This window comes from Nerophis ophidion, linkage group LG24 (genome assembly GCF_033978795.1).
Source record: "Nerophis ophidion isolate RoL-2023_Sa linkage group LG24, RoL_Noph_v1.0, whole genome shotgun sequence".
Classification (NCBI taxonomy): Eukaryota; Metazoa; Chordata; class Actinopteri; order Syngnathiformes; family Syngnathidae; genus Nerophis; species Nerophis ophidion.
In genome coordinates, this window is record NC_084634.1 from 40,950,217 (window position 1) to 41,022,305 (window position 72,089).

The 72,089-nt window shown below is 38.0% G+C and overlaps 1 protein-coding gene across 3 annotated transcripts; it reads left to right on the forward strand.

Annotated features, from left to right (window-relative positions):
- The first annotated feature begins 298 nt into the window (after positions 1-298).
- Positions 299-53,021, forward strand: LOC133542308 (E3 ubiquitin-protein ligase TRIM35-like). 3 transcript variants are annotated; one of them, XM_061886313.1, is made up of 7 exons: positions 299-927; positions 25,415-25,510; positions 29,047-29,277; positions 31,743-31,765; positions 34,627-34,745; positions 34,818-34,914; positions 51,614-51,753. In XM_061886313.1, the coding sequence occupies exons 1-6, from the start codon at positions 349-351 to the stop codon at positions 34,895-34,897; spliced, it is 1,128 nt and encodes a 375-aa protein (XP_061742297.1). In that variant the 5' UTR covers positions 299-348; the 3' UTR covers positions 34,898-34,914; positions 51,614-51,753. The 3 variants fall into 3 exon arrangements, with proteins under 3 accessions (XP_061742297.1, XP_061742296.1, XP_061742295.1); XM_061886311.1 differs by lacking the exon at positions 34,818-34,914 and having other exon boundaries at positions 303-927; positions 51,614-53,021; XM_061886312.1 differs by lacking the exons at positions 25,415-25,510; positions 34,818-34,914 and having other exon boundaries at positions 302-927; positions 51,614-53,021.
- The last annotated feature ends 19,068 nt before the right edge of the window (positions 53,022-72,089 follow it).

Sequence of the window (72,089 nt, forward strand, 5' to 3'; positions counted from 1 at the left end):
TCTGTCAAGGATCGTGTGGTGACGGTCCTCCCCTACCAGGACTGTCATACTCGCTTCCAGTGACCGTCGATGATGATGATGAGAACTGTATTTGTATGTGTACTCTGACAAATATTTGCTATATCTCCAAAGTGGTCCAGTGGGGTTTGTTGTCAGGCCGTGAACTAGTAATCAAACTCTGCCATGTATTTTTGTCATGTCATTTCATGACCTTTAATGATATTAAGGGAGAAGGTAAGCAGCAGCTGAGTGGGAGGAGCCTGTGTTAATGAGGACACTGGACAGAACCACACAAACAAAAAGCCAGTCTCACTGTACTAAAATTAGACGGTCCTTAGAAGCGGAGTCATGGCTGAGAGAAGCAGTCAGGCTGATCAGGAAAACAAACTGCAACAGCAAGATCAACAGCTTAGTTATTCTGAAGACCGAGTTACAGTCGCAACGGAATCCACAGATCTGGATTTGTCTGAAAAAGAGAAGACCTCGCCCCAAAGTGAAGAAGAGACCGAGTGTCCAGGCTGCCAGTCCCTGGGTGTTGTGACTTTGACTTGCAGCCACAAGTTATGTCCAAGTTGTATTGACCTGAGCCAGAAGGAGATGGGTCGTGAAGGTTGCACTATCTGCTATGGATCCCAATTAATGGACTCTGTGCTCCAAGGTCTGCTGGGCGCCTTGTTCCACGGACAGCCCAGAAGAGACACCAGGACAGTACGGCCAGAAGAAGCCATTTCACGGGCCGCTGCCGAGGAGACGGTGAAGGCTGCTGAAGGTGGTAATCCGGAGAAGCAGCAGCAATGTCTGCTGCACGGAGAACCGCTCAGAGAGTTTTGTCTGGAGAAGGAAGAGCTGCTCTGCCACAAGTGCAGTGTGAGCGACCAGGGACCCCCCAGGTGCTGCTCCATTGAAGAGGCTCTTCTTCTTTGTAAGGTCAGACAAACCCAGAATGTGCTCACAATGGACAAATGTCATCATCTTTTGGCTGGAGAGGTCTTCGTGACTGTAAAACTTGTTGATGTTTTCAAATATGCAAGATTGAACAATTTTGATTGAAACTTTTATTAGTAGATTGCACAGTACAGTACATATTATTAGTAGATGTCACAGTACAGTACATATTATTAGTAGATTGCACAGTACAGTACATATTATTAGTAGATGTCACAGTACATATTATTAGTAGATGTCACAGTACAGTACATATTATTAGTAGATTGTACAGTACAGTACATATTATTAGTAGATGTCACAGTACAGTACATATTATTAGTAGATGTCACAGTACAGTACATATTATTAGTAGATGTCACAGTACAGTACATATTATTAGTAGATTGCACAGTACAGTACATATTATTAGTAGATGTCACAGTACAGTACATATTATTAGTAGATGTCACAGTACAGTACATATTATTAGTAGATTGCACAGTACAGTACATATTATTAGTAGATGTCACAGTACATATTATTAGTAGATGTCACAGTACAGTACATATTATTAGTAGATTGCACAGTACAGTACATATTATTAGTAGATGTCACAGTACAGTACATATTATTAGTAGATTGCACAGTACAGTACATATTATTAGTAGATGTCACAGTACAGTACATATTATTAGTAGATTGCACAGTACAGTACATATTATTAGTAGATGTCACAGTACAGTACATATTATTAGTAGATTGTACAGTACAGTACATATTATTAGTAGATTGTACAGTACAGTACATATTATTAGTAGATGTCACAGTACAGTACATATTATTAGTAGATGTCACAGTACAGTACATATTATTAGTAGATTGCACAGTACAGTACATATTATTAGTAGATTGCACAGTACAGTACATATTATTAGTAGATGTCACAGTACAGTACATATTATTAGTAGATGGCACAGTACAGTACATATTATTAGTAGATAGTACAGTACAGTACATATTATTAGTAGATTGCACAGTACAGTACATATTATTAGTAGATGTCACAGTACAGTACATATTATTAGTAGATTGCACAGTACAGTACATATTATTAGTAGATTGCACAGTACAGTACATATTATTAGTAGATGTCACAGTACAGTACATATTATTAGTAGATTGCACAGTACAGTACATATTATTAGTAGATGTCACAGTACAGTACATATTATTAGTAGATGTCACAGTACAGTACATATTATTAGTAGATTGCACAGTACAGTACATATTATTAGTAGATTGTACAGTACAGTACATATTATTAGTAGATGTCACAGTACAGTACATATTATTAGTAGATTGCACAGTACAGTACATATTATTAGTAGATGTCACAGTACAGTACATATTATTAGTAGATGTCACAGTACAGTACATATTATTAGTAGATTGCACAGTACAGTACATATTATTAGTAGATGTCACAGTACAGTACATATTATTAGTAGATTGTACAGTACAGTACATATTATTAGTAGATTGCACAGTACGGTACATATTATTAGTAGATTGTACAGTACAGTACATATTATTAGTAGATTGTACAGTACAGTACATATTATTAGTAGATTGCACAGTACAGTACATATTATTAGTAGATGTCACAGTACAGTACATATTATTAGTAGATTGCACAGTACAGTACATATTATTAGTAGATTGCACAGTACAGTACATATTATTAGTAGATGTCACAGTACAGTACATATTATTAGTAGATGGCACAGTACAGTACATATTATTAGTAGATTGCACAGTACAGTACATATTATTAGTAGATTGCACAGTACAGTACATATTATTAGTAGATGTCACAGTACAGTACATATTATTAGTAGATTGTACAGTACAGTACATATTATTAGTAGATGTCACAGTACAGTACATATTATTAGTAGATTGCACAGTACAGTACATATTATTAGTAGATGTCACAGTACAGTACATATTATTAGTAGATTGCACAGTACAGTACATATTATTAGTAGATGTCACAGTACAGTACATATTATTAGTAGATTGCACAGTACAGTACATATTATTAGTAGATGTCACAGTACAGTACATATTATTAGTAGATTGCACAGTACAGTACATATTATTAGTAGATGTCACAGTACAGTACATATTATTAGTAGATTGCACAGTACAGTACATATTATTAGTAGATGTCACAGTACAGTACATATTATTAGTAGATGTCACAGTACAGTACATATTATTAGTAGATGTCACAGTACAGTACATATTATTAGTAGATTGCACAGTACAGTACATATTATTAGTAGATTGCACAGTACAGTACATATTATTAGTAGATGTCACAGTACAGTACATATTATTAGTAGATTGCACAGTACAGTACATATTATTAGTAGATTGCACAGTACAGTACATATTATTAGTAGATTGCACAGTACAGTACATATTATTAGTAGATTGCACAGTACAGTACATATTATTAGTAGATTGTACAGTACAGTACATATTATTAGTAGATTGCACAGTACAGTACATATTATTAGTAGATTGTACAGTACAGTACATATTATTAGTAGATTGCACAGTACAGTACATATTATTAGTAGATGTCACAGTACAGTACATATTATTAGTAGATGTCACAGTACAGTACATATTATTAGTAGATGGCACAGTACAGTACATATTATTAGTAGATAGTACAGTACAGTACATATTATTAGTAGATTGCACAGTACAGTACATATTATTAGTAGATGTCACAGTACAGTACATATTATTAGTAGATGTCACAGTACAGTACATATTATTAGTAGATTGCACAGTACAGTACATATTATTAGTAGATTGCACAGTACAGTACATATTATTAGTAGATTGCACAGTACAGTACATATTATTAGTAGATGTCACAGTACAGTACATATTATTAGTAGATTGCACAGTACAGTACATATTATTAGTAGATGTCACAGTACAGTACATATTATTAGTAGATTGTACAGTACAGTACATATTATTAGTAGATTGCACAGTACAGTACATATTATTAGTAGATTGTACAGTACAGTACATATTATTAGTAGATTGTACAGTACAGTACATATTATTAGTAGATGTCACAGTACAGTACATATTATTAGTAGATTGCACAGTACAGTACATATTATTAGTAGATTGCACAGTACAGTACATATTATTAGTAGATGTCACAGTACAGTACATATTATTAGTAGATGGCACAGTACAGTACATATTATTAGTAGATAGTACAGTACAGTACATATTATTAGTAGATTGCACAGTACAGTACATATTATTAGTAGATGTCACAGTACAGTACATATTATTAGTAGATGTCACAGTACAGTACATATTATTAGTAGATTGCACAGTACAGTACATATTATTAGTAGATGTCACAGTACAGTACATATTATTAGTAGATGTCACAGTACAGTACATATTATTAGTAGATTGCACAGTACAGTACATATTATTAGTAGATGTCACAGTACAGTACATATTATTAGTAGATTGTACAGTACAGTACATATTATTAGTAGATTGCACAGTACGGTACATATTATTAGTAGATTGTACAGTACAGTACATATTATTAGTAGATTGTACAGTACAGTACATATTATTAGTAGATTGCACAGTACAGTACATATTATTAGTAGATGTCACAGTACAGTACATATTATTAGTAGATTGCACAGTACAGTACATATTATTAGTAGATTGCACAGTACAGTACATATTATTAGTAGATGTCACAGTACAGTACATATTATTAGTAGATGGCACAGTACAGTACATATTATTAGTAGATTGCACAGTACAGTACATATTATTAGTAGATGTCACAGTACAGTACATATTATTAGTAGATTGCACAGTACAGTACATATTATTAGTAGATTGCACAGTACAGTACATATTATTAGTAGATGTCACAGTACAGTACATATTATTAGTAGATGTCACAGTACAGTACATATTATTAGTAGATGTCACAGTACAGTACATATTATTAGTAGATTGCACAGTACAGTACATATTATTAGTAGATGTCACAGTACAGTACATATTATTAGTAGATTGCACAGTACAGTACATATTATTAGTAGATGTCACAGTACAGTACATATTATTAGTAGATTGCACAGTACAGTACATATTATTAGTAGATGTCACAGTACAGTACATATTATTAGTAGATTGCACAGTACAGTACATATTATTAGTAGATGTCACAGTACAGTACATATTATTAGTAGATGTCACAGTACAGTACATATTATTAGTAGATGTCACAGTACAGTACATATTATTAGTAGATTGCACAGTACAGTACATATTATTAGTAGATTGCACAGTACAGTACATATTATTAGTAGATGTCACAGTACAGTACATATTATTAGTAGATTGCACAGTACAGTACATATTATTAGTAGATTGCACAGTACAGTACATATTATTAGTAGATTGCACAGTACAGTACATATTATTAGTAGATTGCACAGTACAGTACATATTATTAGTAGATTGTACAGTACAGTACATATTATTAGTAGATTGCACAGTACAGTACATATTATTAGTAGATTGTACAGTACAGTACATATTATTAGTAGATTGCACAGTACAGTACATATTATTAGTAGATGTCACAGTACAGTACATATTATTAGTAGATAGTACAGTACAGTACATATTATTAGTAGATTGCACAGTACAGTACATATTATTAGTAGATGTCACAGTACAGTACATATTATTAGTAGATGTCACAGTACAGTACATATTATTAGTAGATAGTACAGTACAGTACATATTATTAGTAGATTGCACAGTACAGTACATATTATTAGTAGATGTCACAGTACAGTACATATTATTAGTAGATGTCACAGTACAGTACATATTATTAGTAGATTGCACAGTACAGTACATATTATTAGTAGATTGCACAGTACAGTACATATTATTAGTAGATTGCACAGTACAGTACATATTATTAGTAGATGTCACAGTACAGTACATATTATTAGTAGATGTCACAGTACAGTACATATTATTAGTAGATTGCACAGTACAGTACATATTATTAGTAGATGTCACAGTACAGTACATATTATTAGTAGATTGTACAGTACAGTACATATTATTAGTAGATTGCACAGTACAGTACATATTATTAGTAGATTGTACAGTACAGTACATATTATTAGTAGATTGTACAGTACAGTACATATTATTAGTAGATGTCACAGTACAGTACATATTATTAGTAGATTGCACAGTACAGTACATATTATTAGTAGATGTCACAGTACAGTACATATTATTAGTAGATTGCACAGTACAGTACATATTATTAGTAGATTGCACAGTACAGTACATATTATTAGTAGATGTCACAGTACAGTACATATTATTAGTAGATGTCACAGTACAGTACATATTATTAGTAGATGTCACAGTACAGTACATATTATTAGTAGATGTCACAGTACAGTACATATTATTAGTAGATTGCACAGTACAGTACATATTATTAGTAGATGGCACAGTACAGTACATATTATTAGTAGATAGTACAGTACAGTACATATTATTAGTAGATTGCACAGTACAGTACATATTATTAGTAGATGTCACAGTACAGTACATATTATTAGTAGATGTCACAGTACAGTACATATTATTAGTAGATTGTACAGTACAGTACATATTATTAGTAGATTGCACAGTACAGTACATATTATTAGTAGATTGCACAGTACAGTACATATTCTGCACAATTGACCACTAAATGGTAACACCCCAATAAGTTTTTCAACCATGAATTGATGAAGGTGGACCCCAACTTAAACAAGTTGAAAAACTTATTGGGGTGTTACCATTTAGTGGTCAATTGTGCAGAATATGTACTGTACTGTGCAATCTACTAATAATATGTACTCTACTGTACAATCTACTAATAATATGTACTGTACTGTGCAATCTACTAATAATATGTACTGTACTGTGACATCTCCTAATAATATGTACTGTACTGTGACATCTACTAATAATATGTACTGTACTGTGTAATCTACTAATAATATGTACTGTACTGTGACATCTACTAATAATATGTACTGTACTGTGACATCTCCTAATAATATGTACTGTACTGTGCAATCTACTAATAATATGTACTGTACTGTGCAATCTACTAATAATATGTACTGTACTGTGCAATCTACTAATAATATGTACTGTACTGTGCAATCTACTAATAATATGTACTGTACTGTGCAATCTACTAATAATATGTACTGTACTGTGCAATCTACTAATAATATGTACTGTACTGTGACATCTCCTAATAATATGTACTGTACTGTGCAATCTACTAATAATATGTACTGTACTGTGCAATCTACTAATAATATGTACTGTACTGTGACATCTACTAATAATATGTACTGTACTGTGCAATCTACTAATAATATGTACTGTACTGTGACATCTACTAATAATATGTACTGTACTGTGACATCTACTAATAATATGTACTGTACTGTGCAATCTACTAATAATATGTACTGTACTGTGCAATCTACTAATAATATGTACTGTACTGTGACATCTACTAATAATATGTACTGTACTGTGCAATCTACTAATAATATGTACTGTACTGTGCAATCTACTAATAATATGTACTGTACTGTGCAATCTACTAATACAAGTTTCAATCAATCAATCAATCAATCAATCAAAAGTGGTTTAAGTCGGGGTCCACGTTAATTAATTCATGGTAGAAATATATACTATCAGCATAATACAGTCATCACACAAGTTAATCATCAGAGTATATACATTGAATTTTTTACGTTATTTACAATCCGGGGGGTGTGATGTGGAGGGGGGGGAGTTAGGTTGGGTTGCTATCAGCATATTTCAGTCATCAACAATTATATCATCTGAGAAATGGACATTGTAACACTGAATGGGGAACGCTGTGGTTCAAATCCCACCTAGTACCAACTTCGTCACGTCCGTTGTGTCCTGAGCAAGACACTTCACCCTTGCTCCTGATGGGTGCTGGTTGGCGCCTTGCATGGCAGCTCCCTCCATCAGTGTGTGAACGTGTAAATGTGGAAGTAGTGTCAAAGTGTTTTGAGGACTTTGAAGTAAGAAAAGCGCTATACAAGTACAACCCATTTATCATTTAATGGACATTGTAACAGTGAAGTTGTCCAATCACTGCAAATACTGAAATCTAAGTAAGATGAAATATCTCAAATAAGGGTGACACTTGCTTATTTTCTGTCTGATAAGATCATTCTTCTCCCTTAGCAGATTTTATGTTGGTGTTTTACTTGTTTTAAGTGTTTTGCTCCTAAATGATCTCAGTAAGATATTACAGCTTGTTGCAGAGATTTGATGACGTAAATTGAGTAAAGCATGCTTGAAAGTAGAATATCAAATGTTTCAAAACTGTGTCATCAACACTCACAAGTATAAACACTACTTTTTTAAAGTAATAATTTCTTATTTAAAGAATGTAAAAAAAACATGACTTTGACACAATTGTGTATCATAATTAAAACAGATGACTGCCAAATAGACTTAGCTGTTTTATTTTCAATGAAACAATAGAAAATACATACTCATCAAGTAGTACAGTTGTCACAGTACAGTAAACTGACAGTTAATATTCAAACTTTTCACATGTGACATTTCAAACTATTTTAAACATGAATAGTTCCTGCACATTCAGGTAAATTCTTCAAAATGATAATTAAAATAAATATGGCCGGGCTGTAAAAATATATCTTTATGTATATATATATATATATATATATATATATATATATATATATATATATATATATATAAATACACATACATCTTCTTCCACTTATCCGAGGTCGGGTCGCGGTGGCAGCAGCCTAAGCAGGGAAGCCCAGACTTCCCTCTCCTCAGCAATTTCGTCCAGCTCCTCCCAGCGGATCCCGAGGCATTCCCAGGCCAACCGGGAGACAAAGTCTTCCCCCAACGTGTCCTGGGTCTTCCCCGTGACCCCCTACCGGTCGGACATGATGTGCATTTTTAGACAATATGATTTGACCGAGCGGCCAGTAGACCCCAAGAGTAACAAGCGGTTGCCTTATTGCCTTCCATTAAGAAAAGTAAACTAGTTTTTAGTATATAAATTTGCTGGGTTTCAAGAAATCTAATGCAGAGCGCATATTATTATTTCAAGATAATGACACTAGCGTTTACTTAATTTAAGAATATTTTTCAACATATTGAACAAAAATGTATTTTTTTTTTCTACCAAGAAAAGTGCACTTGTTATTAGTAAATAAATGATAAATGGGTTGTACTTGTATAGCGCTTTTCTACCTTCAAGGTACTCAAAGCGCTTTGACACTACTTCCACATTTATCCATTCACACACACATTCACACACTGATGGAGGGAGCTGCCATGCAAGGCGCCAACCAGCACCCATCAGGAGCAAGGTTGAAGAGTCTTGCTTAGGACACAACGGACATGACGAGGTTGGTTCTAGGTGGGATTTGAACCAGTGACCCTCAGGTTGCGCACGGCCACTCTTCCACTGCGCCACGCCGTCCCTAGTGAGAATATACTTATTTTAAAGTATTTTTGGGTTCATTCAATTTAGCCAATTTTACTTGTTCTGGAAAGTCTTGACAAGCCAAATGTTCTTGTTCTATTGGCAGATAATTTTCCTTAGTTCAAGTACAATACCCCTCATTTTTGTAAAAAAAAAAAAAAAAAAATCTTGTTTTTGAACACTGACTTTTTGCTAAGTGATTTACTTCAATTAAAATAGTTGTCTCCCATTAAAAACTCGATTGAAATAGAGTTTATAGACTCATGTTTGTGTGACGTCAAGGTTCCCTATGTTGTCCTACGCAGCATGTGATACTTAGTTCCACCAGCAGAGGGCTCCCTATGTTGTCATACGCAGCATGTGATACTTAGTTCCACCAGCAGAGGGCGTTTGGCGCCTTTGGCAAAAGAGGAGCCTGAACAAGAAGTCTGTGATGATGTGAGAAAAGCCGCGGTGTCAAGCTCCAGTTGTTAAGCTCTTTTAATTGTTTTGCAGGTAAGCTGGTTTACATATAACACTTACACGCAATAGTAGACTTTATTCTGTACCTTTTGAAGTAAGCAATGTCAAGCTAAAGTCTGTTTTGTTGAGTTTCTGAGTTGAAAACGAGTCCTATTAAGGGTTGTTTTCTAAAATGGCGGACGTCGGTCCAGCAACTTCAGTTTTAAGAGTAAATTCACAACATAAATCCTCAGAGATACTTGAAAATAGGGTGTTAAATTCCATTATAAATATAATTCACACATTATTAAACAGTGATTAAAAACGATTTAAAGGTAGATAAAAACAGTAAAAAGGTTTTTTGTACATGTATTTTTTTGGAATATTTGTAAAATTGTAGTTTCTTCTCTACCTTTTGGAGTAAGCAATGTTTAGCTAAAGTCTGTTTTGTTGAGTTTATGAGTTAAAAACGAGTCAAGTGTTGTTTTCTAAAATGGCGGACTTTGGTCCGACGGTAACCATGGTGACGAAGCAAAATACAGTAACTTGAGTTTTAAGAGTAAGTTCATGACATAAATCCTCAGAGATACTTGAAAATAGGGTGTTAAATGCCATTTATGTTACAAGGACATGCCAAACAAAGTTTTGAGTGTTGTATTGATCATAAGCACAGCAGATATAGACAGATAGTACTTAATTTATTCCTTCAGGAGAGTTCCTTCAGAAAACTAAAGGCCTCCTGAAATGAGATGTTCTTATTTAAACGGGTATAGCAGGTCCATTCTATGTGTCATACTTCATCATTTTGCGATATTGCCATATTTTTGCTGAAAGGATTTAGTAAAGAACATCGACGATAAAGTCAGCAAATTTTGGTCGCTAATAAAAAAGCCTGGCCTGTACCGGAAGTAGCAGACGATGTGCGCGTGACGTCACGAGTTGTGGAGCTCCTCACATCTGAACATTGTTTACAATCATGGCCACCAGCAGCGACCGAGAAAGCGACAATTTCCTCGTTAATTTGAGCGAGGATGAAAGATTCATGGACGAGGAAAGTGAGAGTGAAGCACTAGAAAAAAAAATAGAAGGCAGAGCAATTCAGATGTTATTAGACAAATTTACTAGCGTAACAGAGTGTCCTGGGTTGGCCTATAAAGTGTACTTCTATAATAAAATAATAAACGGGAGACATTAGAGCAGGTCCGGTAGCCACCGCTTCTTTAATGTGAACTCCTTTACATCTCTCTACACAACCACACACCCTACGTCACAGTCCCACGGCAACTCTGAAAGGACAAAACTCCTCCTCCTCACACTTTCTGTTAACTTGGGACACCCTGAACTGTTTGTTACACTAGGATAATTCGGGAAAATCTCTTATCTGCTTATTGTTATCAGTGTTTTAGTGAGATTATATGGTCACACCTGAAAGTCGGAGGGGTGTGGCCACGGGTATGGTGACCGCCAGTGTCTCCGTGCAGAGCCACGTTTCTCGACAAGGCAAGGCAGCCCGGCTGAGATTTTTTTTTTCCCCCCTCCACAATGTAAGCATACGACAGTCTGGGGCGGCCGTTGGGAGGAGGCAAGAGAGTCCTCAGCTGCAGGAAGAACGACACGAACTCTCCGCTCATGTCTACGGTAAGAGCCGACTTATTGCCACTATTTTCGCACCAAAACCTGCCGGTTGACATGTGGTAGGGAACAATGTTCGCTTGACTGCTCTGTTCCATAGTAAAGCTTCACCGTCAGCTTTCGGGAATGTAAACAAGGAAATACCGGCCTTGTTTGTGTTGCTAAAGGCAGCCGCAATACACCGCTTCCCACCTACATCTTTCTTCTTTGACGTCTCCATTATTAATTGAACAAATTGCAAAAGATTCAGCAACACAGGTCTCCAGAATACTGTGTAATTATGCGATTAAAGCAGACTACTTATAGCTGAGATCGGTACTTGATCAAAGTGTCTGCTACAATCTGTGACATCACGCGCATGTGTCATCATACGCGTCATCATACCGCAACATTTTCAGCAGGATAATTCGCGCAAAATTTAAAATTGCAATTTAGTGAACTAACCGGTTGTATTGGCATGTGTTGCAATGTTAATATTTCATCATTGATATATAAACTATCAGCCTGCGTGGTCGCTAGTAGTGGCCTTCAGTAGCCCTTTAAAATTCCAGCAACAGTGTACAGAAGTGAGATGGAATTTAAAAAAAAGTAAATAATGGGGGTATAGATGGAAACAAAATAGAAAAATATTACTATAAAAATAAAAAGCAACAATAGGAATAAAAATATAACAGTAAACTAAGAACATAACAATAGAAACTAGGCAGTAGTGACCATGTTATGAAAAAAGTATTGCAATCTTATTGTTTTGTGTCCCCTGTCGTCTTAGAACCCCTTTTAGAGGTGGGTAGTAACGCACTACATTTACTCCGTTACATTTACTTGAGTAACTTTTGAGATAAATTGTACTTCTACGAGTAGTTTTTAGTCAACATACTTTTACTTGAGTATACTTATAGAGAAGAAACGCTACTTTTACTCCGTTCCATTCATCTACATTCAGCTCGCTACTCGCTACTTTTTTTTTTATCGATCTATTAATGTTTGTTTTGGTTAATGACAGAGCTTCAAAGTAGGATCTACACATGCCTGCGTTTCACCAATCACATGCAGTCACTGGTGACGTTGGACCAATCAAACAGAGCCAGGCGGTCACATGACCCGACTTAAACAAGTTAAAAAACTTATTGGGGTGTTACCATTTAGTGGTCAATTGTACAGAATATGTACTGTACTGTGCAATCTACTAATACAAGTTTCAATCAATCAATCAATAGTGTAAAGGAAAAAAGACACTTTTTATTTCAAATGTACTTCCCGTCAAAAGCCTAAAGACTGATCGCACAGTTCCTTTCTTCACAATAAAAGTGCCGCTCCATCGCGCCTGCTCTAACAAAATAAGAGTCTCCGAAAGCCAGCGCAAACAAGCTAGCAAGCTGCGGAGTTTGCCGCCAATGTATTTCTTGTAAAGTGTATAAAAACGACTATGGAAGCTGGACAGATAAGATGCCAAAAACCAACAACTTTCATGTGGTATTAGACAGAAAAGAAGAACTTTTTTTCTCCTCCGTTTGAAAACATGGACGTCTGATTCCAATCAATGCAAGTCATCAGAATCAGGTAATACACCAACTTATATTCTTGTCTTCATGAAAGATAGGAATCTATATGTTAAACATGCATATATATTCATCAAAACACCTTCAACATGTGAACAAATACGGCAAAATAAATAAATATAAATTATATACTGCATGTATAAATGTATGTATATATATATATATATATATATATATATGTATATATTTATATATATATATATATACATATATATACATATATGTATGTGTATGTATGTATGTGTATATATGGTATATGTGTGTATATATATATATATATATATATATATATATATATATATATATATATATATATGTATGTGTATATATATATATGATATGTGTGTGTATGTATATATGAGGTAGATCACCTCGACTTGGTCATTTACTAAGTAATTGATAAACGTTTAAAAACTTATTGGGGTGTTACCATTTAGTGGTCAATTGTACGGAATATGTACTGTACTGTACAATCTACTAATACATGTTTTAATCAGTCAAATCAATGAATGCCTACTGAGGCTATGGTGCTGTTAATTTATTGTGGCTCAATGTGCCATTTTTTTTTATTTCATTATAATGTACCATTATTTAATATATATTATTGTTTTAGTTGCTTAAGAGATATTCCTGGCTCTGAATTTGCTCATTGCTATTTTTATATTTTTGTGCATTATTTGTTGCCGTTATCAGGTTACTCATCAGTTACTCAGTACTTGAGTAGTTTTTTCACAACATACTTTTTACTTTTACTCAAGTAAATATTTGGGTGACTACTCCTTACTTTTACTTGACTAATACATCTCTAAAGTAACTGTACTCTTACTTGAGTACAATTTCTGGCTACTCTACCCACCTCTGACCCCTTTTACCCCCCCAGATAGGAATTGTACAGTCTAATGGCGTGTGGGAGAAAGGAGTTTTTTAGTCTATTAGTAAAAAAGATAAATAAAAGATCAGTGTCAAAGCTGAACTACAGTTAGTGTGTGTAACAGTAAAATGACATAAGAGATACATTTCATTAATGGCATGTGGGAGAAAGGAGTTTTTTAGTCTATTAGTAAAAAAAATAGATAAAAGATTAATGTCAAAGCTGAACTACAGTTAGTGTGTGTAACAGTAAAATGACATAAGTGATACATTTCATCCATAGCTTATTAATCAGTAATTAAAAACATGATTTAAAAGTAGATAAAAACAGTAAAAAGGGTTTTGTGTGTATGTATGTGTGTGTATATATATATATTTATTTATTTATATATTTATATTTATGTATTTATTTTTTGAATATTTGTAAAATTGTTCAACTCCAGACATTGTTTTTTGGGAAGTCTGTCAGAACGTGATATGAGAAAAGCAGAGGTATCAAGCTCCGGTTGTAACACTGTTTTTATTGTTTTGCAGGTAAGCTGGTTCGCATATAACACATACACGCAGTAGTGGAGTTTCTTCTCTACCTTTAAGAGTAAGCAATGTCAAGCTAAGGTATGTTTTGCTGAGTTTATGAGTTAAAAAGAAGTCACTTTCATTCTTGTTTTCTAAAATGGCAGATGTCGGTCCAACGGTAAACGCGATGACGAAGCAAAATACAATAATTCTAATTTTAAGAGTAAGTTCACGACATAAATCCTCAGAGATACTTGAAAATAGGGTGTTAAATGCCATTTATGTTACAAGGACATGCCAAACAAAGTTTTGAGTGTTGTCAAAGCCAGTTACCTTGAACAACTAATCTGATTAATGACTACTGATTACTCCTTTAGAAAGTAACTTAGTTACTTTACTGATTAGTCCATTTTAAAAGTAACCAAGTTAGGTTACAAGTTACTTTATTAATTACGTTCAGCAATGCAGCTACCGACATTACCCCTGCCGCCTCAACATAAAAATGACAAGCAGTTTTGCCAATAATCACTTCATTTAACATCAACAACTGCACTTAACATTAATACTTGTTTTACATATTAAAAGAAATAATAATAATGACTGTCTTTCTTTACTGGACATAAATCCTTGTTTTATCTGTATATAAAAGAATTAGCAGTTTTTCTTTACAGCAGTTGACATAAATGTTTTTGTTTTTTTTATCAAATAAAATAAAATAAATACTGTCTTTTTTACCTGACTGTTAATACTGCAATGGAAAAACCTACAAATATAAAAGTAACTATTAAATTATGTTTCGCTTCTCTTATGAACACTGAACCTGTTGTTCACAACATCAGAGCAGCTAGGCGTGCATTTACAAAACAGCGTTTAACACCACATGTTAACTCTAATTGTTCTATTGTTATAATCAAGTTATGAGTCAAACAGTGGCGTGGGGCGAGTAAACCAGTGGTTATACCTCATTGACAAAAGCCTCTCAAACCTCTTGTCAGAAAGTCTATTCCTCTTTCAGTGCTGCTTTCAGGTTGCTCTCCATCTGTGCATACTCAATCTCCAGGTAAGACGAAAAGGATGTTCTGTGAGGCAAGTCTGCCTTGATCGTAGCGAGGATCTTGTTTATTTCTGCACGAAACGAGAGCGAGTCAACTTTGCTTAAGGACAGCATTTCCTCGACAACATACTGTCCATGTTAACTCCAAATAATGACTGTATTTCCAACTTGAAAAGGGGCTTCTTTCTCCGCCCTCCATTGTTGATTACCTCGGTGTCGCACACGTGTGTCATCCTCATGCTAAAACGTGACTTGTCGCTTACGTGACGTCATTTTCCAAGACGGCAAGAGGATATAAAACTTTGTACGAGGGGGAAAAAATAAAAATAACGCACAGTGACTTGGGTTGAATTAACTTCAATCTGACTACTGGTTTGAAAAAAGTAACGCATTAGATTTGTCGTTCATGAAAATAGACGTCATATTAGACTTGTAACGTGCTACCAGAATCATTGGTCAAAGCTGAACTACAGTTGGCGTGTGCTAAGGCAGTAAATGTACAGTCGCACATAGGACAGTAGGTTGAGTACAAGTAATGGTAAAATGACATAAGAGATAAATATAATCCCTATATTATTAAACAGTGATTAAAACATGATTTAAAGGTAGATAAAAACAGTAAACAAGTTTTTTTCTGTATATATATATATATATATATATATATATATATATACATACACACCGTATTTCCTTGAATAGCCGCCTGGGTGCTAATTATTTTAAAACTATTCTCACTCCTGCGCTTATTCAAAGCATGCGGTAAAAGTAAGCAGGCGCTAATAATTTTAAAACTTTTTCTCACCTCACCCCTGCGCTTACTAATGGCATGCAGTAAAAAATAGATTGTGAAAAAAAAAAGATAATAATACAAAATAATTCTGCGTCCGCGGCCCGATGGTTGGGGACCACTGCTCTACAACATGTCATCGCGCCCACTTTTACACCATGCTGTACACCATGCTGTCTGCGTGCCTGCCGGACGCATGCATTTCGTTGCTTCTCATACGAGATTGCAATGCATACTTGGTCAACAGCCATACCTTTTACACTGATGGTTGTGTTATAAACAACTTTAAAACTCTTACTAATATGCGCCACACTCTGTGAACCCACACCAAACACATTTCTGGAGAGCATTGGCTCTGTTGCACATTATAAATGCAGCATAGGGATTACCCATAATGCCGTACATCCGTGACTCTTGGATATATTATATACGCGCCCCCAACCCTGCCCACCTCATCCAACGCACGGAGGGGGGGGGGCGCGTGTATAATATATCCAAGAGTCACGGATGCACGGCATTATGGTAATCCCTATACTGCGTTTATAATGTGCCACAGAGCCAATACTCTCCAGAAATGTGTTTTGTTATTCTTATTTGGTTAGGGTTCACAGAGTGTGGCGCATATTAGTAACAGTGTTAAAATTGTTTTATATCACAACCGTTAGTGTGATCTGTATGGCTGTGGAACAAGACCCCTGGTTTACACACAGTGAAGGCAAAAAAAAAACTCCTCCGCCATTTTGAAAATAATGGTAGGGGAAGCGTCGCTTGTGACGTCACGAATTTGACCCGACGGTAAAAGTAAGCATGTGCTTATTAATTTGGTGAGCTAGTTTTACCCGGCAGTAATTCAAGGCAAGCGCATATTACATGCCCGGCGGCTATTCAAGGAAATACGGTATGTGTGTATGTATATAAATATATATATATATATATATATGTATGTATGTATGTGTGTGTGTGTGTGTGTGTGTGTGTGTGTGTGTGTGTATATATATATATATATATATATATAATGTTGGGTTTTTTTATATTTGTAAATTTGTCGAGTTTCTTCTGTACCTTTTAGAGTAAGCAATGTCAAGAAGGCGTCTGTTGTGTTGAGTTTATGAGATAAAAACGAGTCACATACTAACGGAAAAGTTAAAGTAGCAATGATTGTCAGGCACTAGGTGTGGCGAAATGACTCTCTACATATAACCTATCACCCTTGATCACCCCCTGGGAGGTAAGGGGAGCAGTGAGCAGCAGCGTTGGCCGCACTCGGAATAATTTTTGCTGATTTAATCCCTCATTTCAACCCTTGATGCTGAGTGCCAAGCAGGAAGGTAATGGGTCCCATTTTTATAGTCTTTGGTATAACTCGGCAGTGGGTTTGAACTCACAACCTACTCATCTCAGGGCGGACACTCTAACCACTGAGTAGGTAACCGTGGTGACGAAGCAAAATACAGGAACTTTATTTTAAGAGAAAGTTCACAACACAAATCCTCAGAGATACCTGAAAATAAGCTGTTAAATGCCATTTACCTGACTTACTGCTAAACTCCGGCAATATGAGAGCAGACAATGGTGACGGGAACAGCTGATGGAACACATATCTTCCTTCCTCATAAAAGAAGAAATGGATGGAAATGACCATACGGACACAGAGCCTTCACCAGCTCAACCTCCTTCAGTGAGCAACAGTTCTGCTGCAATTTGCATTTCACATACTGCCTCACCTGAACCAGTAACAAAGCAGCTGCACTTTGTAAAGCCTCCACTTGGGATGTATAACCGCAAGCACGCATTCAGTGTCAGGGAACAAAATTAACAAAGTGGACATCATTCCCGCAGCTTCACGTGAAAGAGCTGCTTCCCCACTAACATTAACACAAATATTCTCACCACAATGCCCAAGCTCTTCCTCCTCTGTTGCTTCATATAGAATGGTGTTGCCTGCTGTTCATCAGGAACAACTCCCTAGTCAGGACACATTACTACTACAACTCAAGGGCCTTCCTCAGCACTGTGGCAAGTCCGGAGAATGCATCCAACCAGCCCATCATCACCTCACTACAGCAACCTGTACACCTGCAGTTGCTTCTTACAACCCCCTGAATGTGCTCCCCAGACATCAAGCCGACTGATGCCCGCACCTTTCACAACTTTGCTTTGCATGTCCATCTCTTAGTAAGCATGCTGCTCTCCTTCGAGGGACCACAAGGCATGGAACTGAACTGCTGCTCACATGTTGATCGCCTACTTAGCAAGCTGCCAAAGTACCACAGAGATGGGTTTGTCGAGCATCTACAGTTACAAGGCAAATTAAATGGCTGAACCCCTACAACCTGCAGGACTTAAATGGATGACTTCAAGGTAAAGCACAACAGCAGCGCCTTTCCAGCAGATTGGTGCAACACTATCAACAGGAGAAGCCCTTGGGGAGCGCAACAGAAAAATGTCCCTTCAGGGTCAAAAGTCAAGCTACAGCTGTATATCTTGGAGCAGCGCCAACACGACAGGGTGTCTCCACTAAGCACGCTCTTGCTGAGACCAACAAAGCTAACAAAATGCATTGTCTCTTCTGCAATAACAAGGCACATTATATTACTCTGTGTCAACAGATCAGAAAACATTCTGCGGCGCACCTGGATAAATGGATAGTAGAAGGACAATGCTGGAGATGTGCATGTGCTCATGCACCTGACACATGGACTCTCAAGAGGCCCTGCAGAGACTGCAATGGTATCCACCTCCAAGTTCTCCACGATGTAGCTCATCGGTATACTGAAGACACCCAGATGACTCCCACAGAGAGTCGTGTCTATTTGACTCCCAGCATCACCTCAAGTAGAGTGCTCCTGAAAGTTGTTCCTGTACTGCTGCACCATAATTCAAAATCAATGGAGACATTTGCTGTTTTAGATGATGGGGCTCAACAAACTGTGATTTTACCTGACGCAGCACAACATCTAAACCTGCACGGCCAACATGAAATTCTTGCCCTGCGCACCGTGCGCACAGGCCTTACCCACCTCATGGGTTTAACAGTTGACTTTGAGTTTTTCCCAGGGAAACAGTGCCAAGTGCAAGGTGCGTTTACCGCACAAGGTCTGGATCTGATGGAGCAGACCTACCCAGTTCAGAGACTTCAGAGGAAGTACACACCTACCTGGGATTTCCTTGCAACCATTCTCCAATGTACGCCCCCTAGTGTTAATTGGATCAGACAATGTGCACCTGATCACTGCCACAAAGCCAGTCCGGAGGGGAAATAATGGAGGACCCATAGCCATCCACACAGCACTTGGATGGACTCTACAAGGGGCGGAGGAAAGAACACAAAGACAGAGCTCAAAACAATTATGTTTCTTTACCTCACTTGCCACTACCAATGACATTTTGTTTTGTAATGTGGAATAGTTGTGGCAACTTCATGTTTTGCCCTTCAGGAACGAAAAGATGGTTGTTCGCTCTCATGAAGATCCGGAAGCAATCACCCTATTGGAGACAAGAACTCAGCGAGTCGACCTAGAGGGTGTCTAGCGTTATGCAACACCCCTTCTAAGAAAGAAAGATATGACTAAACTCAACAGTTCCATATCCACCGTTATGGCTCACTTGAGAGGCACAGAGAAAAACTTAAGAAAAATCCAGAGAACGTCACTTCATTTTCTGCTGAGATCACTAAGCTTATTCAAGCAGGGTATGTCAAGAAGCTCTCGCATGAAGAGATGAAACAGTCCAATGAAGCAAGGTATTTACCCTATCATCTCGTGTTCCACAATGAGAAGGCAAGACTTGTCTTCAACTGCTCGTCTCGACATCGGGGAGTGTCTGTGAACAACCAATTCCTCCCTGGGCCTACCCTGGGACCATCCTTGCTAGGTGTTGTTCTTAGGTTCAGACAGCACTGGGTGGCTGTGAGTGGAGATATCTGAGCAATGTTTCATCAGAACCGTCTTCTCCCTGAAGATAGACCACTCCTTTGTTTTATCTGGAGAGATTTGCGCAGCAAAGACCCACCAGACGTTTATGAATGGCAAGTGCTTCCTTTCGGAACGACATGCAGCCCGTGCTGTGGAATATTTGCTGTGCAGTAACACGCTTGGAGGGACCAACACAGCCATCCAGGACTTCTAAAATCAGTGGAGCAAAGTTTCTTGTGGATAATTGCCAAAGGAGTTTCACCGACATATCTGAGGCTGCACAGTAGATGACTCAGTTGCGCAAACTGATAGCAAAAGACGGATTTGACCTCCGAAAATGGGCAAGTAACCAACCAGAGGTGTTAAGCCAAGTCCCTACTGATGGAAGATCGACAACCACGGAGCAGGTGCTAAGCCAGAACCAAGTTGAGCCACAAGAACCTGCTTTAGGCCTGAGATGGAACTGTGCTACTGACACCCTTGGCTATCAACGTAGAAACATTGAACATACCATATTGACCATGAGGACTGCATATCAGGTGCTAGCCAGTTAGTATGACCCCCTGGGCTTTATAGTAACGTATACGACTCGCACCAAGGTTCTCATCTAGCAGTTATGGTCCAAGCAGAGAAGCTGGGATGACTCCGACTTACCGCGAGCCCTGCAGGAGGAGGCCGGGAAGCGATGGGAGAGTGAGCTCCAACATTTAGATAAATTATCTATACCACGCTGCTACACACCAATCCCAACCACTGGTCTCGAGTATGATCTGCACATCTCTTGTGATGCCTCTGAACGAGCATGTAGAGCAGTTGCTTATGTCGGACTAAAGATGTCATTCTCACCTTGTTTGTTATGGCAAGATCAAAGGTAGCTTCGAAAAGGCATCAAGTCATGCCTCGCTTGGAACTCTGTGCAGCATTGGTTGGAGCTCATCTTGCCAAGGTTTTGAAGACAGAGATGACCCTCCCTCTTCAAAGGACGACCCTGTGTGTCGGATTCCACCACGGTTCTGGAGGGGGTCCAGTCGCCCTCCTATCACTTCAAGGTCTTTTTTTGGAATGCATGTCTCAGAGCTACAGTAGTTGACTGATAGACAATCCTGGCGGTATGTGGACACTCACAATAATTCTGCTGATGACATCACCAGGGGGAAACCACTTCTGGAATTTGCTCAGGCAAAGTGCAGAATACTGGCCAAAAAGACCGGAGAAAGATTCAATCTTGACTTAGTTCGAACTAAAGAGCATCACCTTCTGTGGTCTTGCAGTAGTGCAAAGCGACAATAATATTCCGGATGCTTCTCTATTCAATACCTGGAAAGAATTAGTGAAAGTCACTTAGCAGGCGGGACAGGAAGCACCAGGAGGGTCGACACAGAGTCAGATAATCAGCTTCAAGATATCAGGTTCAAACCTTTCCCGCAGACATCATGTCTCTCAAAACACAGAACGAACGCAGTGTCAGCTAAGAGCCGTATGGCGTGCCTCTAACCCTCAGTGGGACTCAACTGCAGGGTTAGATCGAGTTGAGGGTAGTCTGTGACAACTCCGGAACCCGTACCTAGAAGAGATCCATCCTATTGTGCTGGACCCAAGACACCAGATAACTAAACACTTCAAGGACATGGTTGATTTGCTTCTGCAACCAGGTACAGAGGGAGTGTATGCAAAACTTCAAAGACATTACTGGATTTTGCAAGGACGACAAGCAGTCAGGCACCATCAGCACAACTGCCCATCTTGTCGCTGGCGAGCTCAACCAACAGTCACAAAGATGGCAGATCTTCCACCATAACGCCTCACACTTCTCTGTCCACCATTCCATTTAACAGGTGTGGATTGTTTTGGACCTTATCTGGTCAAAGTGGGCAGAAGATCAGAAAAGCGGTGGGGTGTAATTTTTCAGTGTCCTACAACTCAAGCAGTTCACATCGAGTTCCTCAACTCCACGGAAGCCGATACATTCCTTCTCACTCTACGTCTGTTCATTGACAGGAGGGGAAGACCAACAGAGGTACTGTCAGATTGTGGGACCAACTTCTGAGGAGCCGAAAGAGAACTCGGGACAGTGTTTGCAGAGATGGAACCACAGCTAAGAGAGCAACTGACAGAATATCAGATTGACTTCAAATTTAACCCTCCAAATGCCTCTCATTTTGGTGGAGCATGGGAACGGGAAATTAGATCTATCAAGGCCAGTCTCCAAGTCGCACTCGGAGGACAGTCAGTCACAGATGTTTTGCACACAACTCTGGTAGAAGTGGAGGTGATTCTGAACTCAAAACCACTAGTATACGTATCATCTGATGTTTCTGATCTGGACCCAATCACCCCAAACATCCTTCTCATGGGGTGGCGAGATTCTGCACTGCTGCAAGTAGTTTACGTCCCAGCTGTCATCGGGCTGCGAAGATCGCCCCATAGTCAAACACTATTTCCGTTTTGGATCCACTTCATATGCAGCTATCTACCCACTTTGCAGACCAGGTCAAAATGGCAGAGGTCTTCCGAAAATGTAACCATCAACACTGTAGTTCTGATAGTGGACCCTTCACTTCCAAGAGCACAGTGGCCCATCGGCAGAGTGGTTAAGACCAGTCCGAGTCAACATGGACAGGTCAGGGCTGCTAAGGTAATGGTCAAGAGTAAAGTCTACACCAGACCGGTAGCTCGCTTGATCCCACTTCCAAGTTTGGAGGATGACAGTAAAAAGACTTGAAGAATTCCTGTAGTTACACATTTGTTGTACAAATGCGAGGGCGGCTGTTAAGAGTTCTCCATGTTTATCTACGTTTTCAGATACTTTATTTTGAAGCATTTCCACTTCCTTCCTGTAGGTGTCACTTCCGCTTCCCTTTTGACATGTGTGAATATGTGGTAATTCTAGTCTTTGAGGTGTGAGTATGTTGATGATTATATAAGATTCATTTAGTTTGTTAATAGACATCACTGTGTTTGGGTAACGTTTAGTGGTTTTTATTAATTTTATTGGTGCTGTGTTGTCAGAATGCTACAAGCTAACATCTCCCTGTTAAGGATGACATTGCTGCTGCTAATGTGACTAGCTCACATGCCCTTGTGAAAATGTAATATATTATGTCTCTAGTACTTAGAGCATGTCTATAGGCATAATATACATTTTGTTTATTTAAATGACATAAATATTAATGGGTGTTTGCTTGTGGTTTACAGATACTAACCGAACCTAACCAAAACCAATATGCACCATTAAAGTTGGAAGAGTCCAAATGATGACCGTGTGTTCTCTGACCGGAACCCCAACGTGGTCAGTATCTGAAAAAAACAGTCAAAAGAGTTTAATACTCAACACTGACTATACAGCATACCTTATTATAAGTCGCACCCACCCTGACTATAGAGCGTACCTTATTATAAGTCACACCCATCCTGACCATAGAGCGTACCTTATTATAAGTCACACCCACCCTGACTATAGAGCGTACCTTATTATAAGTCGCACCCACTCTTGAGTGTTGTCAGCAGGTGTTATGACATTCCAAAAGGTGAAAGCGAAAAGACAACAATAAATAAAGAAAAAACATAGGAATGTATGACCGGCACCATCTTGAATGACATCCCAAATCATTGCTAATTAGCACAAAACAAGGACCGGTTTTCAGATGGAATGGTGATAGTTGACTGGCAACATCTTCCTCCCGGTCAACTTCCTTTGTTTTCACTTAATAGAAGTGTGCATGCAAGTGACATTGAGGCCACATTGAAATGTGATTTATTCCAGCTGACTTTAAAATGTCATTTTTATCAGACTCCAGTGTAAATGTGCAAAGGCCCAAATGTGGCTGCAATCTGGCCACATTTTATTACGTGAAAGTAAATATAAAGTATGAATTTATGTATAGTGTCATATATTTGGAAGGGTTCTAATTTTTTAATGGCTATTAGAGGTGACACGTACATCAGCGTAGATCTACACAAGCTTTATTTTTCATCTCACATGCAAACAAATTCGCCACAGCGTCAGTTCCGGTCCTTCAATCCTCACAATTCCTTCTTAATCTACATACATATTCATAGATTACATAAAGTTTATTATCTGCGCAATATTTTCAAGTGATGCACCAAAAATTATTTCGTCTTAAATAGAATTTGCTCACCAAAATATCCACTTCTGGGTTGCACGTGGGTCGTTTAGAGTGAAGTCACATTTGAAAAGTTTGGATTCAGGGCGACCTCCTGATGTGGCCTGAATCTGATGCCAAAAAAAAATCAGATTTGAAGCACTTGGGAGCGTGTAGACTGGCAAAATAAATCAGATCTGCGTCAAACTTGATGGCAAAATAATCCGTTTGGTCGTAACAGAACATGTTTGTAGACATATTGGATTTTGTTCATATGCTACCTATGAGCGGCAGGTGTACACATTGAAACATGAACCATTTTACTCAGACTTTTGCTACGTTTATTCACAACTTGAACCAAACAGTCCTGAACCGGAGAGCTTCGTCCTCTTCCTCCTGCGAGCTCAGGTTGCTGACGTCGTCTTCTTCTGGTTCGTAGTTGCTTCATCTAGCGTTTTCTCAACCTGGTTTTCCGTGAAAGAGCAGCGTTACGTGCTTATTCGATGCTTTGGTGGATGCGGCTTTCCAGTCGAACGCCGTTGTGTGCAGCGTGCATTTCTTCTCCATGGTGAGGGTGAGTGCATTACACACTAAATGGCTGAACAATATTGTGAATGTGTTTGGTCCACCGTGACCCGTCCGGCAATTTCATCGCAGGGTTCAAAGTAATTGAATAAGTAGCGGCTTATTATCCGGAAATTAAAGTAGCTAAAACTAAATGTAGAAACATTCGTAATTAAAGTTGCAGTTTGTGTTATTGCCAGTCCAGACTCTCTGTAGACCAAGGGGGGGTCTTTTAGTTCTGCCGTGGTCACTGGTTTGGAACACAACCTAGCCTAAATGGGAAATGACTAAATTGTGGTGCTTGTTAGCTGTTTTGTCCAAGACAGGAAGGAAAGTAACAATCCTCTGCTTGTAGAGGCAGATGGGAGCGACCCTCAGAGGGGCCCGGGAGACACTGAAGAACCTAACCACGGAGAAAGGAAAGTTGGAGGACACGGCAACTCACATCATGGTACATCTTCAGCAATGACATGAACAATCAAGTTCAAGCAAAATGTGGGAAAATACAACTGGATCGGATTGTTGGGTGTTACTCTGCATTTTGGTGTCCATTTCATACCAAATTAATACAGATAGAATACTATTAGTAATGAACATTTTCAATATTATTGAATGATTTTGTTTTGATCATGATTATAATCCGACACAACAACAACATACACAAATGTGTGAAAATAAACATGAGAAAAAGAAACATTTTGGTCCAATATACTTAAAACAGCAAGTTGTGACCTGATATTAGCCACACACAGTATTCAAAAATATACTAAGGCTGTTAAAAACTTCATTTTAGTTAATCACATTTTAGAATTTGGATTACTAAGTATTAATCACAGGTGATCATTAGCTTACGTAATTCAACTTTGATTTAAGGGGAATTGCACATTTTTGGAGAATTGTTCGCAATCCTTACGAGAGCTAAGAACACACATTTTTTGTATTCTAAATTGTAATAATCAGCTTGTTATAGGTAGCCAGCAATGTATGATAGTTTAAAAAAACACGCTCGTTTGTTGCCGGAAGTAGGAAGTGCGCTACCATGGGCAATGAAATAAATGCGCCCAAAATACATTAAACATTGTACATATTACATTGTAAAATACATGTACATATTTTCCAGACTATGGAGCACACCGAGATATAAGTCATACCCACTTAATTTTAGAAGAAACATTTTTTTTCCCGTATATTAGCCACACAGGACTATAAGCCGGATGTAAATGTTTATTTAAATACCTTATTTGTTCAAGGTTCAAGTTTATTTGTCACATGCAGACTAAACCACAGTGAAATGCTTTTTTCCATGCTCTTCAGATATTGCGTACAGTGGGATCCAAACACTAGTTGCAGAATATAATACACTAAATACGCGAAAATACAAAAAATTGAATAGCTCTGATGTACATTAATTACAAGACAATTAAGTTGAACAATAAGTCACAGAAGTTATGGTAGAAGTATCAATACAAGTAGAAGTACAGTAGTCAAATACGGTAACAGTGCAATACTGTTCGTCTGTAACACAGCAGTAAAACGGCTGATCAAACAAAACAGAAGTCACGGTCATGAACCCACTAACTGCGCAGGCTAGCTCTCTAATCAGCTAAACAGACTCAATAACTCCACCGTGACGTTTTGGTGAACTTACTGAGGACTTTTGTGAAAGTGAAACAATACAAAAATAATGCTGTTGTAAGTTAATAATACTAACACAGACACTTGTAAATGTGTGAGCATATTAGCTTCTGCTAACGATGCTAGCTTCTTTACATTACGATAACACGTACAAAAATTAACAAAAACACTCCTACAGACATCACACATGAAACGCTTTAGTAAGAATATCTACTTTTAGTTATATTGTAAAACTTACGAACGTTGCTTGGAGCGATGAATGCAAACTCCATACGATTCATACAATAAAACACTTTCCAGGTGTATTTGCTTGTTTTTTTAAAACATTATTTTTAGTATGGCTGGTATTAAAAATGAATCCACAAATTAGTTGCACTGATTTATAAGCCGCAGGGTTCAAAATGTAAGAAAAAAGTACCTGCTTCTTATCCATAGGTTATGGCAAATATGACCACACATAGAATGTGCGTGTGTGTGTTTTTTAATATGTAAATATATATAAATATATACATATATATATATGTTAGTATATATGTATATATATGTGTATGTATATATATATGTGTGTGTATGTGTGTATATATGAAGGTGTATATACTGTGTGTATATATATGTACATATGTATGTATGTGTATATATATGTGTATGTATATATATATGTGTGTGTATGTGTGTATATATGAAGGTGTATATACTGTGTGTATATATATGTACATATGTATGTATGTGTATATATGTATGTGTATAAATGTGTATGTGTTTATGTATGTGTGTATATATATATGTATGTGTATATGTCTATATATATGTCTATATATTTATATATCTATACACATAGATAGATAGATAGATAGATAGATAGATAGATATAAATCAATCAAAGTTTACTCATACAGCCCTAAATCACGACTGTCTCAATGGGCTGCACAAGCCGCAACGCCACAAATATACATACAATTATATATGTATAATATAATGTATGTGTATGTATGCATGTGTTATATATATATATATATATATATATATATATATATATATATATATATATATATATATATATATATATATATATATATATATATATATATATATATATATATATATATATGTATGTATGTATGTGTGTATGTATATATAGATGTGTACATATGTGTGTGTGTGTATATATATATATATATACATAAATGTGTGTGTATGTATATACAGTAGATGTGTACATATGTATATATGTGTATGTTTATATATGTATGTATGTAATTATGTGAATGTATGTATATATATATATATATATATATATATATATATGTGTGTGTGTGTGTATATGTATATGTCACATGTGTATATATAGATCTGTATATGTTTATATATATATATACACGTATATATTACGTGTATGTACATATATAGATGTGTATATATATGTATATATATATATATATATATATATATATGTATAGATATAGATATGTGTATATATATATATGTATGTATGTATATTGCTGTGTATAATATGTAGATATTTACTTGCAGCTTGTATACAAAACATTGATTAGTGCAGTGGTTCTCAACCTTTTTTCAGTGATGTACCCCCTGTGAACATGTTTTTAATTCAAGTACCCCCTAATCAGAGCAAAGCATTTTTGGTTGAAAAAAAGAGATAATGAAGTAAAATACAGCACTATGTCAACAGTTTCTGATTTATTAAATTGTATAACAGTGCAAAATATTGCTCATTTGTAGTGTTATTTCTTGAACTATTTGGGAAAAAAATGATATAAAATAACTAAAAATTTGTTGAAAAATAAACAAGTGATTCAATTCTAAATAAAGATTTCTACACATAGAAGTAATCATCAACTTAAAGTGCCCTCTTTAGGGATTGTAATTGAGATCCATCTGGATTCATTAACTTCATTCTAAACATTTTTTCACAAAAAAAGAAAACTTTAACATCATTATTTATTGAACATGTCCACAAAAAAATTACCTGTCAACACTGAATGTTGCATTTCTTTTCACAGTTTTTAACTTACATTCATATATTGTTGAAGTATTATTCAAAAAATATATGAAGGATTTTTGAATTGTTGCTATTTTTAGAATATTTTTTAAAAATCTCACGTACCCCTTGGCATACCTTCAAGTACCCCCAGGGGTACGTGTACCCCCATTTGAGAACCACTGGATTAGTGTGTATATTAAGTGTTGATAAAGGGTTTTGAAGTCATTTTAAAACAGCCATAATGTACACATCCCATTCAGTTATGTAGAAACACATTACAGCCAACAATCAAACTGAAAGTATTTTTCATGTGTCTTCTGAGTTAATAACCATGTTGTTCTTGTTCACAGAGCCAATCAGTGACAATTACCCAAGTTTTGAGGGAGGAGTTTGAGAAGATGCAGCAGTTCCTACGTGATGAGGAGGCCACACTGACGTCAGAGTTGAAGCAGGAAGAGGAAGAGAAGATTCAGAGGGTCGAGCAAAAGATAAGCAAAATAGGCAATAACATACAAATCTTAAAGTCCAGTATCGGGGAACTGGAAGACGTTATGGAATCAGAGGACATCTTTTTTCTGAAGGTAGCACCAATAATAACACACATGGTGTGAATTACAACTAGTAATTATTATTGTGGTACGTGTGTGGATATGTTGTTATGCACCTATTTCCTATTACACCCTTTTACACATTTCTTAACCATTCTGCCATGGAAATATTTAGCTCCATCTTATGGATACATTCCAAAAATTACCACATTTTCTGTGACAAAATCTGGCAACAACATTCCTACCAACTATTTTTTCCATAGCCCCAATTTTCTCACATTTTCCCCAAATTCCCCAAAAACACTTCATTTGTCCGTGTGAACAGAGCAATCCAGACTTTTTCATACCTGACTGAGGCCTCTTTCATATGTGGAAGCAAGACAACTTGTAATAAACGACACACAAAAAAATTGTGTGTCGTTTATTCCATCGAAGACAAGACTAAAGACTCCTTACATCAAGCGACTCAAAATGGCGGTCACAACAATCCTCCACTCTTTTTGGTAAATCTCCCGACGGTCACTCAAAGGGTCCGCACCGAATGACTCACTCTTATCTACATATATGAATGCTGAAGAAGAACATTGTTACGATGACAGTGAATAATGAGGACAAAGTCAAGTGAAGAGGTGTGGTTAAAGATGCGCCACAATACGATGATATGCCTTCTCAATGGAAACACTCCCTCTTTCAGGTCTCCTTCATCTGAACAGAACGTCATCAATCAATTCAATTCAATTCCTTTTATTGTCATTGTCATAAATAACACTTAAGTCATACATGTCAAAGAGATTTCGTTTGAGCTTTGTCCAGCGGCATAGAAACTGCATTGATGTGCAGGTTGACCATAGTTAACAGTTAAGCTTAGCATTTCTTTATGAGAACACGTATAGAGGGACGTGGGCGCCATTGTTATTCGCCAACATTGACGGCTCTAGAATAAATAGTTGCCAACGGAGCAGAAAAAAGGTGTGAATAAAATGTTTTAGACTTTGACCCTATTTTTATTGTCATTCAAATTTGAACTTTACAGTACAGATAAGAACAACATTTTGTTGCATTAGCTCATGGTAGTGCAGGATAAAAGAGCAATTAGGTGCAGATATAAATAAATAGATTACTGTACAGATAAATATATTGCACTTTTGCATATGCATCCACGTTTATGAATGTATGTAATATTGTCTCTTTATTCTAGATTACTGTACAGATAAAATATATTGCACTTTTTCATATGTATCCACATTTATGAATGTATGTAATATTGTCTCTTTATTCTAGATTACTGTACAGATAAAATATATTGCACTTTTTCATATGTATCCACGTTTATGAATGTATGTAATATTGTCTCTTTATTCTAGATTACTGCACGGATAAAATATATTGCACTTTTGCATGTGTATCCACGTTTATGAATGTATGTAATATTGTCTCATTATTCCAGCCACTTAATCCATTTTTGGGGGGCGTTGAGGGGATTATTATGATGCGTTCAAGAGTCTTACGGCCTGAGGGAAGAAGCTGTTACAGAACCTGGAGGTTCTGCTGCGGAACCTCTTTCTAGAGTCCAGCAGTGAAAACAGTCCTTGGTGGGGATGGGAGGAGTCTCTGCAGATTTTTTGAGCCCTGGTCAGGCAGCGACTTTTTGCCATCTCCTGGATTGGAGGAAGAGGAGCCCTGATGATCTTTTCCGCCGTCCTCACCACTCTCTGCAGAGACTTCCAGTCAGAGGCACTGCAACCTCCAGTCCAGACAGAGATGCAGTTGCTCTCTACAGTGCCTCTGTAGAATGTGCTGAGAACAGGGGGAAGGAGCTGTGCTCTTTTCATCCCATGCAAAAAGTGCATGCGCTGCTGAGCTCTTTTTTACAAAAGCTCCGGTGTGTAGGGACCAGGTCATATTGTCAGTTATCTGCACCCCCAGGAACCTGGTGCTCCTTACAATCTCCACTGCTGTGCCGTTGAGGAACTCAAGTGAAAGTTTGACCACTTCTGTCTCTGACTGCTCACCCACAGACTTCAAGTAGACATCCTGGCAAATGATTCCATGAAACTGTCCTTTTCCTTTTGAATTTTCTATGTGCAAAAATTTGGTTAAAAAAATGTTGCCTTTGATAGCACAATATCCTTAAAATTGCTTCGAATGGAAGCTGGGTTTACTTCCTTAGACACTGCAGTGTGTGCGACGCCATGATGTCACGTCTGCATGCAGGTCACATTGTATTCACATTAGAAGTTGCTTTTTTCTTTGTAATGTGAAACGATCAGGTTTGACCAAAAAATTCTGAATAGGACATCTGACCCTGGAGTGTAAATGTATAAAGACAGAATTCAGTACGATGAAATGTTTCCATGTCAGACAATATTTCCAGTCCAATTAGAAAAAAAAAACATGTTAGCTGCATGACACTAAAACTAAGCCAGAAAACAATTTCTTTCCATTTTGCCTTTTGTTTTCTGCATCTGATTGATTCAACTTTGTCTTTTTTTCTTCAGAATTACAGAAGTGCCTCTAAAAGGTGAGCCTCGAGTGCATTTACACTCACAATCAGTGATACACCAGCCCATTAGAACCCAGACCCATTTGTGCTTCAAGGAAAATGATGGCATAACTTATAACACCACTCATTTATGTAAAATATATTGCATATTAACACTAATATTGGACTGTCATTGTACATTTAATACAGTTAATTGGCAATGTTTGACACTCTATTAAAGAGTTCAGCTAAACCAACTTTTCTTACATTTTGATGCCTGTTTTGGTTTATTTGTCGCAGTCTTTTGACCAAAAAAATGTCTTTTTGTTTTACTCACCTAAATTGATTTATTTTTAGTGTAGTTTGGGTCAACTAAATTCTTCAACATTTAGCCGACTAAAATTACAGTAAGTTTTGGCGACTAAAATGAAAAGTATAAGGGTATCTCCATATATGGTCATGTTTTTCCAGAAGAAGCAACTTGAAGACGGTCTTGTAAAACATGATTTATGCAACATTTTGAGCAAAGAACCACCTTTTAGAAGTGTTTTAAATGTAGAAACAATTATCATAATGTGTCCTGTTTAAAAATATATATTAATACAATAAGAATAAAATAATGAATTTGTAACACACTTTACATTTGTTAAAATCTCAGTGCTACAAAGTATATAATAAAAATAAAAAGGTAAAAATTTTAAATAGAAAGAATATATAGTAGAAAATTTGAATAGAAATGAAAAACATTAGATAAAACATAGAAACTTAGATAAAATAGAAATAAAAACATAAAAGCAATGGATAAAATAGCTAGGCATGCAGTGCATTTATACAAATTAAAATAGATATAAAAACATGAAAAACACTAGATAAAACATAGAAACTTAGATAAAATATAAATAAAAACATGAAAGCACTGGATGAAATAGCTAGGCAAGCAGTGCATTTATACAAAACAGTAAAATGAAAAAATATCTGCATCTTGTTTAGGAAAAAAAGTACAACTAACATGCTAAAAAGTTAGATGTACTGTAATGGTAATGATTTAGTTTATTTCCAACACTGAATGACATCACATGATTAGCACAAAGTAACAACTGTAGCAGTAAAAGAAAAGGATTTACAAATATAGTGAGGTTAGTTGCATTTATTAACAGCTTATTCGATGATAGGATAAATAATCATATTAAAGTCTTACTGAAATGAGATTTTCCTTTTTAAACGGGGATAGCAGGTCCATTCTATGTGTCTTACTTGATCATTTCGCCATATTGGCATATTTTTGCTGAACGGATTTAGTAGAAAACATCGACGATAAAGTTCGCAACTTTTGGTCGCTAATAAAAAAGCCTTGCCTGTACCGGAAGTAGCAGACGATGTGCGCGTGACGTCACGGGTTGTGGAGCTCCTCACATCTGAACATTGTTTATAATCATAGCCTCCAGCAGCGAGAGCTATTTGGACTGAGAAAGCGACAATTTCCCCATTAATTTGAGCGAGGATGAAAGATTCGTAGTTGAGGAAAGTTAGAGTGAAGCACAAAAACAATGTCCCCTACAACCTGAGACGTCACAAACACGCGTCATCATTCCGCGACGTTTTCAACAAGAAACTCCGCGGGAAATTTAAAATTGCAATTTAGTAAACTAAAAAGGCCGTATTGGCATGTGTTGCAATGTTAATATTTCATCATTGATATATAAACTATCAGACTGCGTGGTGGCTAGTAGTGGCTTTCAGTAGGACTTTAAATGCGATACACGATACAATATAATCCATCCATTTTTCTACCGCTTGTCCCTTTTGGGGTTCCTGGAACCTATCTCAGCTGCATTCGGGCGGAGGGCGGGGTACACCATGGACAAGTCAGCATCTCATCACATAGACAACTTTAACACACTAGGGACCATTTAGTGTTGCCAATCAACCTATCTCCAGGTGCATGTCTTTGGAGGTGGGAGGGGCCTATCCCCAGGTGCATGTCTTTGGAGGTGGGAGGGGCCTATCCCCAGGTGCATGTCTTTGGAGGTGGGAGGGGCCTATCCCCAGGTGCATGTCCTTGGAGGTGGGAGGAAGCCGGAGTACCCGGAGGGAACCCACGCAGTCACGGGGAGAACATGCAAACTCCACACAGGGATTGAACGCTGGACTACTCAGCACCTTCGTATTGTGAGGAAGATGCACTAACCCCTGTACCACCGTGCTGCCCCTTACAATACAGATGATGATACGATTTTCTTATACCTTTTTACTGGGTTTTTTCTTTCCTACATTGTTACGGTTTGCAAACTTTCAGATTTCAAAAAACATTTTTCCACGATTCTGCTTAACTTGTCAATCCTATTTGCACAACATACCTGAAAGTTCATTTTGGTGATGTACTGCCGGAAAGTATTCACAGCGCTTCACTTTTTCCCACCATTTATGTTACCTTCATTCCAAAACACGACAAATGAATGTGTGTCTTAAATTCTACACACAAACATCCCATAATGACAATGTTAAAATAAAAATAAATTTTTTTACAAATGTATTAAAGATTAAAAAATAAATCACATGTTTTTAAGTATTACTAGTACTAATTACTATTAATATTAATATCTTGTTGAAACACTTTTGGCAGAATTTAGTCCTTTTGAATACGATGCCATTAGCTTGGCACACCTATTTTTGGGCACTTTCTGTACATTGCTGCATTTTTGAAGTTTTAATAGATTAAAATATTAAATACAATGCACATCTTCTGGTGTATTGTGTGTAGAATGATGAGGACAAAAATGAATGTATTCCATTTTGGAATAAGGCTGGAACATAACAATTCCTGCACAAAGTATGAATGTCCTGCACTGTGTTATGATGTTTTATTACTGCAGTGTCTTATCTGACGTTGTTTGTCTCAGGACTCCCCACGGAGTTGACGAGTACAAAGAGGAATTTGGAACTCTGCTGGATGTCCCCAAGTACCAGAGCTGCATGCAGCATCATGTCTGGGAGAGGATGCTGAGAGTCATCCACTATTGTGAGTAACTCAAGAACAGGACCTAGTTTAGGCCAGGAATGGGACCTAACTCCAGTAGACTCCGCATGGAAGTGCTTAAAACTACTACATGGCTGCTGGGGAGAGTGCTCAGTCAGAGTGGAGGCACGTTGAAAAGACCGCCCACAACATAGCGCATCCTAAAGAGAAGGTGAGAAAGCGACTTGTAGATGACGTGTAAAACATTTTTAGCAAGGAAGCACCATGACATGTTATGTAGAGCAGTGGTCCCAACTACCGGTCCATGAAGCATTTGCTACCAGGCCTCAGAGAAACATTAAATCATTTATAAGGGACTGCATTTTCTCTGACGTAACTTTGGCCTGTCCCACTAGACCAGGGGTGTCCAACTTGTTTTCATTGAGGGCCACACCGCAGTCATGGCTGCCAATAGAGGGCCGCTTTTAACAGTTTATTTATCTCTTTATTTATTTTTTACAAAAAGAGTAAAAAAAAATCTGTGGATTTGACCACTGTTTTTTTTACAGAAAAAACGTGGCAGCTTAGTTGCCAGACTTTCACTGTAAATTATATTATTTTATTATTATTTTTTACAACATATTACTGTAACTACAAATACAGCACCGCTGTTTGTTTGTTTTGGCAACTCATCTGCCAGTTTTTTTACCCAAATATAATGTGGTGCCATAAAATCATAAATTGTGGATTTAAAATAAAAATCAATCAATCAATCAATGTTTACTTATATAGCCCTAAATCACTAGTGTCTCAAAGGGCTGCACAAACCACCACGACATCCTCGGTAGGCCCACATAAGGGCAGGGAAAACTCACACCCAGTGGGACATCGGTGACAATAATGATCCAGTGGGACGTCTGTGACAATAATGATTATGAGAACCTTAGAGAGGAGGAAAGCAATGGATGTCGAGCGGGTCTAACATGATACTGTGAAAGTTCAATCCACAATGGATCCAACACAGTCGCGAGAGTCCAGTCCAAAGCGGGTCCAACTCAGCAGCGAGAGTCCCGTTCACAGCGGAGCCAGCAGGAAACCATCCCAAGCGGAGGCGGATCAGCAGCGCAGAGATGTCGAGGCGGATCAGCAGCGCAGAGATGTCGAGGCGGATCAGCAGCGCAGAGATGTCGAGGCGGATCCGCAGCGCAGAGATGTCCCCAGCCGATACACAGGCAAGCAGTACATGGCCACCGGATCGGACCGGACCCCCTCCACAGGGGAGAGTGGGACATAGAAGAAAAAGAAAAGAAACAGCAGATCAACTGGTCTAAAAAGGGAGTCTATTTAAAGGCTACAGTATACAAATGAGTTTTAAGGTGAGACTTAAATGCTTCTACTGAGGTGGCATCTCGAACTGTTACCGGGAGGGCATTCCAGAGTACTGGAGCCCGAACGGAAAACGCTCTATAGCCCGCAGACTTTTTTTGGGCTTTGGGAATCACTAACAAGCCGGAGTCCTTTGAACGCAGATTTCTTGCCGGGACATATGGTACAATACAATCGGCAAAATAGGATGGAGCTAGACCGTGTAGTATTTTATACGTAAGTAGTAAAACCTTAAAGTCACATCTTAAGTGCACAGGAAGCCAGTGCAGGTGAGCCAGTATAGGCGTAATGTGATCAAACTTTCTTGTTCTTGTCAAAAGTCTAGCAGCCGCATTTTGTACCAACTGTAATCTTTTAATGCTAGACATGGGGAGACCCGAAAATAATACGTTACAGTAGTCGAGGCGAGACGTAACAAACGCATGGATAATGATCTCAGCGTCTTTAGTGGACAGAATGGAGCGAATTTTAGCGATATTACGGAGATGAAAGAAGGCCGTTTTAGTAACGCTTTTAATGTGTGCCTCAAAGGAGAGAGTTGGGTCGAAGATAATACCCAGATTCTTTACCGTGTCGCCTTGTTTAATTGTTTGGTTGTCAAATGTTAGAATTGTATTATTAAATAGAGTTCGGTGTCTAGCAGGACCGATAATCAGCATTTCCGTTTTTTTGGCGTTGAGTTGCAAAAAGTTAGCGGACATCCATTGTTTAATTTCATTAAGACACGCCTCCAGCTGACTACAATCCGGCGTGTTGGTCAGCTTTAGGGGCATGTAGAGTTGGGTGTCATCAGCATAACAGTGAAAGCTAACACCGTATTTGCGTATGATGTCACCTAGCGGCAGCATGTAGATGCTGAAGAGTGCAGGGCCAAGGACCGAACCCTGGGGAACTCCACACGTTACCTTAACGTAGTCCGAGGTCACATTGTTATGGGAGACACACTGCATCCTATCAGTAAGATAAGAGTTAAACCAAGACAGGGCTAAGTCTGACATACCAATTCGTGTTTTGATACGTTCTAATAAAATATTATGATCGACGGTATCGAAAGCAGCGCTAAGATCGAGGAGCAGCAACATAGATGACGCATCAGAATCCATCGTTAGCAATAGATCATTAGTCATTTTTGCGAGGGCTGTCTCCGTCGAGTGATTTGCCCTGAAACCGGATTGAAAGGTTTCACATAGATTGTTAGACGCTAAGTGTTCATTTAACTGCTCCGCAACAATTTTTTCGAGGATTTTTGAAATAAAGGGAAGGTGAGACACCGGTCGGTAGTTTACCATGAGGTCAGGATCGAGGTTAGGTCTTTTAAGAAGAGGATGAATAACCGCTTTTTTGAATGCTAGGGGAACAGTGCCCGAGGAAAGTGATAAGTTTATAATATTTAGCACTGATGGACCTAATAATACAAAGAGCTCCTTGATCAGTTTCCCAGGAAGAGGGTCAAGTAAACATGTTGTTTGTTTTATTCCATTTACACGTTGTAACAATTCCTCTAATGTTATTTCCTCAAAACGAGAGAAACTATTTTGGAGGGCAGTATCCGCCGTATATACAATCGTGTCAGTGTTAATAGAACCCCGTTGTAGCTGGGACGCATTGTCTTTAATCTCCTTTCTAATGACTTCAATTTTCTTACTAAAGAATTGCATAAAGTCATCAGCTGAGTGGGTTGAGCTACTGGAAGGAATCCCTTGTTGGGTTAGCGATGCTACCGTACTAAACAAAAATTTAGGATCGTTTTTATTACGGTGGATGAGATTTGAGTAATATTTAGCTTTAGCTAAGGTAAGCATGCGTTTATAAGTTATTAAACCATCACTAAATGCTTGATGGTGCACCTCAAGTTTAGTCGTGCGCCATTTGCGTTCCAGCTTTCTGCATAATAATTTCTGAGCTCTAGTTTCTTCTGTAAACCACGGGGTGCGCTTTTTTGGAGCCTTTTTTAACTTTAGCGGTGCTATGTTATCAATGGTTTCGCGCAGGGCGTCGTTAAAGTTGTTAGTGAGGTTATCAATAGAGCCCACATACTTTGGGAATGGTGCCATTACCGAGGGCAGTAGGTCAGCAAGAGTTGTCGTTGTGGCCGTATTAATGTTGCGGCTGCTATAGCAGTTATTATTATTATTAGTTTGACGAACATGCGTCTGAACCTCGAATTTTATAAGGTAATGATCGGACAATACTTTAGTATACGGGAGTATCGTAACTTTGGAAGCGGTGATACCCCTGACAAGCACTAGGTCTATCGTATTACCGTTGCGATGCGTGGGTTCATTTATTATTTGTGTGAGATCACAGCTATCAATTATAGTCTGGAGCGCTACGCACGGTGGGTCCGATGGGGTATTCATATGGATATTAAAGTCCCCCATTATGATTATATTATCGGCGTGTGTCACTAGATCAGCAACGAACTCTGAGAATTCATTGATAAAGTCCGAACAGGGCCCTGGGGGGCGGTAGATAACAGCCAGGTGTAGAGGCAGCGGTGTGACAGACCTCATAGTAAGCACCTCAAACGATTTATATTTATTATTTATGTTAGGACTAAGGTTAAAGTTTTCGTTGTATATTAGTGCGACCCCCCCACCCCTTTTGAGCGGACGGGCAATATGCGCATGTGTAAAGTTAGGAGGACATGCCTCATTTAGCGCAAAAAAGTCGTTTGGTTTAAGCCAGGTTTCACTGAGACCGATGACGTTAATCAATCAATCAATCAATGTTTACTTATATAGCCCTAAATCACTAGTGTCTCAAAGGGCTGCACAAACCACCACGACATCCTCGGTAGGCCCACATAAGGGCAAGGAAAACTCACACCCAGTGGGACATCGGTGACAATAATGACCCAGTGGGACGTCGGTGACAATGATGACAATGAGAACCTTAGAGAGGAGGAAAGCAATGGATGTCGAGCGGGTCTAACATGATACTGTGAAAGTTCAATCCACAATGGATCCAACACAGTCGCGAGAGTCCAGTCCAAAGCGGATCCAACACAGCAGCGAGAGTCCCGTTCACAGCGGAGCCAGCAGGAAACCATCCCAAGCGGAGGCGGATCAGCATCGCAGAGATGTCCCCAGCCGATACACAGGCAAGCAGTACATGGCCACCGGATCGGACCGGACCCCCTCCACAAGGGAGAGTGGGACATAGAAGAAAAAGAAAAGAAACGGCAGATCAACTGGTCTAAAAAGGGAGTCTATTTAAAGGCTAGAGTATACAAATGAGTTTTAAGGTGAGACTTAAATGCTTCTACTGAGGTGGCATCTCGAACTGTTACCGGGAGGGCATTCCAGAGTACTGGAGCCCGAACGGAAAACGCTCTATAGCCCGCAGACTTTTTTTGGGCTTTGGGAATCACTAACAAGCCGGAGTCCTTTGAACGCAGATTTCTTGCCGGGACATATGGTACAATACAATCGGCAAGATAGGATGGAGCTAGACCGTGTAGTATTTTATACGTAAGTAGTAAAACCTTAAAGTCACATCTTAAGTGCACAGGAAGCCAGTGCAGGTGAGCCAGTACAGGCGTAATGTGATCAAACTTTCTTGTTCTTGTCAAAAGTCTAGCAGCCGCATTTTGTACCAACTGTAATCTTTTAATGCTAGACATGGGGAGACCCGAAAATAATACGTTACAGTAGTCGAGGCGAGACGTAACAAACGCATGGATAATGATCTCAGCGTCTTTAGTGGACAGAATGGAGCGAATTTTAGCGATATTACGGAGATGAAAGAAGGCCGTTTTAGTAACGCTTTTAATGTGTGCCTCAAAGGAGAGAGTTGGGTCGAAGATAATACCCAGATTCTTTACCGTGTCGCCTTGTTTAATTGTTTGGTTGTCAAATGTTAGAGTTGTATTATTAAATAGAGTTCGGTGTCTAGCAGGACCGATAATCAGCATTTCCGTTTTTTTGGCGTCGAGTTGCAAAAAGTTAGCGGACATCCATTGTTTAATTTCATTAAGACACGCCTCCAACTGACTACAATCCGGCGTGTTGGTCAGCTTTAGGGGCATGTAGAGTTGGGTGTCATCAGCATAACAGTGAAAGCTAATACCGTATTTGCGTATGATGTCACCTAGCGGGAGCATGTAGATGCTGAAGAGTGCAGGGCCAAGGACCGAACCCTGGGGAACTCCACACGTTACCTTAACGTAGTCCGAGGTCACATTGTTATGGGAGACACACTGCATCCTATCAGTAAGATAAGAGTTAAACCAAGACAGGGCTAAGTCTGACATACCAATTCGTGTTTTGATACGTTCTAATAAAATATTATGATCAACGGTATCGAAAGCAGCGCTAAGATCCACGGGGTGCGCTTTTTTGGAGCCTTTTTTAACTTTAGCGGTGCTATGTTATCAATGGTTTCGCGCAGGGCAGCGTTAAAGTTGTTAGTGAGGTTATCAATAGAGCCCACATACTTTGGGAATGGTGCCATTACCGAGGGCAGTAGGTCAGCAAGAGTGTTAAGATTGTTGTCTCTGATGATATCATTAACTAACAACGTTTTGGGAGACAATGATCTTATGTTTAAAAAACCTATATTATAGGTAGTGGGCTGTTTTAGGGAATTTTTGATCAAATTATCCGTAGTAGCAATATTAATAATGTTGTGTTTATTATGCCCAGTGCATTCAGTACAATTACGACCATATCTAGGAATTGATACGACTGGAATGTTCCGATTGTTTGATTGTTGCTTTGATAAACTGCACGCATCATGGTTAGCCTCCTCAGTAACGGGGATTTTCCGATTGTTTGTTTGTTGCTTTGATAAACTGCACGCATCATAGTTAGCCACCTCAGTAAAACACATGTCCAACTCTGAAACACTCAAAGCAGAAAAAACTTGTTCTAATTTAACTGACTCCTTACCCAGACCAGTAGTCTCGCATCCTTTATTTAAATTCGTCTTCAGGGTGGAGGGAAGTGGTGTTCTGTGGGGATTAGCCTTCTGCTTAGTTTTTAGCCCCGCTCGACATCCGCGTTTCCGATCACACCGCTGGCGTCTGCTCCGTAGACGGCCCCCGCTGCTACTAGACTCCGCTGCTTCACAGGCCGCTGGATGTAGCCGCCGACGTATCCCCATGCTAGTTAGCATGTTTAGCACGCCCGCGTCTATCAGTCCAAAACGGCCCAATATGTCCATATCCAGAAGTGTCTGGCGGTCGTACGTGATCACGGAGTGACCACAATGCGAGCCAGCCATGAGTGACAGCTCAGTCAACAGAATTTTACTGTAAAAAAAAAAACAGTCAGTTTTTTTTTTTTTTTTACAGCATATAGCAGTTTATGCTATATGCTGTAAAAAAAATCACTAAATTTTATAGTAAAATCTATTGGTCATTTTTTCTGTGTACAATTTGATGGCTAACTTGCTTCAAATCCATAAGTAAGCAGATATTTAAGTATTTATTTGGATTTTAACCAACAAAGTTAGATGATTGAACATTTGTTGCAATATTGGACTCGTTCTTTCCCCTGTCAAACTCTGGGGATAAAAGTAATACCTTTAGTAGGAAAGTGAGAAAGTAAAGTATTTTTTGACACATATTTCCAGGCTTTAGCGGGCCATTTAAAACGAGGTGGAGGGCCAGATCTGGCCTGCGGGCCTTGAGTCTGACAGCTGTGCACGGGACACAGCAATGAGCTTGTTTATAGATGTACAATAAAACTCATCATAGGAAGTTGTTCTAACTTTGTGACATGATATAATGCACATGTATGATCGTATAAAGTTAACGTACCAATGATAGTCACACACACACACTCGGTGTGGCGAAATTCTCTGCATTTGACCCATCACCCTTGATCACCCCCTGGGAGGTGAGGGGAGCAGTGAGCAGCAGCGGTTGCTGTGCCCGGGAATCACTTTTGGTGATTCAACCCCCAATTCCGACCCTTGATGCTAAGTGTCAAGCAGGGAGGTAATGGATCCCATTTTTATAGTCTTTGGTATGACTCGGCAGGGGTTTGAACTCACAACCTACCCATCTCAGGGCGGACACTCATCAAATATAAATATTCACATAAAACAAAGAACAACAACAAATATAAATGGAACAGATTGTAGCCAAAGGTTGATTTCCATCAGCACCTCATTGCTAAGAAACAAGTCCTGGGCTCCCACTAATCCAGCGTTATAGTCACTTGTATTTTTCACAAGTGGGAAGCCGGTCCCTGAAATGAATGCCTACATTAAACCGGTCCGTAGTGCAAAAAAAGGTTAGGGACTCCTAATGTAGACCACAAAGAAGTCTTCTACATCATAATATGACTCCTTAATTTATTTGACCATTTATGGACTCTTCCTGACCACGGATTTCGACCATACTTCCAGATCTTTTTGCTAATACAACACCTTTTACGTGAAAACAAATCAAGTACTATAAGAAATCACACAGTCCGACACTATTTTTCACTTTTGCTACCAATGTGATGGTAACAGACGGCACAATAACAAAAACCGTCTCTGTGAGTCCCACAACAACACTTCCTCATTCTCCGTCAATCACCTTGCAGGTACGGACGGTGTGTTTGGTAAGGTGGGAAAAACACACGAACATAAAACATGAACATTAGCTGGTCCTTACAGTATGAGTTTATGTACACTATATTGCCAAAAGTATTTGGCCACCTGCCTTGACTCACATATTAACTTGAAGTGCCATCCCATTCCTAACCCATAGGGTTCAATATGATGTGGGTCCACCTTTTGCAGCTAGTACAGCGTCAACTCTTCTGGGAAGGCTGTCCACAAGGTTGCAGAGTGTGTTTATAGCAATTTTCCACCATTCTTCCAAAACGCATTGGTGAGGTCACACACTGATGTTGGTCAAGAAGGTCTGGCTCTCAGTCTCTGTTCCATTTCATCCCAAAGGTGTTTTATCAGGTTGAGGTCAGGACTCTGCACTGGTGCACAGTCATGTTGGAAGAGGAAGGAGCCCGCTCCAAACTGTTCCTACAATGTTTGGAGCATGAATTGTCCAAAATGTTTTGAGCATTCAAAGTTCCTTTAACTGGAACTAAGGGGCCAAGCACAACTCCTGAAAAACAACCCCACACCATGATTCCTCCTCCACCAAATTTCACACTTGGCACAATGCAGTCCGAAATGTAGCATTCTTCTAGCAACCTCCAAACCCAGACTGGTCCATCAGATTGCCAGATGGAAAAGCGTGATTTACCACTCCAGAGAAGGCGTCTTTACTGCTCTAGAGTCCAGTGGCGATGTGCTTTACATCACTGCTTTACACTCCGAAAAGTATGGTGTGTGTATATATATATATATATATACACACATATACATATGTATGTATATATATATGTATGTATGTATATGTATGTGTATATATGTATGTATATATGTGTATATATATATGTATATATGTGTATATATATATATATGTATATATACATATATATTTATATATGTATGTATATATATATGTATGTATATATATATATTTATATATGTATGTATATATATATATATATATGTATATATACATATATATATATTTATATATGTATGTGTATATATATATATATATATATATTTATATATGTATGGATGGATGGATGTATATATATATTTATATATGTATGTATATATATATATATATATTTATATATGTATATATATCAGGGCAGTGGGCAGGTCTACATGGACCTGCACGGGCAGAGAGCCGTCCCCGCCCTCCACGCGTCTCCCGCTGCTTTGCAAGCAGGTCTTGGATAACCAAAGCCTAAGGGAATCAACTCTGACGTATGTATATATGTGTATATATATATGTATGTGTATATATATATATATATATATATATATGTATATATATGTATGTATATATACATATATATTTATATATGTATGTATATATATGTATGTATATATATATTTATATATGTATGTATATATATGTATATATACATATATATATTTATATATGTATGTACATATATATATGGATGTATGTACATATATATATGTATGTATATATATATTTATATATGTATATATATATATATGTATATATATATTTATATATGTATATATATATTTATGTATGTATGTATATATCTATATATGTATATATATATATATTTATATATGTATGTATATATATATATATATATATATATATATATATATATATATATATATATATATACATACATATATACATACATATATATCAGGGCAGTGGGCAGGTCTACATGGACCTGCACGGGCAGAGAGCCGTCCCCGCCCTCCACACGTCTCCCGCTGCTTTGCGAGCAGGTTTTGGATAGCCAAAGCCTAAGGGAATCAACTCTGACGTCAAATCCGGAGCCAGAGTCCGTAAGGCGGTCTTACCTTGTCTTTATAGTCATTCCGGCAACTCCTGCGATGTCGCAGGTCTCAAGATGTATCGTTTTTCCTTTTCCTTGGATCCATCAAATGCGTGGTGAGGGGAGATCTGCTTCATGGGCAACAGCTTTTTCTCCATACCACTTTGCCCAGGCTAGCGCCCTGGAGAGGACACTCCAGCTTCGCTGCAAAGCATCGAAACAACACAGGAAGCAACACTTACCGGTTATAAGCCATCCACTTGGTTGGCGTAGAGCTGGCGCTGGGGGTTGCTTTTGTCAGTGGGAGAGAACACCACGTCTCATTGCACAACCGCCTCAAGCTGGGCATCCCCCGGCATACTAGGTGTTGTCCTGCCACAGTCCGCCTGCCTTGCTGGGTGCTTAGGGTTTGAGTATCCGACAAGTGGACTGCAATTGCTGCACCAGGCAACAAAACAAGAAATTCAAATTCAAAAATGAAAACTTCTCCTGGACACATGGAATGTGAGAGCAATGACACCAGGACTGTCCGGCGACATCCAGGCCATCAGCGATGCCAGGAAGACCTCAGTCATCAACGATGAACTTGTGAGACTGCAGGTTGACATTGCCACACTGCAAGGGACGCAGTTTGCCGACTCTGGCAATCTCAAAGAAAATAACTTTACGTTCTTCTGGCAAGGGAAAAGTACCAAGGAAACCAGAGAGTCTGGCGTTGGATTTGCTGTCCGGAACTCTTCACTGGGAATAATAGAACCCTGTCAACAAGGCACAGAAAGACTGCTATCACTCCGTCTCCACACCTCCACTGAACCCGTCAACCTGATCAGTGTATACACACCAACACTCAGCGCCACCAGTGATACCAAGGATGAGTTCTACAGCCAGCTGGACTCTCTTATCGACAGGATCCCAAAAGAAGAGCACCTTATACTGCTGGGTGACTTCAACCCCAGAGTGGGCGCTGACCACGACTCTTGGCCCTCCTGTCTTGGAAAGTTTGGTGTTGGAAAAATGAATGAGAATGGGCAACGATTCCTGGAGTTGTGCTCATACCATGAACTCAGCATCACCAACCCCTCCTCCCAGACAAAGCCTCAGCACAAAGTATTTTGAACACACCCTCGCTCCAAACACTGACACCAGCTAGACCTCACTATCACCAGGCGATCTGCGTTGAAGTGTGTCCTCCTTACCCACATCTTTCACAGCGCTGACTGCGATACTGATCACTCGCTGGTGTACTCCAAGATGAGACTTCTGCTTAAGAAGATCCATCGCTCCAGACCCCAGGGCAAACCCCGCATAGGTGTGAGCAAGACCGCACATCCTGACAAGGTAGAGGAATTCACCCAATCTCTTTGCGAGGTGCTTGACTCAGATCCTCCTGGTTGCTCAGCCACAGAGAGATGGGACTGCATTAGAGAGTCAGTACACAGCACTGCCATGATGGTCTTTGGAAAGAAGCAGACAAAGAACAATTACTGGTTTGAGGTCAACTCCTCTATACTCACTCCAGCCGCAGAAAAACGCCACAGAGTTCACCTGGAATACAAGTGATCCCCTAGCCAGAGGACCCTGCAGGTGTACAGATCTGCCAAGAGCAAAGTACAATGTGCTAACGAATACTGGCTCCAGCTCTGCCAGAGCATCCAGTTAGCGGCTGATACTGGAAACATCAGGGTCATGTACCAAAGCATCAAGAAAGCCATGGGCCCCACCAAGAAGGTTACAGCACCACTGTAGTCAGCCACGGGCGAGACCATCCAGGACAAAGGCAAGCAGATAGATCGATGGGTGGAACACAATTCCGAACTGTACTCGAGACAGAATAAAGTCACATACGATGCCCTTGCAGTCATTCGAAGCCTCCTTCTCATTTCTGAACTGGACGAGAAACCCACTGTGGCTGAACTAAAGAAGGCCATTGAGAGCCAGTCCTCAGGGATAGCGCCTGGGAAGGATGGCATACCACTAGAAGTCATCAAGTGTGGCGACAGCACACTGAGGGAACATCTTTACAACCTCATCTGTCAGTGCTGGGAGGAAGGAGCAGTACCTCAGGACATGATAGACACCAACATCGTTACCCTGTACAAAAACAAGGGCGATAGAAGCGATTGTAACAACTACAGAGTAGCGTCGTAGGCAAAGTCTTGGTACGCGCCCTCCTCAACAGAGTGCAGAAGCTTGCTGATAGAGAATATCCTGAGTCACAGTGCGGGTTCCTCTTGAAAAGATCAACCATTGAAATGGTCTTCACCATCAGGTTACTGCAAGAAACGTGCAGTGAGCAGCACACGCCCCTCTTTCTGGTCTTCAGAGACCTGACCAAAGCGTTCGACCTTCTCAGCAGGGATGGGCTTTTCACAGTCCGAAAGAAGATTAGCTGCCCACCGAGACTCCAAAGCGTGATCAAGTCGTTCCATAATGGCATGAAAGGCACAGTTCAATATGACTGCTCGACGTCAAATGCCTCCGACATCCGCAGTGGCGTCAAGCGGGGCTGTGTCCTCGTTCCCACTCTCTTCTGCATTTTCTTTGCCGATCTGCTGAAGCACGCCTTCATATAGTCAACCGAGGGTGTTTATCTCCACACTTGGTCAGACGGCCAACTGTTCAACCTGTCTTGCCTAAAAGCAAAGAGCAAGGTCTGGGAGGTAACCATCAGAGACATGCTGTTTGCAGATGACGCTGCTCTGGCCACCCACACAGAAGAAGAGCTACAGAGCCTGATGGACCGCTTTGTAAAGGCTTGTGACGAGTTCAGTCGGACTATGAGTCTGAAGAGAACAAATGTGATGGCCCAAAATGCTCAACCATCAACGACTATGAACTAGAGGTCGTCAGCTAGTTCCCATATATTGGCTCCACCATCACTGACAACCTCTCACTGGAAGCAGAGATCAACAACAGGATGGGCAAGGCATCCACAACCTTAGCCAAGTTGTTGCAAAGAGTGTGGAACAACAACATGCTGACAATAAACACCAAGATCGCTGTGTATTCTGCCTGCGTGCTAAGTACTCTCTTGTACGCCATCGAATCCTGGACTCTGTACTCTTCGCAGGAGAAGAGGGTAAGTGCCCTTCACATGCACTGCTTCCATCATAGACTCGAGATTATGTGGAGCGATCATGTGACAAACAACGAGGTGCTGATGCCAGCCAAGGTTCCTAGCATGGTCACTCTCCTCCGTCAGCGTCGCCTTCGATGGCTGGGCCATGTGAATCGAATGGACGATGGCCGGTTTCCCAAAGACATCCTCTACGCAGAGCTTGCATCTGGGAAGAGGACAACGGGATGGCCACGGCTCCGTTTCAAGGATGTCTGCAAGCGTGACCTGAGAGCGCTCAACATGGACCTTAACACCTGGGAAGCACTTGCTCAGGACAGATCCAGCTGGAGACACACCGTGAAAACTAGACTGAAAGCTGGTGTGGCAAAACTGGCGCAAGTCCATTGTCTTCCGAGACTTACGGATGCCAACAAGATATACATATATATATGGAGCCTATGATTTGCACACTATTGACAAGTGATGTATCGAAAACTTGACCACAGAAAACAGTGTTAAGTTGAAAACAGGTGTGAACAAAACGCACGCCAGAGCATGAAGAGGACGGTGGCGCCTTTTTAAGGAGAGAAAGTCCAACTGGAGCAGCAGCGCCTAGCAAGTGTGATGTCATCTTTGCGGCAGCTTGTCTTTTTCGTCGCGGTCAGGAGTAGTCTCTTAACACTTTTAATCATATCACCAGAAGAAGATGCTAGATAAGTTGCTAGTTTTTAATAAGACCACTCTTAAAAAGTCTCGAAACAAATACATAGTCAACATAGTACAATGTACAAGATGGGTAGGTCGTGAGTTCGAACCCCGGCCCGGTCCTACCAAAGACTATAAAAATGGGAGCCATTACCTCCCTGCTGGACACTCAGCATCAAGGGTTGGAATTGGGGGTTAAATCACCAAATAATTATTCCCGGGCGCAGCCACCGCTGCTGCTCACTGCTCCCCTCACCTCCCAGGGGGTGATCTAGGGTGATGGGTCAAATGCAGAGAATTTCGCTTTACCTAGTGTGTGTGTGAGACTATCATTGGTACTTAAACGTGAATAAGCAGCAACGATTGAGAAGATGTGTTTTGCCCTCTAATGGCAGTGTGTTGCATGACATTGGAATTTGAGATTTGGAGTTTGGTGCAACAGGCTTCCGTAGCCAGTCAAGGCGGTCATAATTTAGCTTCCACAGAGTTTGGAGAAAATATGCCTGTAAGTAGCTGAATATGTGTCAACTTTGCTCTCTCAAAATGTCTTTGTATGGACGTTTGCAACAGTTTCAAAGAATTGCCATTGAGATGCTAGTTGTTAGCCTGTCAATGGCAAAATACATTGTATGTTAGCATTGAGCTAGCAGGATAAGTACTAACTCTTACTCTATAGTTTCCCTTGCATGTTTATGCTCAAATCACACTGTGCTGCCGATTTGAAACAGTTTGGACATGTTTTTGGCATTTTGTGCGTTTTATTAAACATTCCTAAATGTGCTTAGTTGCATAGTCATTTAATTTTGGAGGCAATCAATCAACAACCTCAACCTGTAATCTGCCAAACTAAATACCTCCATTCAGAGAGGGCAGAATGAAATATGTGGTAATACTAACGAATAATAACAAAGTTGTCTTTTAATGTATGACATTTTTTTAGCCTTTTTAAAGAAGAAAATACCATCATAGTCAACTATGCAAATTACCCAATGATGTCATGGTAACCACGCTCACACATCCACAGGTTTCTTGGCAGTCTGGGAGAAACCCTAAACTGTGATTAATTGGGATTAATCAAAATTCATACATTCAAACATTCTCGCAGAGGTGACAGCGGCCAGCCATCGACGGCTGGAGGCGGTCCGCCAACAAGTGGCCCAGCTGAGCCACATCCTGCAGGCGCTGGCGGACTGGTTGGGAGCGTCACGCCCAACATAAGCGGTCGTCTCCATACAGCGAATGGGGGAAAAGAGGGACCCCCATGCCTTCATAGACATTTTTGTGGCCACGTTGGAGGCATGTGCGTGGCCAAAAGAAGAGTAGGGATTGCAATTTCTGCTGCTGCTGGCGGATGAGGCGCAGCGCACGGCGCTCAGCCTACCGGTGGCCACCCTCGTGCACTTCTTGGTCTTGAGGAGGGCGGTGCTGGACCTGACCGGTTACACCGCCGTGGACCACCTGCGCCGGTTCCGGGCGCTGCGGCTGTGGATGGAGGACCGCCCGTTCGTGCTTGAACAGCAGCTCCAGAACGCGGCGACACGTTGGCTGCAGCCAAAAGAAAGCAACGACCAGGTGATGGAGCGGCTGATCATGGAGCAGCGCAGACAAGAGCCTGGATCCGCTACCACTGGGCCCAAGACCTGGCAGCAGCAGAGACGCTCGCTGAGGACCTTATGGCGGTGCACCGCGAAGGGTGACGGCCAGGGAGGCAGCCGAGCACCCAGCACCAACAGCGTGCAAACAGAGCACACAGGTGTAGAAGGCGGCGCCGCCGGTTCCACGGCCCTGCACAATTGACCCTTGTGTGTGCTCCCTCGCAGGTCCTGGCTGCTGCGAATACGGTGCTTCCCGTGCAGACAGCCCCTGAAACACCTAGGCAGGCGTGTTGGCGGCTTAGACAGCCCGGTCATGTGCGTCAGGGATGAGGTGGGGCAGGTGATCCGGTGGGGGGTGGAGAAGGGGCGGCCAGACGGCTTCCCGGCCTGAGTCTGGCGGTGGAGGTATGTGGAGGGGGGCGTAGCCTGCGGGCCTGTCGCGGAACGGTGTGTGCCAGGACCGGCCTCGAAGACATCGACATGTGCGTAGATGGCCCAGGTGGGCTTTGTTATCTAATCACCTGTCGCCTTTATTAGTAGTAGCCGGGATGAGAAACAATGTTAGAGCTGGAGTGAGAGCGAGCGAGAAACGGACACGGAAAGACAGTTTCTGGAAAGCAACCTGCTGCACTAACTTATTGAAAATTAAACTGTGTTGTAGCCCTAATCCGGGCTCTCATGGCGGTGTTTTGTGGTCTGAGGAACCCACTGGAGGTCAACCTCCACAAATGTATATAAATATGTATGTACATGCATTACCGGTAATAATAAAGTAACGCAGCACTAATGAATCAGTAATGGTACTATACTCTGTTTGAAAAGTACTGGTTCGCCTATTTTTTTTAATTTTTTTTTACAGGCAAGTCATTGTTGGTTTTGCGAGCAGAGGAGCATGTTCAGCAGCGTGCAGACAAAGAGTCCTTACAAGCTGACTGTGTGTAGACAGAAAAGGGAGAATGGACGCATTTTGGTGTAAAAAGTAAAGATAAAGGGGAAGTTATAACACTGAAACACCCTCAGGAAGAGGTCCTTTAAGACATGGCTAGCTAGCTGGCGGCTAACATACATCCACAGTGTTTTAGCTAATTTTAAATCACTAATCCTGGCCTGTAGTGCTACAAAGTAAGTTTCTTACAAGTAGCATTATCACTGGAGGACAACGAATGGCTAAACATGCTTCAATACACATCGTAGGAGGATAATATAGCTTACCAGCGTCACAATGTAAACAAACGCCATGGGTGGATCTACACCTGACATCCACTGTGGTGATACCAAGTACAAGAGCGTATCTAGTCTATACTATTATGATTAAATCTATATTTTTAATTGTCACAAAAGCTTCTTTTTTTTTTTTTTCATATGATTTTTATAAAGTCAGGAAATACGTCCCTGGACACATGAGGACTTTGAATATAACCAATGTATGATCCTGTAACTACTTGGTATCAGATCGATACCTAAATGTGTGGTATCATCCAAAACTAATGTAAAGTATCAAAGAAGAGAAGAATAAGTGATTATTACATTTTAACAGAAGTGTAGATAGAACATGTTTAAACAGAAAATAAGCAGATATTAACAGTAAATGAACAAGTTGATTAATCAGTTTTTACAGTTTGTCCCTCATAATGTAGACAAAATAATAGGTAGATAAATGAAACAATATGTTACTGCATACGTCAGCAGACTAATTAGGAGTCTTTGTTTGTTTACTTACTACTATAAAAACATTTGTGTAGTATGTTCACTATTTTATTGAAGGACTAAATGACAATAATAAACATATGTTTCATGTACACTAACTGACGACTGTGTGTGTCTCTCCTCATTCCACAGTTCCGGTGACCTTGGACCCCAACACAGGCTCAGCATGTCTGACTGTGTCTGCTGACCTGTCCACTGTGTCGGTGTGTGATGAACAGCCTCTTCCAGACAACACAGATAGATGTGTCAACCCACAGGGCATCTTGGCTTCTGTGGGATTCAGCTCTGGGAGTGATTTGTGGGAGGTGGAAGTCGGAGACAACAGTCACTGGTCTTTAGGGGTGGCCAGAGACAGTATCGGTAGGAAAGACTTGTGGAGACTGGATGACAACCCTGGTGAACCAAGTGGTGGCGTGTGGACAGTGTCACTCTCCTCTGGTTTGTATCACGCTTCTCCCGGCCACAGTTCACCTCTGACACTCAGGAGAAGACCATCCAGAATCAGAATCCAGTTAGACTGGGAGAGAGGGTGTCTGACTTTCTCTGATGCCAATGGCAACGCTCTGATCCACAGGTTTAAAAAGCAGTGGAGTGGTACACTAAGGCCCTACTTCTCTACCACTTGTTCCAAACACCCTTTGAAAATCATTGAATCAAGGGTGACCGTTGCTAAAGAATAGAACATGCAACATTACAAATGTCATTTATTTACAGAGATTATGTTTATTTGTGAGTAATAGACACTCCCATATATAAAGTTGAACCTCCACTGACAGAAGGTTTAGATTGAGGTGTCCGAACCATGTCTCGGTGTCCGATGGTTTGATTTATTTATTCATTTTCTCTGTGGGTTTTGCCATTTTGATGACATTGCTTCCTGTACACGCCATTTCAAAGAGGCGGACCCCTGAGATCACATCCACTTTGCAGACTTTGAGGAGTTAACGACAGTTGGGCTCACAATTGTGGAAGAAACAAATCCACAATTGCAACTATTATCCAAAAAGGACGTTTGTAAGGTTGCTGACTTTAAATATCTTTGCAAGGACGTAGAAAAAATGCAAGACCAGGTGACAAAGCTGTCGCTAGTGTGAATGAAGGAGAAGCAGCTAGCCGGCAATAGCATTTCCGAGGCAACCATGCTTGAACCCAGTATGGAGGAACAATTTAAGGCGAGCCGTGGGTCTTTGGATACGTTTAAAAAGAGGAGCCTTTTCAAAGATTTTATCGGCAGAGGTGGCTTTCTACCGTAGCAAGTTTTGAACTGTTCTAAAAATGCTAGGGGAGAACTTTATTACAGCGACTGAGAATTTAGTACCGGGAAACAGGCCAACGGAGAACCGCCTCACACTGCTAATTTGTGCTAGCGCTGGCTGGAAGGTGCCGCTATACTTGTTTACCAAGGTAAAGTTATTTTCCTTCCTGTAACAGCATGTTTTGTAACATTTTAGAGAACACTTTAGTGTGTGTTGTATTGACAGTTAGACCGACTGTTGTTGTTGTTGTGTATGGATTAAAAAAAGAGATGGTTGAGCCATTGCCTGCTTGTTGGTTTGCTTCATTGTTTCTTCTGGGGAAGTCTGCTTCACTATTCGAAGAACTCCCGCTTATGAGTGATTCCCAGAGCCCAAAAAAGTCTGCGGGCTATAGAGCGTTTTCTATTCGGGCTCCAGTACTCTGGAATGCCCTCCTGGTAACACTTAGAGATGCTACCTCAGCAGAAGCATTTTAGTCCCATCTTAGAACTCATTTGTATACTCTAGCCTTTAAAAATATCCCCCTTTAAGACCAGTTGATCTGCCGTTTCTTTTCTGCTTTGCCCCCCTCTCCTTAGTGGAGAGGATGGGCACACATTCGGTGACCATAGATGAAGCGCTAGCTGTCCAAAGTCAGGACCCAGGGTGGACCACTCATCTGTGCATCAGTTGGGGAAGTCTCTGCGCTGCTGACCTGTCTCCACTCAAGATGATATCCTGCTGGCCCCACTATGGACTGGACTCTCACACTATTATATTAGATCCATTATGGACTGGACTCTCACACTATTATGTTAGATCCACTATGGACTGGACTCTCACACTATTATGTTAGATCCACTATGGACTGGACTCTCACACTATTATGTTAGATCCACTATGGACTGGACTCTCACACAAGTATTTCAGATCCACTATGGATTGGAATCTCACTATTATGTTAGACCCACTATGGACTGGACTCTCACAATATGTTAGATCCACTATGGACTGGACTCTCATTAATATGTTAGATCCACTATGGACTGGACTCACACTATTATGTTAGATCCACTATGGACTGGACTCTCTCGGGATCCTTATGTGTGGAGTTTGCATGTTCTCCCCGTGACTGCGGGGGATAGTCCCCTCCCACCTCCAAAGACATGCACCTGGGGATAGTCCCCTCCCACCTCCAAAGACATGCACCTGGGGATAGGCCCCTCCCACCTCCAAAGACATGCACCTGGGGATAGGCCCCTCCCACCTCCAAAGACATGCACCTGAGGATAGGCCCCTCCCACTTCCAAAGACATGCACCTGGGGATAGGCCCCTCCCACCTCCAAAGACATGCACCTGGGGATAGGCCCCTCCCACCTCCAAAGACATGCACCTGGGGATAGGCCCCTCCCACCTCCAAAGACATGCACCTGAGGATAGGCCCCTCCCACTTCCATAGACATGCACCTGAGGATAGGCCCCTCCCACTTCCAAAGACATGCACCTGGGGATAGGCCCCTCCCACTTCCAAAGACATGCACCTGGGGATAGGTTGATTGGCAACAGTAAATGGTCCCTAGTGTGTGAATGTTGTCTGTCTATCTGTGTTAGTCCTGTGATGAGGTGGCGACTTGTCCAGGGTGTACACCCCATTCCGCCCGATTGTACCTGAGATATGCACCAGTTATTTCAAAAGGGACAAGTGATAGAAAATGGATGGATGGATTTTCAATCATTTAGAATAGTGAAAATGCATGTTCATGGACTTAGTCTTTGTTTGTACACTAAATCATCTTTCTGACAAAACTGCTGGGAGTCTAACCTGCACCAAATGTGTCACTACCATACCATTTGGTACCCTTCAAAATGTGTCACTACCATACCATTTTAGTCTAGTGTTAGTTTCAACCTGTTTAACTCTTGACCACTGCACATTTAACAAGCACCGTCACTGTAAGTTCCGTCTTCAAACACATTTTTAATATTCTAGTGTTAGTTTCAACCTGTTTAACTACCGACCACTGCTCTCTCTGTCCTCAGATAAACTTCCACCGGAGTCTCTCATCATCCCGGCTCTCCATACACCTGACCAGCTCTGTAGAACTTTCAGCTCCCGCATCTATCTTCAAGATGTCCACGTACGTTAGCGTGGGACGTCCTGGCGATGGATGCCCGTGGTTTGGTTCCTAAAGGACCAACCTGCTGCCTGGGAGCTCCTGATGTCTGTGGCAGTGAGCGACCAGCCTCATCCTCCTAGCTGTTACCTTCTTGCTGAGCCTCAGCAGTTGTTGCTGATGTGGATGTTCTGATCCATCATTCTGGTGTAGCACCCATCTAGGGTCTTCTGCAGGTGGGTGTCAGGGTCCAGCTTTTGCAGACATAGAGGACGGCGGACTCCACAGTGGCCTGGAATAGATTCAGCTTTTGTGTCGGAGATTTGAGACCTGCAACTTTAACATTTAACAAGCACTCTCACTGTAAGAAAACTCTTAAAACACATGTTTAGTAAATGACCTTTGACCTACCATAACTTATTTTGTATTTTTAACTCTTTTTAGGTAATTTATTGGTCTTACAATATCTGTATTTAATGTTGTCATCATGGTGGTACTTAATGAATACTTAGGTCTACTACACTACTGTATTTAATGTTGTCATTATGGTGGTACTTAATGAATACTTAGGTCTACTACACTACTGTATTTAATGTTGTCATCATGGTGGTACTTAATGAATACTTAGGTCTACTACACTACTGTATTTAATGTTGTCATCATGGTGGTACTTAATGAATACTTAGGTCTACTACACTACTGTATTTAATGTTGTCATTATGGTGGTACTTAATGAATACTTAGGTCTACTACACTACTGTATTTAATGTTGTCATTATGGTGGTACTTAATGAATACTTAGGTCTACTACACTACTGTATTTGAATGTCATTATGGTGGTACTTAATGAATACTTAGGTCTGCTACACTACTGTATTTAATGTTGTCATTATGGTGGTACTTAATGAATACTTAGGTCTACTACACTACTGTATTTAATTTTGTCATTATGGTGGTACTTAATGAATACTTAGGTCTACTACACTACTGTATTTAATTTTGTCATTATGGTGGTACTTAATGAATACATAAGTCTACTACACTACTATTTATTGTTGTCATTATGGTGGTACTTAATGAATACTTAGGTCTACTACACTACTGTATTTAATGTTGTCATTATGGTGGTACTTAATGAATACTTAGGTCTACTACACTACTGTATTTAATTTTGTCATTATGGTGGTACCTAATGAATACATAAGTCTACTACACTACTATTTATTGTTGTCATTATGGTGGTACTTAATGAATACTTTGGTCTACTACACTACTGTATTTGAATGTCATTATGGTGGTACTTAATGAATACTTAGGTCTGCTACACTACTGTATTTAATGTTGTCATTATGGGGGTACTTAATGAATACTTAGGTCTACTACACTACTGTATATAATTTTGTCATTATGGTGGTACTTAATGAATACATAAGTCTACTACACTACTGTATTTAATGTTGTCATGGTGGTACTTAATGAATACTTAGGTCTACTAGACTACTGTATTTATTGTTGTCATTATGGTGGTACTTAATGAATACTTAGGTATACTACACTACTGTATTTATTGTTGTCATTATGGTGGTACTTAATGAATACTTAGGTCTACTAAACAACTGTAATGTCATTATGGTGGTACTTAATGAATACTTTGGTCTACTACACTACTGTATTTAATGTTGTCATTATGGTGGTACTTAATGAATACTTAGGTCTACTACTCCATACTGTAATTAACGTCATCATGTTGGTAATTAATGAATACTTAGGTCTACTACACTACTGTATTTAATGTTGTCACTAAGGTGGTACTTAATGAATACTTAGGTCTACTCCACTACTGTATTTAATGTTGTCATTATGGTGGTACTTAATGAATACTTAGGTCTACTACACTACTGTATTTAATGTCACTAAGGTGGTACTTAATGAATACTCTAGGTCTGATACACTACTGTATTTAATGTTGTCATTATGGTGGTACTTAATGAATACTTAGGTCTACTACACTACTGTATTTAATGTTGTCATTATGGTGGTACTTAATGAATACTTAGGTCTACTACACTACTGTATTTAATGTTGTCATTATGGTGGTACTTAATGAATACTTAGGTCTACTACACTACTGTATTTAATGTTGTCATTATGGTGGTACTTAATGAATACTTAGGTCTACTACACTACTGTATTTAATGTTGTCATTATGGTGGTACTTACTGAATACTTCGGTCTACTACACTACTGTATTTAATGTTGTCACTAAGGTGGTACTTAATGAATACTTAGGTTTACTACACTAATGTATTTAATGTCACTGAGGTGGTACTTAATGAATACTTAGGTCTACTACACTACTGTATTTAATGTTGTCATTATGGTGTTACTTAATGAATACTTAGGTTTACTACACTAATGTATTTAATGTCACTGAGGTGGTACTTAATGAATACTTAGGTTTACTACACTACTGTATTTAATGTTGTCATTATGGTGGTGCTTAAGGAATACTTAGGTCTACTACACTACTGCATTAATGTTGTCATTTTGGTGGTACTTAATGAATACCTAGGTCTACTACACTACTGTATTTAATGTTGTCATGATGGTGGTACTTAATGAATACTTAGGTCTACTACACTGCTGTATTTAATGTTGTCATGGTGGTGGTACTTAATGAATACTTAGGTCTACGACACTACTACATTTAATGTTGTCATTATGGTGGTACTTAATGTATACTTAGGTTTACTACACTACTGTATTTAATGTTGTCACTAAGGTGGTACTTAATGAATACTTAGGTTTACTACACTACTGTATTTAATGTTGTCACTAAGGTGGTACTTAATGAATACTTAGGTCTACTACACTACTATATTCAATGTTGTCATTATGGTAGTACTTAATGAATACTTAGGTCTACTACACTACTGTATTTAATGTAGTCACTCAGGTGGTACTTAATAAATACTTAAGTCTACTACACTACTGTATTTAATGTTGTCATTATGGTGGTACTTAATGAATACATAGGTCTACTACACTGCTTTATTTAATGTTGACATTATGGTGGTACTTAATGAATACTTAGGTCTACCACACTACTATATTCAATGTTGTCATTATGGTAGTACTTAATGAATACTTAGGTCTACTACACTACTGTATTTGATGTTGTCATGATGGTGGTACTTAATGAACACATAGGTTTACTACACTACTGTATTTAATGTCACTAAGGTGGTACTTAATGAATATTTATGTCTACTACACCACTGTATTTAATGTTGTCACTAAGGTGGTACTTAATGAATATTTAGGTTTACTACACTACTGTATTTAATGTTGTCATTACGGTGGTACTTAATGAATACTTAGGTCTACTACACTACTATATTTAATGTTGTCATGATGGTGCTTAATGAATACTTAGGTCTACTACACTACTGTATTTATTGTTGTCATTATGGTGGTAGTTAATGAATACTCAGGTCTACTACACTACTGTATTTATTGTTGTCACTAAGGTGGTACTTAATGAATACCTAGTTTTACTACACTACTGTATTTAATGTTGTCACTAAGGTGGTACTTAATGAATACTTAGGTCTACTACATTGCTATGTTTAATGTAGTCACTGAGGTGGTACTTAATGAATACTTAGGTCTACTAAACTACTGTAGTTGATGTTGTCATGATGGTGGTACTTAATGAATACTTAGGTCTACTACACTACTGTATTTAATGTTGTCATTATGGTGGTACTTAATGAATACCAAGGTTTGCTACACTACTGTATTTAATGTTGTCATTAAGGTGGTACTTAATGAATACTTAGGTTTACTACACTACCGTATTTAATGTTGTCACTAAGGTGGTACTTAATGAATACTTAGGTCTACTACACTACTATATTTAATGTTGTCATTATGGTGGTACTTAATGAATACTTAGGTTTGCTACACTACTGTATTTAATGTTGTCATTAAGGTGGTACTTAATGAATACTTAGGTTTACTACACTACCGTATTTAATGTTGTCACTAAGGTGGTACTTAATGAATACTTAGGTCTACTACACTACCGTATTTAATGTTGTCATTATGGTAGTACTTAATGAATACTTAGGTCTACTACACTACTGTATTTAATGTAGTCACTGAGGTAGTACTTAATGAATACTTAGGTCTACTACACTACTGTATTTAATGTTGTCATTATGGTGGTACTTAATGAATACCTAGGTTTACTACACTACTGTATTTAATGTTGTCACTAAGGCGGTACTTAATGAATACTTAGGTCTACTACACTACTGTATTTAATGTTGTCATTATGGTGGTACTTACTGAATACTTAGGTCTACTACACTACTGTATTTAATGTTGTCATTATGGTGGTACTTACTGAATACTTCGGTCTATTACACTACTGTATTTAATGTTGTCACTAAGGTGGTACTTAATGAATACTTAGGTTTACTACACTAATGTATTTAATGTCACTGAGGTGGTACTTAATGAGTACTTAGGTCTACTACACTACTGTATTTAATGTTGTCATTATGGTGTTACTTAATGAATACTTAGGTTTACTGCACTACTGTATTTAATGTCACTGAGGTGGTACTTAATGAATACTTAGGTCTACTACACTACCGTATTTAATGTTGTCATTAAGGTGTTACTTAATGAATACTTAGGTCTACTACACTACTGTATTTAATGTTGTCATTATGGTGGTACTTAATGAATACTTAGGTCTACTACACTACTGTATTTAATGTTGTCATTATGGTGGTACTCAATGAATACTTAGGTCTACTACACTACTGTATTTAATGTTGTCATTATGGTGGTACTTAATGAATACTTAGGTCTACTACACTACTGTATTTAATGTTGTCATTATGGTGGTACTTACTGAATACTTCGGTCTACTACACTACTGTATTTAATGTTGTCACTAAGGTGGTACTTAATGAATACTTAGGTTTACTACACTAATGTATTTAATGTCACTGAGGTGGTACTTAATGAATACTTAGGTCTACTACACTACTGTATTTAATGTTGTCATTAAGGAGCTACTTAATGAATACTTAGGTCTACTACACTACTGTATTTAATGTTGTCATTATGGTGGTGCTTAATGAATACTTAGGTTTACTACACTAATGTATTTAATGTCACTGAGGTGGTACTTAATGAATACTTAGGTCTACTACACTACTGTATTTAATGTTGTCATTAAGGAGCTACTTAATGAATACTTAGGTCTACTACACTACTGTATTTAATGTTGTCATTATGGTGGTGCTTAAGGAATACTTAGGTCTACTACACTACTGCATTAATGTTGTCATTTTGGTGGTACTTAATGAATACCTAGGTCTACTACACTACTGTATTTAATGTTGTCATGATGGTGGTACTTAATGAATACTTAGGTCTACTACACTGCTGTATTTAATGTTGTCATGGTGGTGGTACTTAATGAATACTTAGGTTTACTACACTACTGTATTTAATGTCACTAAGGTGGTACTTAATGAATACTTAGGTCTACTACACTACTGTATTTAATGTTGTCATTATGGTGTTACTTAATGAATACTTAGGTTTACTACACTACTGTATTTAATGTCACTGAGGTGGTACTTAATGAATACTTAGGTCTACTACACTACCGTATTTAATGTTGTCATTAAGGTGGTACTTAATGAATACTTAGGTCTACGACACTACTACATTTAATGTTGTCATTATGGTGGTACTTAATGTATACTTAGGTTTACTACACTACTGTATTTAATGTTGTCACTAAGGTGGTACTTAATGAATACTTAGGTCTACGACACTACTACATTTAATGTTGTCATTATGGTGGTACTTAATGAATACATAGGTCTACTACACTGCTGTATTTAATGTTGACATTATGGTGGTACTTAATGAATACTTAGGTCTACTACACTACTATATTAAATGTTGTCATTATGGTAGTACTTAATGAATACTTAGGTCTACTACAATACTGTATTTAATGTAGTCACTGAGGTGGTACTTAATGAATACATAGGTGTACTACACTGCTGTATTTAATGTTGTCATTATGGTGGTACTTAATGAATACCTAGGTTTAATACACTACTGTATTTAATGTCACTAAGGTGGTACTTAATGAATATTTATGTCTACTACACTACTGTATTTAATGTTGTCACTAAGGTGGTACTTAATGAATATTTAGGTTTACTACACTACTGTATTTAATGTTGTCATTACGGTGGTACTTAATGAATACTTAGGTCTACTACACTACTATATTTAATGTTGTCATGATGGTGCTTAATGAATACTTAGGTCTACTACACTACTGTATTTATTGTTGTCATTATGGTGGTAGTTAATGAATACTCAGGTCTACTACACTACTGTATTTATTGTTGTCACTAAGGTGGTACTTAATGAATACCTAGTTTTACTACACTACTGTATTTAATGTTGTCACTAAGGTGGTACTTAATGAATACTTAGGTCTACTACATTGCTATGTTTAATGTAGTCACGGAGGTGGTACTTAATGAATACTTAGGTCTACTAAACTACTGTATTTGATGTTGTCATGATGGTGGTACTTAATGAATACTTAGGTCTACTACACTACTGTATTTAATGTCATTATGGTGGTACTTAATGAATACTTAGGTTTGCTACACTACTGTATTTAATGTTGTCATTAAGGTGGTACTTGACGAATACTTAGGTTTACTACATTACTGTATTTAATGTTGTCACTAAGGTGGTACTTAATGAATACGTAGGTCTACTACACTACCGTATTTAACGTTGTCACTATGGTAGTACTTAATGAATACTTAGGTCTACTACACTACTGTATTTAATGTAGTCACTGAGGTGGTACTTAATGAATACTTAGGTCTACTACACTACTGTATTTAATGTTGTCATTATGGTGGTACTTAATGAATACCTAGGTTTACTACACTACTGTATTTAATGTTGTCACTAAGGCGGTACTTAATGAATACTTAGGTCTACTACACTACTGTATTTAATGTTGTCATTATGGTGGTACTTACTGAATACTTAGGTCTACTACACTACTGTATTTAATGTTGTCACTAAGGTGGTACTTACTGAATACTCTAAGTCTACTACACTACTGTATTTAATGTTGTCATTATGGTGTTACTTAATGAATACTTAGGTTTACTACACTAATGTATTTAATGTCACTGAGGTGGTACTTAATGGGTACTTAGGTCTACTACACTACTGTATTTAATGTTGTCATTAAGGAGCTACTTAATGAATACTTAGGTTTACTACACTACTGTATTTAATGTTGTCATTATGGTGGTACTTAATGAATACTTAGGTTTACTACACTACTGTATTTAATGTCACTGAGGTGGTACTTAATGAATACTTAGGTCTACTACACTACTGTATTTAATGTTGTCATTATGGTGTTACTTAATGAATACTTAGGTCTACTACACTACTGTATTTAATGTAGTCACTGAGGTGGTACTTAATGAATACTTAGGTCTACTACACTACTGTATTTAATGTTGTCATTATGGTGGTACTTAATGAATACCTAGGTTTACTACACTACTGTATTTAATGTTGTCACTAAGGCGGTACTTAATGAATACTTAGGTCTACTACACTACTGTATTTAATGTTGTCATTATGGTGGTACTTACTGAATACTTAGGTCTACTACACTACTGTATTTAATGTTGTCACTAAGGTGGTACTTAATGAATACTCTAAGTCTACTACACTACTGTATTTAATGTTGTCATTATGGTGTTACTTAATGAATACTTAGGTTTACTACACTAATGTATTTAATGTCACTGAGGTGGTACTTAATGGGTACTTAGGTCTACTACACTACTGTATTTAATGTTGTCATTAAGGAGCTACTTAATGAATACTTAGGTTTACTACACTACTGTATTTAATGTTGTCATTATGGTGTTACTTAATGAATACTTAGGTTTACTACACTACTGTATTTAATGTCACTGAGGTGGTACTTAATGAATACTTAGGTCTACTACACTACCGTTTTTAATGTTGTCATTAAGGTGGTACTTAATGAATACTTAGGTCTACGACACTACTACATTTAATGTTGTCATTATGGTGGTACTTAATGTATACTTAGGTTTACTACACTACTGTATTTAATGTTGTCACTAAGGTGGTACTTAATGAATACTTAGGTTTACTACACTACTGTATTTAATGTTGTCACTAAGGTGGTACTTAATGAATACTTAGGTCTACTACACTACTATATTCAATGTTGTCATTATGGTAGTACTTAATGAATACTTAGGTCTACTACACTACTGTATTTAATGTGGTCACTCAGGTGGTACTTAATGAATACTTAAGTCTACTACACTACTGTATTTAATGTTGTCATTATGGTGGTACTTAATGAATACATAGGTCTACTACACTGCTGTATTTAATGTTGACATTATGGTGGTACTTAATGAATACTTAGGTCTACTACACTACTATATTCAATGTTGTCATTATGGTAGTACTTAATGAATACTTAGGTCTGCTACAATACTGTATTTAATGTAGTCACTGATGTGGTACTTAATGAATACTTAGGTCTACTACACTACTGTATTTGATGTTGTCATGATGGTGGTACTTAATGAATACATAGGTGTACTACAATGCTGTATTTAATGTTGTCATTATGGTGGTACTTAATGAATACCTGGGTTTACTACACTAGTGTATTTAATGTCACTAAGGTGGTACTTAATGAATATTTATGTCTACTAAACCACTGTATTTAATGTTGTCACTAAGGTGGTACTTAATGAATATTTAGGTTTACTACACTACTGTATTTAATGTTGTCATTACGGTGGTACTTAATGAATACTTAGGTCTACTACACTACTATATTTAATGTTGTCATGATGGTGCTTAATGAATACTTAGGTCTACTACACTACTGTATTTATTGTTGTCATTATGGTGGTAGTTAATGAATACTCAGGTCTACTACACTACTGTATTTATTGTTGTCACTAAGGTGGTACTTAATGAATACCTAGTTTTACTACACTACTGTATTTAATGTTGTCACTAAGGTGGTACTTAATGAATACTTAGGTCTACTACATTGCTATGTTTAATGTAGTCACTGAGGTGGTACTTAATGAATACTTAGGTATACTGAACTACTGTATTTGATGTTGTCATGATGGTGGTACTTAATGAATACTTAGGTCTACTACACTACTGTATTTAATGTTGTCATTATGGTGGTACTTAATGAATACCAAGGTTTACTACACTACTATATTTAATGTTGTCATTATGGTGGTACTTAATGAATACTTAGGTTTGCTACACTACTGTATTTAATGTTGTCATTAAGGTGGTACTTAATGAATACTTAGGTTTACTACACTACTGTATTTAATGTTGTCACTAAGGTGGTACTTAATGAATACTTAGGTCTACTACACTACCGTATTTAATGTTGTCATTATGGTAGTACTTAATGAATACTTAGGTCTACTACACCACTGTATTTAATGTTGTCACTAAGGTGGTACTTAATGAATATTTAGGTTTACTACACTACTGTATTTAATGTTGTCATTACGGTGGTACTTAATGAATACTTAGGTCTACTACACTACTATATTTAATGTTGTCATGATGGTGCTTAATGAATACTTAGGTCTACTACACTACTGTATTTATTGTTGTCATTATGGTGGTAGTTAATGAATACTCAGGTCTACTACACTACTGTATTTATTGTTGTCACTAAGGTGGTACTTAATGAATACCTAGTTTTACTACACTACTGTATTTAATGTTGTCACTAAGGTGGTACTTAATGAATACTTAGGTCTACTACATTGCTATGTTTAATGTAGTCACTGAGGTGGTACTTAATGAATACTTAGGTATACTGAACTACTGTATTTGATGTTGTCATGATGGTGGTACTTAATGAATACTTAGGTCTACTACACTACTGTATTTAATGTTGTCATTATGGTGGTACTTAATGAATACCAAGGTTTACTACACTACTATATTTAATGTTGTCATTATGGTGGTACTTAATGAATACTTAGGTTTGCTACACTACTGTATTTAATGTTGTCATTAAGGTGGTACTTAATGAATACTTAGGTTTACTACACTACTGTATTTAATGTTGTCACTAAGGTGGTACTTAATGAATACTTAGGTCTACTACACTACCGTATTTAATGTTGTCATTATGGTAGTACTTAATGAATACTTAGGTCTACTACACCACTGTATTTAATGTTGTCACTAAGGTGGTACTTAATGAATATTTAGGTTTACTACACTACTGTATTTAATGTTGTCATTACGGTGGTACTTAATGAATACTTAGGTCTACTACACTACTATATTTAATGTTGTCATGATGGTGCTTAATGAATACTTAGGTCTACTACACTACTGTATTTATTGTTGTCATTATGGTGGTAGTTAATGAATACTCAGGTCTACTACACTACTGTATTTATTGTTGTCACTAAGGTGGTACTTAATGAATACCTAGTTTTACTACACTACTGTATTTAATGTTGTCACTAAGGTGGTACTTAATGAATACTTAGGTCTACTACATTGCTATGTTTAATGTAGTCACTGAGGTGGTACTTAATGAATACTTAGGTATACTGAACTACTGTATTTGATGTTGTCATGATGGTGGTACTTAATGAATACTTAGGTCTACTACACTACTGTATTTAATGTTGTCATTATGGTGGTACTTAATGAATACCAAGGTTTACTACACTACTATATTTAATGTTGTCATTATGGTGGTACTTAATGAATACTTAGGTTTGCTACACTACTGTATTTAATGTTGTCATTAAGGTGGTACTTAATGAATACTTAGGTTTACTACACTACTGTATTTAATGTTGTCACTAAGGTGGTACTTAATGAATACTTAGGTCTACTACACTACCGTATTTAATGTTGTCATTATGGTAGTACTTAATGAATACTTAGGTCTACTACACCACTGTATTTAATGTTGTCACTAAGGTGGTACTTAATGAATATTTAGGTTTACTACACTACTGTATTTAATGTTGTCATTACGGTGGTACTTAATGAATACTTAGGTCTACTACACTACTATATTTAATGTTGTCATGATGGTGCTTAATGAATACTTAGGTCTACTACACTACTGTATTTATTGTTGTCATTATGGTGGTAGTTAATGAATACTCAGGTCTACTACACTACTGTATTTATTGTTGTCACTAAGGTGGTACTTAATGAATACCTAGTTTTACTACACTACTGTATTTAATGTTGTCACTAAGGTGGTACTTAATGAATACTTAGGTCTACTACATTGCTATGTTTAATGTAGTCACTGAGGTGGTACTTAATGAATACTTAGGTATACTGAACTACTGTATTTGATGTTGTCATGATGGTGGTACTTAATGAATACTTAGGTCTACTACACTACTGTATTTAATGTTGTCATTATGGTGGTACTTAATGAATACCAAGGTTTACTACACTACTATATTTAATGTTGTCATTATGGTGGTACTTAATGAATACTTAGGTTTGCTACACTACTGTATTTAATGTTGTCATTAAGGTGGTACTTAATGAATACTTAGGTTTACTACACTACTGTATTTAATGTTGTCACTAAGGTGGTACTTAATGAATACTTAGGTCTACTACACTACCGTATTTAATGTTGTCATTATGGTAGTACTTAATGAATACTTAGGTCTACTACACCACTGTATTTAATGTTGTCACTAAGGTGGTACTTAATGAATATTTAGGTTTACTACACTACTGTATTTAATGTTGTCATTACGGTGGTACTTAATGAATACTTAGGTCTACTACACTACTATATTTAATGTTGTCATGATGGTGCTTAATGAATACTTAGGTCTACTACACTACTGTATTTATTGTTGTCATTATGGTGGTAGTTAATGAATACTCAGGTCTACTACACTACTGTATTTATTGTTGTCACTAAGGTGGTACTTAATGAATACCTAGTTTTACTACACTACTGTATTTAATGTTGTCACTAAGGTGGTACTTAATGAATACTTAGGTCTACTACATTGCTATGTTTAATGTAGTCACTGAGGTGGTACTTAATGAATACTTAGGTCTACTAAACTACTGTATTTGATGTTGTCATGATGGTGGTACTTAATGAATACTTAGGTCTACTACACTACTGTATTTAATGTTGTCATTATGGTGGTACTTAATGAATACCAAGGTTTACTACACTACTATATTTAATGTTGTCATTATGGTGGTACTTAATGAATACTTAGGTTTGCTACACTACTGTATTTAATGTTGTCATTAAGGTGGTACTTAATGAATACTTAGGTCTACTACACTACCGTATTTAATGTTGTCATTATGGTGGTGCTTAATGAATACTTAGGTCTACTACACTACTATTTATTGTTGTGATTATGGTGGTACTTAATGAATACTTAGGTCTACTACACTACTGTGTTTAATGTAGTCACTGAGGTGGTACTTAATGAATACTTAGGTCTACTACACTACTGTATTTAATGTTGTCATTATGGTGGTACTTAATGAATACCTAGGTTTACTACACTACTGTATTTAATGTTGTCACTAAGGCGGTACTTAATGAATACTTAGGTCTACTACACTACTGTATTTAATGTTGTCATTATGTGGTACTTACTGAATACTTAGGTCTACTACACTACTGTATTTAATGTTGTCACTAAGGCGGTACTTAATGAATACTTAGGTCTACTACACTACTGTATTTAATGTTGTCATTATGTGGTACTTACTGAATACTTAGGTCTACTACACTACTGTATTTAATGTTGTCATTATGGTGGTACTTAATGAATACTTAGGTCTACTACACTACTGTATTTAATGTTGTCATTATGGTGGTACTTAATGAATACTTAGGTCTACTACACTACTGTGTTTAATGTTGTCACTAGGGTGGTACTTAATAAATACTCTAAGTCTACTACACTACTGTATTTAATGTTGTGTTTATGGTAGTACTTAATGAATACTTAGGTCTACTACACTACTGTATTTAATGTTGTCATTATGGTGGTGCTTAAGGAATACTTAGGTTTACTACACTACTGTATTTAATGTCACTGAAGTGGTACTTAATGAATACTTAGGTCTACTACACTACTGTATTTAATGTTGTCAGGATGGTTGTACTTAATGAATACTTAGGTCTACTACACTACTGTATTTAATGTTGTCATGATGGTGGTACTTAATGAATACTTAGGTCTACTACACTACTGTATTTAATGTTGTCATTATGGTGGTACTTAATGAATACTTAGGTTTACTACACTACTGTATTTAATGTCACTGAAGTGGTACTTAATGAATACTTAGGTCTACTACACTACTGTATTTAACGTTGTCATTATGGTGGTACTTAATGAATACTTAGGTTTACTACACTACTGTATTTAATGTCACTGAGGTGGTACTTAATGAATACTTAGGTCTACTACACTACCGTATTTAATGTTGTCATTAAGGTGGTACTTAATGAATACTTAGGTCTACTACACTACTACATTTAATGTTGTCATTATGGTGGTACTTAATGTATACTTAGGTTTACTACACTACTGTATTTAATGTTTTCACTAAGCTGGTACTTAATGAATACTTAGGTCTACTACACTACTGTATTTAATGTTGTCATTATGGTGGTACTTAATGAATACCTAGGTTTACTACACTACTGTATTTAATGTTGTCACTAAGGCGGTACTTAATGAATACTTAGGTCTACTACACTACTGTATTTAATGTAGTCACTGAGGTGGTACTTAAGGAATACTTAGGTCTACTACACTACTATATTCAATGTTGTCATTATGGTAGAACTTAATGAATACTTAGGTCTACTACACTACTGTTTTTATTGTAGTCACTGAGGTGGTACTTAAGGAATACTTAGGTCTACTACACTACTGTATTTAATGTTGTCATTATGGTGGTACTTAATGAATACTTAGGTCTACTACACTACTATATTCAATGTTGTCATTATGGTAGTACTTAATGAATACTTAGGTCTACTACACTACTGTATTTGATGTTGTCATGATGGTGGTACTTAATGAATATTTAGGTCTACTACACTACTGTATTTAATGTTGTCACTAAGGTGGTACTTAATGAATATTTAGGTTTACTACACTACTGTATTTAATGTTGTCATTATGGTGGTTCTTAATGAATACTTAGGTCTACTACACTACTGTATTTAATGTTGTCACTAAGGTGGTACTTAATGAATACTTAGGTCTACTACACTACTGTATTTAATGTTGTCATTATGGTGGTGCTTAAGGAATACTTAGGTCTACTACACTACTGCATTAATGTTGTCATTATGGTGGTTCTTAATGAATACTTAGGTCTACTACACTACTGTATTTAATGTTGTCATGATGGAGGTACTTAATGAATACTTAGGTCTACTACACTACTGTATTTAATGTCATTATGGTGTTACTTAATGAATACTTAGGTTTACTACACTACTGTATTTAATGTCACTGAGGTGGTACTTAATGAATACTTTGGTCTACTACACTACCGTATTTAATGTTGTCATTAAGGTGGTACTTAATGAATACTTAGGTTTACTACACTACTGTATTTAATGTTGTCTTTATGGTGGTACTTAATGAATACTTAGGTTTACTACACTACTGTATTTAATGTTGTCATTATGGTGATGCTTAATGAATACCTAGGTCTACTACACTACTGTATTTAATGTTGTCATGATGGTGGTACTTAATGAATACTTAGGTTTACTACACTACTGTATTTATTGTTGTCACTAAGGTGGTACTTAATCAATACTTAGGTCTACTACACTACTGTATTTAATGTTGTCATTATGGTGGTACTTAATGAATACTTAGGTCTACTACACTACTGTATTTAATGTTGTCATTATGGTGGTACTTAATGAATACTTAGGTCTACTACACTACTGTATTTAATGTTGTCACTAGGGTGGTACTTCATGAATACTCTAAGTCTACTACACTACTGTATTTAATGTTGTGTTTATGGTAGTACTTAATGAATACTTAGGTCTACAACACTACTGTATTTCATGTTTTCATTATGGTGGTGCTTAAGGAATACTTAGGTTTACTACACTACCGTATTTAATGTTGTCATTATGGTAGTATTTAATGATTACTTAGGTCTACTACACTACTGTATTTAATGTCACTGAAGTGGTACTTAATGAATACTTAGGTCTACTACACTACTGTATTTAATGTTGTCATTATGGTGTTACTTAATGAATACTTAGGTTTACTACACTACCGTATTTAATGTTGTCATTATGGTAGTATTTAATGATTACTTAGGTCTACTACACTACTGTATTTAATGTAGTCACTGAGGTGGTACTTAATGAATACTTAAGTCTACTACACTAATGTTAATGTTGTCATTATGGTGGTACTTAATGAATACCTAGGTTTACTACACTACTGTATTTAATGTTGTCACTAAGGTGGTACTTAATGAATACTTAGGTCTACTACACTTCTATATTTAATGTTGTCGCTAAGGTGGTACTTAATGAATATTTAGGTTTACTACACTACTGTATTTAATGTTGTCACTAAGGTGGTACTTAATGAATACCTAGGTCTACTACACTACTGTATTTAATGTTGTCATGGTGGTGCTTAATGAATACTTAGGTCTACTACACTACTGTATTTATTGTTGTCATTATGGTGGTACTTAATGAATACTTAGGTCTACTACACTACTGTATTTATTGTTGTCACTAAGGTGGTACTTAATGAATACTTAGGTCTACTACACTACTGTATTTAATGTTGTCATTATGGTGGTACTTAATGAATACTTAGGTCTACTACACTACTGTATTTAATGTTGTCATTATGGTGGTACTTAATGAATACTTAGGTCTACTACACTACTGTATTTATTGTTGTCATTATGGTGGTACTTAATGAATACTTAGGTCTACTACACTACTGTATTTATTGTTGTCACTAAGGTGGTACTTAATGAATACTCTAAGTCTACTACACTACTGTATTTAATGTTGTGTTTATGGTAGTACTTGATGAATACTTAGGTCTACTACACTACTGTATTTAATGTTGTCCTTATGGTGGTGCTTAAGGAATACTTAGGTTTACTACACTACTGTATTTAATGTCACTGAAGTGGTACTTAATGAATACTTAGGTCTACTACACTACTGTATTTAATGTTGTCATTATGGTGTTAATGAATGCTTAGGTTTACTACACTACTGTATTTAATGTCACTGAGGTGGTACTTAATGAATACTTAGGTCTACTACACTACCGTAATTAATGTTGTCATTAAGGTGGTACTTAATGAATACTTAGGTTTACTACACTACTGTATTTAATGTTGTCATTATGGTGGTGCTTAAGGAATACTTAGGTCTACTACACTACTGCATTAATGTTGTCATTTTGGTGGTACTTAATGAATACATAGGTCTACTACACTACTGTATTTAATGTTGTCATGATGGTGGTACTTAATGAATACTTAGGTCTACTACACTGCTGTATTTAATGTCATGATGGTGGTACTTAATGAATACTTAGGTTTACTACACTACTGTATTTAATGTCACTGAGGTGGTACTTAATGAATACTTAGGTCTACTACACTACCGTATTTAATGTTGTCATTAAGGTGGTACTTAATGAATACTTAGGTCTACTACACTGCTGTATTTAATGTTGTCATGATAGTGGTACTTAATGAATACTTAGGTCTACTACACTACTGTATTTAATGTCACTGAGGTGGTACTTAATGAATACTTAGGTTTACTACACTACTGTATTTAATGTTGTCATTATGGTGGTGCTTAAGGAATACTTACGTCTACTACACTACTGCATTAATGTTGTCATTTTGGTGGTACTTAATGAATACCTAGGTCTACTACACTACTGTATTTAATGTTGTCATGATTGTGGTACTTAATGAATACTTAGGTCTACTACACCGCTGTATTTAATGTTGTCATGATGGTGGTACTTAATGAATACTTAGGTTTA

Excerpts from the sequence above, each read along its gene's own strand:
- LOC133542308 (XM_061886311.1), top strand. The coding sequence starts at position 349 with ATGGCTGAGAGAAGCAGTCAGGCTGATCAGGAAAACAAACTGCAACAG. Across the intron at positions 928-25,414 it reads AGGCTCTTCTTCTTTGTAAG|AGGCAGATGGGAGCGACCCT; the intron begins GTCAGACAAACC and ends CTCTGCTTGTAG. Across the intron at positions 34,746-51,613 it reads GCTGAGAGTCATCCACTATT|TTCCGGTGACCTTGGACCCC; the intron begins GTGAGTAACTCA and ends CTCATTCCACAG.